Source organism: Cavia porcellus, unplaced genomic scaffold, assembly GCF_034190915.1.
Source record: "Cavia porcellus strain 051 isolate PalLab524CR breed Dunkin Hartley unplaced genomic scaffold, mCavPor4.1 scaffold_17, whole genome shotgun sequence".
NCBI lineage: Eukaryota > Metazoa > Chordata > Mammalia > Rodentia > Caviidae > Cavia > Cavia porcellus.
This window is the reverse complement of record NW_026947500.1, coordinates 36,648,894-36,720,982: the sequence shown is the minus strand read 5'-3', so window position 1 is coordinate 36,720,982 and position 72,089 is coordinate 36,648,894.

Below are 72,089 nucleotides of genomic sequence, written 5' to 3'. Positions count from 1 at the left end.
TGTCTGATTCTGTTGGCTGAGAGGAATACTGATCTTGCTCATGTCTTATTATAACTTAGAAAATGCAACTTGTGTTTTGTTTTGCTTTCATTTATTGAAGATCTTTAAGTGTGGCTTGCCCTAAACCTTGGAGAAGAGATTTGAGATGGATATTAGAGAAATTTTAAAGTAGTTAAGACTGGGGCAATAGATTGAATGCATCATAAGATTCATCAAAAACAGCAGCGCGTGATGGCTTATGGCTCACGCTTGTAATCCCAGCACTCAGAGGGCTGAGACGGAAGGATCGTTGTGAGTTCGAGACCAACCTGGGCTACAAAGTGAGTTCAAGGCCAGCCTAAACTGCATAGAGACCCTGTCTCAAAAAGACAAAAAACAATGATCAAAAATATTTGGGTTCATAAAGAGTATCAAAGGGCTTGGATATTATGTCTCCTTCAAAGAGTCAAGTTTTCAAGGTTACTCCCCACGAGTTCCTTTAAGCAGATGGGGAACATTTGGAGGTCCTCAGGTCATGGGTGACATATTCTTGACAAAAACAGTGAAACACTAGTGTTCTCATCAATCTCTTCAGTTGCTGGTGTAAGTGAATGGTTTTGTTCTGCCACAAGCTCCTGCAATAATATGCTGCCTCCACATATCACCAAAGTAATGGAGCCAGCTGTTCACAGCTGCAAAATCCAAAGCTATCAGCTGTGATAACACATTTTTCCTGTTGATTATCTCTATCACTTGTGAGCATCATTGAACGATTTATAAATTATCATTACGATTTTGACTATTATTCTCAGAACCAAGACAATGATGAATTTTGTGATATAACAGATATAATTGTTATTTGGGCTCATTGTATCTTTTCTATTGAGAATTGACTATTATAATAACTTATATGAGTTAGGATGGTGGCTTCAAGCCTTCGATTACAGCTACAGTAATGGCAGTGGTAAGATTGTGTTTAAAATTGGATGCATTCTAGAGAATAATTGACAGAATCGACTAATAGAGTAGACATACCTGAGGAGAAGAACAAAACTGACTTTACATTATCTAAGCAACTACTAAGCAAAGGGACCATTACCAGAAGTGAGCTTTTGATGATGATAAATAGTTTGTGTAAGTTTATTACAGTGGAAAACCAGGTAAGCAAGTGTTTGTATAAGTCTTGAAGTATGTGGGAAGATTTAAGCTAAAAATATAAGTGTTAGTTATTCTGAAGTGTGGTGGGACCTACGATAATATCACACATGGCTATCAACTACAGTTTAACTGGTATATTTGTCTATTAAATTTAAACACATATAGCTATTCACCTATTCTTTTCAAAGTTATGCTAGAACCAGATTTCCTATTCAACATCCTATAGTGCAGTTCAGTTTCTAGTATCTTGTAAAATACTCATAAATTTATGTAAGATTCAATGAAATGACCCAAGAAAGAATTTCAGTTGCAACAGCGGAAACAGGGTTTAAGTGAGACAGCTACAGAAGCCAAACTGAATGAGCTGAGAAAAGATAATGATGGGTGGAGGAAAAGGTCTTACTGAACAAAGAAATGCCTACAGCTCAACTGAAACTGGAGATTCTGGGTGTACATTTCTTTATCCAAAGACTACAGCCCAGATTGTGTTAGAAATACTAAAATCTGAGCATAGAGACTGTTTCAATACAGCAGTACTTAAGATGGGGAGGATTGAGTACTAAAATTTGATGTGGTTTTGGCATCAGATTCCAGGAATCCCAACAGAGTTATATGAAGGATATGTTAAAATCATTCTCACTAAAATATACTATTTCAAGCTTTAAGTAAATTTCAGTCTCTGAAACACTACAGATTCTTCTTCACGTGGTCTTTCTATGATTTCAGTGTTCTATGATCTTTCACTTCTATTTAAAAAGCTGTTGATAGTTTCTCATTCCCACATCAATACTCAAGTCAGGGTGGTGGAACAATTAGCTTAGAATGTGTTTTACAAATAAGTAAAGATTTTTAAATAATCTGTACATGAGGACTTTTGGGGAAGCCTTGAATATTACATTGAACTCTATTCATTTGCAATTAGTGTGTTTTGTTTACTTTCTTATATCATTAGCACACTTATTAAAAAAGAGATACAAATAGACTTTGTGCTAATTATATAAGAAAATAATTGAATTTATTAATGCAGGAACTCAGGCAATCAATTAAGGCAAGAGTACTCTCATCCCAGTTATCTCATTATTCTTCATATTAATTAATCACAAATACTAATGATGGCTTAGAAATGGATGCTTTATTTCCTTAGACAACATATAAAAGCTCTCAAAGCGGTAATGTTTGTGTCTTTGGAATAAAAATATTTATTTTCACTGATTGAAGCATTGCTTTAAAGTAGAAATATTACCCTGAGTTTTGTTGTTGGCTCCTTTATAAATTGTGGCTAAATGTATGAATTTAACAGATAAATGAACATCCCTGTTACATTTAAACTTTACAGAACTGTCAAATGATCAGGAATTAAGAGAAATAAGTTATATCATACACGTGTTTAAACTCCATTAATGAAAGTTATTGTCTCCTTGGGGGTAAGTAATATATTGACATTGTACCCCAAGTTCCCTTAATGTAAATTGGAAATGTTCATGTTAGAATTGGCCAAGGGAAATTATATGGTAATATATGCAAATTTCCATTTGTATATTAAATCTTCTATAAAAGATTTTTCTTCTTCCCTCATCTTCAGCTCACGTGTTTCAGGTACCACTTCAAATCATGGTTTATAATATATTCTGTCTTGACTTCCTTTTCTCAAACTAATAGTGTTGAGGGTCTTCAACGTGATCTATTATCAATCAAGCATAAAATTATGATACCAGTATGTGGATTATCTAAGAGCCTATAGTTAGCTTGTTTCCTATCAAATATTTCTGCAATATCTACTCTGTAACATAGTTGCACTGGAATCTTAATCCTGAGAATTGATATACTCTCATATTTCTGCCTTACTTGAGCTTGTAACTGAGCGGGAAAGATAGATGATTTAAAACTACACTGTGTTTAGAGATTTGATGTGAGAAGTATTCAGATTCCTTTTGGAATCATGCTTCCTACGCTGTGACCTGGAAATTTGCTTTACAATGTAAACTGGAGCAATTGTGAGGCTGATTTGAAATGCTTCCCACATTCCAGAACAAAGAAATTCACTGCCTGTCATCTAAAGTCTAAAATCAATTGCTTCATTTATTTTTTACAGTGAGAGGGGCATCCCTAGGTAGACACTGCTTCGTGGGCGGTAGTGAAGGTGTTTATTCAATTTTAAAGGGGTTATTAAAACATCCACCTTTCTGATTCCTTGCCTCACATTTAACCACTAGTAATTTATTGGAAGTATGTTTTCTATTGAAGTTGAGCACAGAACAGAAGACAAGAGAATACAGTTTAATGTATTTTGACAAATCATGTGACACCTGTGTAAAGACACACGCTGAACCAAAGGTTTCAGAAATACACTTCTGTCCTTTTCTATCAGGTGATACTCTGCTGAAATTAATAACTCAGGCTAACAAAAATACATAAATATTGACTGTTCTATATCTTTGTGTTGTAGTTCTATATTTGTACCATTCTATATTGGGCTTCATCATCAAAAATATATTTATGTGATTCACCTATAAGTTGTATAACAATTTACACATTCCTTTAGTGGTTGCAATCATTTATTTCCTCTATCATTATTCTACTTTCTATATAATAAAATGTCTTATCATTGTTCATTGGTGGAAAAAGAGGTTATTTCAAAAAAAATATTTGTTCAAAAGAAGAATTGTGCTACATTTATGACCATTTTGCTACTGTGGTTTTGGCAAACATATATGGATATATTTTTGCTTCCTAATATTTACAAGTTGACCTAATTTGTTAATTACAATAGTCTCTGAATAAACACGACTCAGCAAATAAGACTGTAGTCTTTCTTTCTTTATGTTTCCTTCATAGGATGACTGTCTTAGTTTGTTCTGGTTGTGTGGTGGATTAATGGTCAACATGAGTGGGAACCCCCAGCTGAACTGAGGCAGAATGATTCTGGGAATGGCAGATCCTTCTGAGGCTCGCTGCCAGCATGGCATAAAAAGAGAACAGGAGGCCAGGATTACAGGCTACTGATTTTCTGGGAAAAGCTGCTTTTCAGTGAATTTTCTTCAAGGGAGCTTTGTCTACTGTCCTCCTTTGGAAGTGCTTACATCCTCATCTTCATCTTTAACATCACCTCCTGGCTTCCCATGCAGATTGCTCAGTCTTGTGGCACAGATCCTTCACCTTGCCAGGGCACAGGGCTTTCTAGCTTCCACCACTGGCCGTTGGGCCTTTCCAGTGTGGATCCTAGATGTGGACTTGCAGGTGATATTGCCTTGGGCTCCAAGCCCTTGACCTGATCCTTTGGATTTACAGTTCACAGACAGATCTTTTACGCTCTTTTACATCTGAATCTAGGAAGCACTGACTAACCCAGGGTGCTATTACGAAACACCAGGAATTTAAGTAGCTTAAATAATCAAAATTCATTTTTCACAGTTCCAGAGGTTGAGAATCTCAAGCTGGACTGGTGGATTTGGTGAGCACTTCTTTATCAATCGTAGGACACCAAATTTTTTTTGTTTTCTCACATAACAAAGAGACAGAAGCTGCCTTAACTTCTTCCATAAAAAAAACTAATCCCATTCGTGAGGGGGCTGCTTTTTTTTTCCCAAAAACATATTATGGTGTTGACAATTGAAACAAAATACATATTAAAATTGTAAATGTTATATTTTACATATATGTATGATTTGTGAAATTGTTACATTAACTGAATTAATTATTACATCTAAAACAACTTATATAGCTACCTCTGTGTGTGTGTGTGTGTGTGTGTGTGTGTGTGTGTGTGTGTGTGTACATCATGGGAATACTTGCAATCTATTTTTTTATCAAATTGCAATAATACAGTGTAGTATTATGTAAGTCACTCAACAGCGTCATACTATAATTTAAATGCTTATGAATTATTCATCACAACAATGAAAGTGTGAAATGTTTGATCAACCCTTTCCCATTTCTCCAGGAACCCGGTAATGGATATCCTACTTTTTATTCTGAGATACAGTCTTTAGGATTCCATTTATGTTATAGTTTAGATCTGTAATACCTCACTCCAAGTCTCATGTGTGCAGGCAATGCCTGAAACCACTATTCTGCCATCCTACTGATGTAAATTTTTACTCAGGTTTTTATATATTTACACATAACAAACATAGTTTAGCATGACTAATACCTTGCAGAAGGATATTAGGATTTTTATCAGTATAATATTTTTGCAAATTATTAAATGTAAGTTTTGCAGTAAATGTTCTGCTCATTGTATAACTTCCCTTTCCTTGTTATTTCATGGAAGAGACCAAGTAATTTCAGAAATGTAATACACTTGTGAATGTTTATTTATGATTTCTTTTAGGCTTAATTACTTTATTTGTAAGAAGAGAGATCTAAAATTTGAAATGAGTAAAGATAATAAGAAATATTTAAAGTTGCATTGTTAATTATTTATATGAAAATTGTATAGATTATTCAACATTGTTTCATATGTCACTATCTTATATACTTTAACATACAAATATTTATGTTTAAACTTATTGATAAAATTTAATGAAGGATTAGCTTATGAATCTTGTTTTACATAATTTCATTTCCAAATGTAAATTTATCCTTTATTACATCTCTTGTAAATTAAACATCCATATGGTTAGTGCAGCATTGATTAAAGTATTGTCAGATTTTTACAGAGTATAACATTCCCAAGAGTTAATGGAAGATAAATTTGATACTTTCATGTTTTGGAAAAAGTAGCCACCCACACATCACCACCAGGAAAAGAATGCTGTGCATAAATGGCAGAATTACAGAACAATGCATTAGATAGGCTTCTCAGACATAAATAGGGAGTTTATATATGCTAGTACTGCATATGTAAATATATAATTAGAAATCAAAATATCTTTTCATATGTTTATTAGATGTTTGCGTATATATATATATATATATATATATATGCAATATATGTGTATGTATGTACCTATGTGGGCACATATATACACATACACAACTGTAGAATTTAACGGAAAATGATAGGATTATTCACTTTTAGAGAGGAAGACTAAGAGTTCAACAAGTACAAACAGTTCAAGGTGTATTTTTCGCTGTTTATACTGATTACCTTTTGAATTTTAATTATGTAATTACATGAATGTATTACTTATCCAAAATTAAGAAAAGACAACTTGTTTCACCCATTTAGTTTATTTTTCTAATATGTGGTGAAAACTTAAATTTCTACCATTAATTACTAAGAAAATCTGTTTCTCTGAATGCCTACTAGCATTCAGTGATGTCAATCTTTAGAATTATCTTTAGTTTGCAGGATGAAAAAAGGTTATATTGCTGTGATTTTCATTATCTTCTCTACTGGAAGTATTAAACATCTTTTCATATGTTTATTAGATGTTTGCATCTTCTCCTTCCTAGACTGCCTTTTTACATGTTTGAATTATTTTTATTTTGGAAATTTGTAGAGTTCTGTGTATTCAAGTTATCAAGTTATTTCTTGCAATAAAAGTATTTTTATAATAAATGTAATCTGAATTTTATATTACTTCGCCAATTCAAAAGTTTATAGTGTCTAATGGTGATAAAATAAACAAGAAAATCTTACATTTGCAGTGTCTGTATTATTTTGCAGTTTTATGACACTTTTTGTATAAAAATGTTAACTTAATTTTTGGTATTGATTCATGCATGATTTAAAATTTAAAACGTGAATTGTTTATGTGAATTTTTCTGAATTCTTGTTAGCAATTTCTCCTATTCCTTCAAAGTACCTATGAATATAAATCTAACGTATACTTTTCCTCATTGGATAAATATTAGGGATACTGTGCTTCCTCCTGAATTTCATTTAATCATTATTTTAGAAAACAGAGCCGACTAGCCCAGACACATAATTTCTGGAAGAGCAGTAAACTTTTTATGACTGCTCAGTTTATTTACTAATAGTCTTAATAATGAATGTTTGTGATGCAGCTTTTTCTGAGTTTACATCCTCTCAAAATACATTTGCTGAAAGAAAAATCCCCAGTGCATTACTGTTAAGATGTAGGATCTTTAGGAGTTCATAGGTCATGAAACAGTACAGAACATATCCTATATGACATAACCTGAAATTCTATCCCTGAATGATGAAATCCTGAAAGATTAAAAATTTTAGGCTAAGATAAAAATCTTCAAACTCAATATCCTATAAGGCTAAAAATATGAATAAAGAAATTCTGAGGAAAAATAAATTGTAGTAGAAAAATAAAGATTGGTAAAAAGTTGAATTCTGCGGGGCATTTTACTTTTGTAGACAAGGTAGCTGTCATTTCACTCAGGTATGCACTACTTTTGCACATTTTCACTGCATTATCCTTGCCTACAAAAATTATACTTCATAGAGACCAACAACAACAATAAAAATTCAATATGGAGCACCCAAAAAACTTCTTAATCAAAGAAATTTGCTGCTATAGAGGTTCCTATATGGTTAAGCATGCCCAAGTAAGCACTGAATTGTAGATAATTGACTTCTTATATACCTCTACATCTAGCATAGAAAAACTTGTGCGTGTTTCCCTTTGATTAATGGGGAGCTTTTTCAAAATTGTCTTCATTATTATTTTATCAAATAAGTGCAAGTCATATTCATATAATGTTTCCAGTCATTTTTGTATTAATAATTGGGAAAGATGAAGAATTTATATACTCACATTGGAAAACTTAGTGGACATTTTAGAAGTAAATACATTGCAAATGGACCCACAAATCACCAGAGCAGATCATTTTGATTAAAGCTTTAAAAATGAATTTCAAGATATAATCAATAGAAGTACGTTTCTATTTTTCAGTTTGGCTGAATACATTTGGCAGAAAAAATGATGAGTGGATTGGACATATATGATATCACAATAGCAGAATCTCATTTAGCAATGTGTCGTTTGTCTGCATTGCCATTTTTTTTCCAAATGATGCACGTCAACAAGGCTTTAACTAATACTGCTATATTTCCATGAGGAAGCTAACGAAGTTGCTGGCTGGTTAAAAACTAAATGTTTGCAGAGTATGATGAAGCACTTACATAAGAATATTTTCTTTAATCACTGTTATTGCTTCGGCCAATTTTGAGGTCCATATGTGGCTGTATACAGAATAAGTATACATCTACCCAAAGAATCATTACATGGAGGGTATGAAAATTTACTTATTTATTTAGTGTGTGCGTATCAGTAATAAAACTAAGGACCTTACACTTTCCAGGCTTTCCAAGCAGACACTGAACCACTGAGTCAAATGCCTGGCAGCAGGATGGGGAAATTTAATAGTGACAATTCACGTCAGTTTAGACTCAATCACAAGAAGAATTTTAGAGAGGAGTGTCAGTAGAAAATGAATGTGAATGTATTATCTGAGGACAGTCTTGTGTAAAAGAAATGCATGCATCTATTCATCACAAGACAAACCTACAAAAGATACTTAGTGATTGTCACAGTTGGTGGATTCTTCCAGAATATCTCCTTGTAATTTACAACAATCCTTCCATATAACACACTTTTTATATGTCAACTTTTTAAATTTTTTTTCTGAGAGAAGACAGTACTGGTGGGGTTAGAATACTAAAAGCATAGCCTCTGCTACTGAGCTAGACCACCCATCCTTGTTTTTATTATTTGTAATATATTACTTTTTCCTCATTAGTTTTAATTTGATAGTATATTTCATATTACACAATTTCCAATACCAGAAGAAGTACACATAAACTGGGAGAAATATTTGAGAATGCTCTCATTTTTAATATTCATTTCTTGGGAATTTAACTTTCTGAAAATACATTATCAGAATGTTGATTTTCTGTGTAAATATTGTGCATGCACCTAAAGAATGCTGAACTTCCTGAGTAGAAAGGTATTACCTATTCTGTACATTTATCATTGCAAAAGATAAAATTTCTCAAACTTCTGCTTTAGGAGCAACTACATTATGATGCGCTGACTCATAGTTGTTTCTGGGTACTGGTCAAAAGGACTTTAAATGACCTCAGACATAAACTTAAGTACACAAATTTAAAACTTATAGCATAACATGCTTATAAACTGTGCTTTTGACTTATTTATTTATGAATGTTTTGTCTGATCATAACCTTTATACTCTTCAATGATCATAAGCATATGTGGGAAGTATGCATGTTACTAGCACCTGTTGTGTTACATAAAGGGGGGGAATTTCTGTTGAGTTGGTTTCTCAGATAAATACACTTAATATAATAAAATATGTTCAATATTTTAATTACTTTTTTATTTGGAGATTTTTATTTTCAGAACTTGAAAATTTAGGATTATGGTGTTCAAATTTGTTTTTCTAGTTAAGATATTATGTGTGAGAATCTTGTCTTTCCAAAGGAGACCCTAGGGAACTAGCCAGTGTTTGTCATGATATAAGGACACAGTTATATGGAGCAGCTTTTAGGATTAATTTTATCTGATGCTGAGTCTGCACTCTCTTAATCTTGTTCTTCCTTTTTTGCAGACCATGAGAGGTGAATTGTTCTTATTTACATGCTACCTGGTCTACTGTATTTTATTATAGCAGCCTGAATGGGCTGTGAAATATCATCAGTATTTTGATGTTACCAGCAGTAGGTAAAATTATATTCATAATTTCACATTTTTAAATATGTAAGATATAGGAAGCGAAATCATTGTGTGAAAACATATACATATATATATATATATAACATAATATATATATATATAATAACATAATATATATATATAATAACATAATATATATATATATATATATATGTAAATATCATCAGGTTTTGCCTTTAATAATTTTTGCTTTTAGGGGCTGGGGATTTAGCTCAGCGGCATAAGCACCTGCCTTGCAAGCAGGCAGTCGTGAGTTCAATCCCTGGTACCGATAAAAAAGGAAAAAGACAAAAAAAAAAAAAAAACCAAAAAAAAAAAATTTTTGCTTTTACCTGATGACAATTTCAATGCCATCACAAAATTACCAATATCTTAAAATCTGATATATGAAAAACTAATATTCTTGGGCTTTTGTTATTTTGCATATATATATATATATATATATATATATATATATATATTAGTTTAGACAAATAAATCATGTCTACATGGTTCTGCAAAGTAGTTGCTATCGAGTACTTTGTTCTCTTCCTTAAATCTGAGATTTCAAATACTGTTTATTTCATTGAATTTGGTACACTTATTCACCTTCTGTACTTTACTACTGAACATCGGTTCTCAAGTAAACCTAAAGAGAAATACTTATTAATTCTCTATTTTTCTAAAATTTTAGATTATTGCCATGACCTTGAATGCTTCTCTAATCATTTCAATCCTCAGATATATGTATTTGAATATTTTTGTAATTATCCTCAAACTAATATTCAATTTGTATGTAAAATACCTATTATTTCTTGAATTTTTATTTCAAACATTATACTGTCTCTTGATTGAACTATTGCACTATTATGGAATAAATTATGTTTTATAGTATGATGCTTCTTTAGATCTTAAAGGAAAGGCTGTTTAGCAATATCTTAGTTATTTGAGCCTTATATACTTTAGAATAAACATTGAAATCCTAAATATTTATTTTTTTGACAATGGAAAACAGTGAGCTCTGCTATAGAATCTTCTCTTCTGGGAAAAAAATAGAATATATATATATATATATATATATATATATATATATACATATATTGTATTCTGCTGTGATATTTTATAGCAACTATGGTTTACATCTATATGTAAAAGCCAAACATACTAGTATTGCAAACCATATATATATATATATATATATATATATATATATATATATATATATATAGTTGTTGTTGATTTTTTGTTTTTTTTAGAAGACTACAGAGGAAATTTGCTCTAATTATGAAAGATTTCCTAGAAGATGATGATGTAAGACTATTTTTTTGTGGTAAAAGAGAAACCAGTGTTTTTGTGCATAAAAACAAAATAAAACCTAATTGGTGTTTTTATTACTTTTCTTTATAGGATTACAGATTTATAGACTGCTTAACATTTGATATGTAATTCTTTTCCATACTAAATAAGATTTTCATTTCATTGTGGTTTTCTTTAAAACCTATGATTGTAAAGAAATCATTCCATACTTTATATATCTTTTCATTTATATTATGTGAGAAATAGTGTTTTACATTTTAATAGAGATGGGATTATAAATCCCCTCCCCTACAATTATAAATCCTTGAACCTAAATTTGGCAAGCAGCATGATGACCAAACTGAATCTATTTGTGGCAGTCATCCTGAGCTACGATCTGTTCTGTCTGAGGCATTCATCACAGACACAATCACAGACAGCTTACACCTTTGGGCACTAAGAAATTAAAAGATAATGTGAATGATACTGTACCAGAAAAAAACATTATGGTAGTAAACAGAAAAAGGCAATTTAGTCTACATCTTTGAGATATCTAAAATAATGGACAACACAATGAAAGGTTTACCTTGCCTGTGGGAAAGTCACTAACATCGTCTCTATGTAAAATCTTTCTGGGAAGAAGAGAAGCAAGGTAGTAAAGCTGGCCGAGCGTGACTGTGATTTTCCTGTCCAATTACTAGGAGGCAGGGAGACCGAACTTTCTCAAAGCTTCGCATCTGCCTGCACTAGATCAAAGCTGCCTTTCACTGATGTCTGAAATTTAAAATATCTTATTGTATTGTAGTGTATACTCTTCTCTTAAATGTGTGTTAAATCTTCTAACATTTTTTTTCTCAAAAGCAGAATTCTGACAGCATACGTTTTAAGAAATACTTTGAATTTGCTGAGGGAATATGCAGAAAATAACTTTTGTTAAGTAAATGTAATTCAGGTTTATAAGGTGCTCCGTGATCTCAAAAACCTATGTTTACCACTTTCATTTCATTTTTGACAATTTTGCATGTTAAGGACAAATAATTAAGTTTTGGGTACTTTTCATACTGAATTCAAATAGAACGTGACATACCTAATCATAATAAAATTCATTATTGTTATCCAGGTTCTTATACATTTCCTGAAATGAAATGCATAAATATATGACAGAAATGAAATATGAACAACTGGTGATACTACTGTGAATAAAGAAAAATAACTAATTAATTTATACATTGAACATTATTTTTATTCAGACTCTTGAGAATATATGTATATGAAATTTTTGAAGTTCTCTCTGAAACATTTTTAAAAATTAAATTTACTTAAAATCAGTTTTGATAAACATACACTAGGTGAGTTGGATGAGCTTTGATTAATTTTCATATAAGGAAATATTACTTCAACTCTAAATTGGAAGGAACAGTCAGATGCTAAGGGATTCTCTCAGTCAGTTTAGGTAGAGAAGGGAAAAAACCTTCAATAATATCTTATTAATATCTTTATTAATATATTTTTATGAAGAGTACCTCAAGGAAGTACAATTCCTTGAGTATGCTCTATCTTTTACTCCAATCATTATGATGCTTAATTTGTTTGCTTATGTTCAATGCCATCTTTCCATTTTATATTCAACATTGGTTAAAAATTATTGTCCTACAGACAGAAATATATTCATCTGAGTCAAATCATTCCTTATGACTCCCCCAAAACTTACCAATTCTTAATGATCAATTTTGGGTCAATTTTAAGGAGTTATAGCAGAATAAAGTTTTAAAAATGACAAAAATACTTTAAAAAATATATATATATATCACTATTCTCCATTAACATCTTGTTTATAATATCTTGATAAGATGTGTAAACATTTTTAACTTCCTCAAAATATAGGTAGATCATTTACAACTGAATTAATGTAAATTTTTGAATCATGGTGGTAATATTTTCTTTACCTATTTCCCTACAGTATCATGGCTAGCCAAATGCACTTAACAAATATTTGTTCAACTAATTGAACATATAATTATTATGTTTTTGGATAAATTGTCACTGTAATGATCTTCTAATATCATTAAAACACAAATGAATATTACTACCTATTTCCTTGGTGTCTCTAACAGTTGTTTTAATACAATCAAGAACATGAACTCTATCAGTAAAACAATAAAAAACACATTGATGAAATATAGCTAGCATGATTCTGTAATCATGTGAATTTCTGACAGTGTTCTTGGTCTTTATAACCATGCAGAGATACTTTTAACATGTATACTGCTTGATAACTTACCTGAATTCCTTACTTCACAGTATTTAAACTGCAAAAGGTGAGTCAATTTGTAAATCTCTGTAGCTAGACTTGGCAACAGCACTTAGGAGCCAAAATATTTACCAGACAAAATAAAGGAGTAGAAATATGATAGTAGTAAATATGAGATATCAATAAGTCATTTAAAGATGGTGAAAGAAGAAATACATTATTCACTACAGTGCATCATTCCTGCATCTGGTCTCTTAGCCCTGGGTCCCTGACACTTGCTACCAGTTTAACAAGATGACTTCTACACGTGCGTATGTATACAAACATTGCTCAGATTATGCCCATGGCGGACTTTATGGCGATCCGCCCAAATATTCACAAGGACACCCACATTCATTGGGGCATAGTATACGTTTTAGTGCACTATTCTCAACTTTGGATTTTTTAAAAAAACATATGCTATGTATACAGACCAACTTCCCACAAAGTATTTAATCATTACATACACACTGCAATTATGTAAAAATAAAATTAAAATGGAACACCTTTGAGTTTGTGTTTAAGTGAATCCTAGCTGTGGAATGCAGTGTGGTTGGTTTAAAGTACAGAGTAACTTGAGTCTTCAGTTGACATATAGTTGTGGCTCCCACAGACAAAGCTCTGTTCTCTGACACTGGCCTTGAGTTCACTATGTTATCCATGCTGGCATCAAACTCATGGTGACGTGTTGGGTACGATGTATTTGAGTGTAGGGGACACCCAAGCTTGTTCTTGTCCTATTCTTTGAGTTAGATTTGAACACTGAAACTCCCTGCTCTTTACTGGGCAGAGCTGGAAGCCCTAGGGCTGGTGATGCTGTGAAACTCACAGGGTGAGATAAGAACTGCTGAGGATGATAAGGTACCTGGGGAACTATGATTTCCTTATTGTCCATCTGTCTCATCCTTGTCTTCGTCCTTGTAAGAACACTTTGTCCTGACTAGCTCATCTTTGTCACCTTTACTGTTCCAGGAAATGCCCTCTGCCCTCAAACCATTGTCCTTGACTCAGATGTAAGGAGTAAATACCAAGTTTCTAGGTATCTCGTGGTCTTTTGTTCCATGAGAACAATTGGTCATCTCAGAGGCCGAGCTGCACCTCTACTTTCTCTGTCGTTCCTCTTTCTGCCCATAACCCTGGCCATGAGATTGGAACCACTACTGGGGTCCACAGCGATCCTCCTGACTCTCCCTCCATAATGCTGAGAAGGCAAGCATGAGCCATCACATCCAGATGCTTTAGAGACAATGATCTCTGATGTATTTTTTTGTGATTATCAACTACCACTTACTTTGCTTTGCTTTTAGAATCTATGTAGACTTAAATACTGAAGTAATTTTACTTGAGGCAACTGGATAAAGATTCTTATATTCTTCTTCCTGACACAGTTTACTGGAAGCTTCAGAGGGTACTGAGTGTGGCATTAAAGAGATGAGAGAAATTAAAAAGAAAGCCCTAATTTCTTTTACTAGTACTTTTAGTGTTCATGCTAACATGCATATGTGACTAGATTGGAGGTCTTGGAAATTCATAATTCAAGCTGTTTTTTATTACTTTTAACACAGTGAAACAATATCACTATGACTTATTTTGTGACTCAATTTACTAAGCTGTAGAAAACATCTTGCATCGCCTGTCCAATAAAAATTAATTTTGCTTATAATACCTCATTTTAATCATAGCTTTGTGATGCATTATCCACAGGGCAGAACCAATGAACTTTGTATAAAGTTGAGATGATTAAAATATAAGTTTTAGGATAAAAATGCTCATGAAAATGGAAGGTACTTATTAATTAATAAAGGAAGTTCTTTGTTTTTTTCCTTGACATGGATAACTAGATAAAAATTCATGCATATTTGAATAATTCATTAGAAAGGACTTGGAAAATAATTCATTAGAAAGAGTTTGGGAAATTACTATATATGTGTAAAGAGATTTGAGGATGTATTACTCATGCTTAATTGCAACAGTAAAATAAGTAGAGCCCTCTTGTTTTTATTCTCTAATTCTCTTTTCCTCTAAGAAAAATAAATTCAATAAAAGAAAACATGTTTTACTTATTTTTTTGTTCTTTCCTGTGTCAGTGATTCAGAAACTGTACATGTAGATTTAAATTGGTTATGGCTTTCAATAATAATTTTTCCTACTTTTATTCCTATGTGACTGCTTCATCAGTAATTGTTGACTCAGTCTTTTTAGAGTACTTTAATAACTTTTAGCTCAGTTTCTTAATGCTTTTCTTACACTTTGATTTCTCTCTGCCTCACAGCTACTTGCCATGTGCGGGAACCTCATATACCATCTCACTAACTTTAATTCATTTGTATTTTGTACTCTACTATTATGCCAGGATCAAGTCAGTAGCAGAAAGAATTCAAATCAATAGATATGTAGAGGAAAATATAAACCTCATTTCCAGAATTAGAAAGCAAATGAAATTTAGGATTGGATGAAAACTAATGAAATTATAAAAGCAAATTTTATTTTTAATACTTATCAATTGAAAAACATAGAAATATTTTTAAAGTAGAATAAGCATAAAGTACCCACAAAAATATAGCTTAAACATATACACTAGCTTCAAACAAATACACTAGTGTAGCACTGGCTCAGCAAAATATGCTGAAACTAAATTAGTTTGAAACAAATCAATTTCTACTTTGAAGTAAACAAAGGTTATGGTGATATAATACAAAAGACAGTTCTCTAACAAGAACTATTAGTTTCTAATACATACTTCACTAAACAAAGCATCTAACTACATAGGACAACAACATGAAATCAAAGGGATAAATTATAGATCCATAAATTTTATCGAAAAGTCAGAACACCTCCATCAGTAATTGATAGTTAAAAAAGCTAAAGAAAAATTCTAATCAAACAATTAAAATCAAAATTATGCCACAAGTGGAGCATTTTACTATGTCAAATTTGCAGACTACACAGTCCTCTAAAAATCATGGGAAATATTCATCCAAAAGACCATGTCCATAGCAGTAAAAAAGACCTTAATATATCCAAATAAATAAAATCCTGCAAAGTAAACTCTCACACTGTATTGAAGAGAAATCCAAAACTAAGATAAAAAATATACTTAGAACACAATACTTTCTCTCTTTTTTTAATTATCTCTCTTTAGTGTTTAAGCTTCTGTGTCTAGTTTATTTAACACTATAGTACATCCAGTTTCTCATAAATGTCTCAAGTTTAATTCTCACATAATTTACCAAAGAACATGACTGTATATATGCATCCACATGTGCTTATTTACACTCACTCCTGCTAAAATAGCCTACAAGTTTTTCACCTGGAAGAACCTAGATCATTAAACAATTGGATTTACAGAGCATAGTCAATTGTGCATCCTAAATCTTGGACAGTTGCACAAAGACAGAACCAGTTATGATCACAGTTACTCTCACAAGTTAGTAGGTTAACGACAATGATTAATTCATGTCAGTTCAAGGAGCAATATTTCAGCTTTTGCTCTAGACCAAGTAAAAACATCTGTCAAAAGGATACCTGAAGGATATATCATCTACATATAGAAATTTTAATGATGAACATTTTCCATCTCTCAAATCCTTTTCCTAGGAGATCATTCCTTGAAGTGGTTCTTCTTTTCTAAATTGTTTTGCTCTCCTCTTTTGCACTACAATCAAAATTACAGTCTCTCTGCAGAATATTTTCTAACGTATTAATATGGCATGCCTCTATTTCTACTCCCATTTCATTCACTATACTTATAGTTTCTCCTTAGAATAGTTTGTGTAACAATATTGTATACTTTCAGTTATTTTAGATGAAATACTGTATCTTCCAAAGACTATTCTTGATTGACAGCTTTCATCCCTTTCGGATGGGTTCTGGAGTTCATGCACTGTGTGCATTACTTCTAGGCACTTAACTACGAGAGTGAATATTTCAATAACTCACTTACCTTGTGTTTAAGTACTATATTTATTGCTTACTAGTTGCTAGTCCTTATTTTATTTCTCATCTGTTGGTATTCTTTCAATGTGTGAAATAAGTATGTATATTAACATATATTATAATTTCTAATTCTTAATGTACTTATGAAAGTAAAACAAACAGAACAGAAACAAAAAATTTGGGATAATATATGTTTGTTTCAAATATATATATACATATATATAATATATATATATATATATTTTGCATATTTAATATATAGAATTATATATTTAAAATTTTATAATTAAAATGCAAAACAATTTTTTTAAACTTTAAAAAATGAACACAACTGAAAATAATTTATTGTTATCCTTGAAATTCATACTAAATATTCTCAGTATAACATCTCTCACATTTTGCAGTCAATATTGTGATTCATTTGGCAATTAAATGTCAGGAAGTTCATCAAGATTCCGACAGCCCTTTGAAACTTCATCTAAAAATTCCACGATGCAGATTTTACGTTAAGGAAAAACAGTTCACTTAGTCTGGGAAATCAGAAGGGAATATTTTATTTTGGGGGAATATTGTTTTAAACTCTTCCAAAAATAAATTATAACAACCAATAAAGAAAAAAATCTCACTGCATTCCAAACATTCTGTCTACACTTATGAGAAAACCATGAGTTATATGACACATAATGTGAAAATTTCTTCTCTTTAAAAATGCAAAATAAAGTCTGACAAAGTTTTCAAATAAAAACATGGTCAATAAAATCTCAGAGAAGTTCTGGGAAGATGGCAGAACAGTGAGCAGTGGAGAAAACAGCCTCTCTGAAAGAGTCCAGATGCTGAAATATAGCATGGGGAAGACATGAAATATGGGAAGACAAGAAGGAAGGAGTGGGTTCCTTGGACCCAAGAGGAACCTAAAGTGAGAATTGAAGCCCAAAGATAGAATTTAAAAAAGAAAAACTTAAACAGAAAAAGGCAGTAGAGGGCAGCACTTTCACCCAGAGCCAGACCCAAGGTGCAAAAATAGTTGCTGAAACCTGTGGATGGCACAGTCACAGTGAAGCTGATGGCTGGCAAATCTGAAGGCCTCTGCAAAGAGACTGGATGAGTGGAGGGGAATAGCAGACTGAAGAACTTCACTGGCTGGCAATGAGTGTAGAGGACTCAGTTGTCCCACAGGAGTAGGCAATTGGTTGGGAACCATTTTGGAGTTGGGCAGCATAAGCCCAGAACCAGAAGTGCAGACAGCTTCCTTAAGCCATTCCTAGCTCAGAGCACACTGGTGGAAATTGCTTTGACTGAGCACATTCCAACAGCCATAGCAGAGATTTGCCTAAAGCTATCCCCAACAAGTTCCACTCCCTATGCATACTCTGTGGTGGGGGATCCCTGCTGTTAACCAACTGGGAGGGAGGCTGCAGCTTGCCCCACCCCTGTGTGTGCTCCAAAAGCCAGGGGTGAGCCCAAGCAGGCTGGGAAATACAGCAAACAGCCTTACACCAGTGCACCCAATGATGACTAGCACAGGCTAGAAAGAACAAACCATCCCACGTTGGAGAAGTTGTAGCCAACACAAGAAGTGCTAGTGATTCTAATACCCAGTTGTCTGAAAGAAACCAGTAACATGACAAGAGAAGAAGTAAAAGGCAGTCTCTGACCTCCAACCCAAGCAATTCTGGTCCAGGAGATGTAAACGCAGAAGAAATTGGGAGTCACTCACCTGAAGTTTCTGAAACAACAGCAATGAAGTTAAGAAACAACTTCATGAGGCTATAAAAGAGACTAGGACAGAAATACTATCTCAGGTTAAAACAAGAAATGAGAAACATAATAAAAAAATTGCTAAGCACCTCTAAAAAAAGACACAGATGGAAGAATAGAGGGGCATAGAAAACTGAGGGAAATCTTTAATGGAAAAAAAAAAAAAACTTAGAATGCATGAAACAGATTCAAAGAGATTACCAGGAAAGTAAAAACTCCATTGAAAGCTGGAAATACTACTTAAAAGAAACTAAAAATGATCTTTCAAACCTTGAAGACAGGTTTGCAGCTGTGATCATGAAAGGAAAGATCTCATTATAATAACAAGGAACCAGGAGGTAAAAATGCAAAGGCTACAAGATGACATGAAGAAATATAATTTAAGAATAATAAATATGAATGAAAAAGTGGGGGTAAATACAAATTAAATTTAAAAAAAAAACTATTTACATAAATAATTAAAGAAAACTTCCCAAGCCTAGGAAAAAGAAATGATATTCAGATAAGTGAGGCATACTGAACTCCAGCCAGCTATAACCAAAATAGATGTATTTGGCATATAATAATCAAGATCCCAGAAATTCAATACAAGAACACAGTATTAAAAGTTGTCAGAGAAAAGAAACAGATCACCTTTAAAAGAAAACTCATCAAAATCATGGCAGACTTCCCTACACAAACCATCAAATCAAGAAGAGCTTGGAGTGAAGTATTCAGGTCCTGAAAGAAAATAACTTCCCACCCAGATGGATGTACTATGAAAAACTATTTTTCAGAATTAATGGAGTAAGAAGATGCTTCCATGAATGAAGGAATTCATGACCACCAAACCAATCCTACAAAAAATACTGAAGGACATTCTAGAGAGAGACAAAAAAGACCACAGTTTCAGGAAGAGTGGCAGGCTGCCTCACTAAACAGGGCAGACACTGTAATGAAATTGAAAAGTAGACAACCAGTGGCAGATAAACAGCATGGCAGAGACAAGGCAGAGAAGATTGGCCATAATCACTGCTATACATGGCCTCAATTCACCAATAAAAAGAAACAGAGGCAAGTGGATAAAAGACAAGGTCCATCATATGCTTTATACAAGAAATACTTTTCAACCAAAAGAGGGTTTATACACTGAAAATCAAATACAAGAAAACAATGCTGTACATGACAGGAAACCAGGAAAAGTGGGAGTAGCTTGACCATCAGCTTCAGATTGGTTAGAAAGCCATGACACTTTTATACAATGGAAAACTACTCAGCTATAAAGAAAGATAACCTTGAGGCTCTTGTAGGTAAATGTTTGGACACAACTTGAGATCATGTTCAGGGGTATAAAGTTTTAGAAACACATTGGTGAATGGTGTTGCCTCCCTAGTACAAAACCTAAAGGCGTTAGTGGCATCCAAAATGCACAACACATCCTGTGAAAGTTGTGGGAAGCCGCCTATGATGGCGCCCATTTCCTGCTTCCGGGTTCTTCCCGGCCTGAACAAGCCCGCCAAATTGTCATGTCTGCCCAGTTACCCGTGACGCTAGTCTATCAGCTTGTTAGACATGCTTCTCTGTGATTGGATACTGCTTCCCCTTATAAGAGGTTGTTCCTGCCCCCAACGGGCGGAAGAGGAACCAATGTTGAGGGTGGCGGACCTTGTTAGGTCCGGTTCGCTGTACGCAATAAACTTTGAGAGCTGATCCTGCTCGAGTTTGGTCTCCTGTCTCCCGCGGCTCCGGTCATCTGGTGGCCCGTACGGGGAAAAAGGTAAAAGACTCAGCGACCTGCCTCTTCGGCCGGGAGGTGCGATTGCTGTCGCCTGCGGTACGACGGAGGACCTGGCCCAATAACAACGGAAGGCCCCGAGCGCCTCTTCTCTTCACCCTGATCAGCTATGTGAGATACAGCGGTTCCCAGGACAGGTGAGTACTGGATCGCCTGGGTTGGGTGGACGCACCTAACAGATTTTGAGCGCCACACGGGTGGACGCCGGTCTTTTTTTTTTTTCTTTGCATTTGTTTCGCTTTCGCTTCGCCATTGTGGGCAACGCTGCTCGCAAACCCCTCGCTGACTCCCTAAGAGTCCTGCTGCGGACCCGAGGCATCTACATAAACCGGGTCACCCTTTCGAGATTTCTGGATAGTGTTAATGAAATTGCCCCCTGGTTTTGGCCCACGGGCTCTCTAACCCTCCTGTCATGAGAGAAGTTAGGAGGGGATCTTAGATGCGCCCGAGAAGAGGGACGCTTGGATCCCATGGTTTTACCCCTGTGGGAACTGATTAGGGCTTGTCTGACAGACGAACAAACCCCCGGGCTTTGTTCAGCCCGACAGGCTCTTGACAAAGCTCGATCCGAGTGCTCGGAGGAGCCCGAAGTCACACCTGACTTTGGGCCTCCAGAGAAACACAAGGGCTCCGATTCTGATTCGGATTCGGAAGGCTCAGAAGAGGAGGTCGTCTTTGCTAAGCATGACCCTCCTACACTGTTAAAAGAGGAACTTAGGGCTCGGGAAGATAAAAAGGGGAACCAAACACCACCCTGCTCGAGCTACTCCGCCTTAGGGAGGAGCTTAAGCCCTTCCGCCCTTTGGCAAGTTCGCGACCCACGATCACCCCCTTCAGGGCGCCAGGCCCCACTGCACCGCTGTAGCCAGAAGAGGAGTTGCTCCCTGGGCTGCCACCTCCACCCGTGGCTGCCAGAGGGCGCCCACAACCTATGGCACCACCCTGGTTAGAGGGAGAGCTACTTCCTGGGTTGCCTTCTGCGCCCCCATCTGGGGAGGGAGGAGGACGTTCCTTCCACCAGAGGGTATGGTCGCGGCTTCCCTTTGAGTGTTCCGGTCTCCATGCATTCCTGGTACAAGTAGGAGGCAGGGGAGGAGGAGGATATTATGAGCCCTTAGAAATTACACCCTGTGATTTTTCCCAAGGTTACATCCGCATACCCCATAACTGGAGCTCCAATAATCTTCACGGATGGCTCCAAATCAGGCATAGGCGCATATGTGGTTATGGGTCAAGAGCCAAAAACTATCCAATTCACTCCAGACCAACCCCAGGTGGTCGAGCTCCAGATAATACAGGAAGTCTTACGTCGCTTTCCAGGCGATGTTAACCTCCTGTCGGACTCCAAGTATGTGGTAAATGCTCTCCAAGTTCTGGAGACGGCTGGTCCCATTAAACCCTCTTCAACGGTAGCCTCCATATTCCTAGGTATTCAACATCAGTTATGGAATAGAACCTCAAAAGTGTTCATCTCACATATCAGAGCCCATACTAATTTACCTGGGCCCTTGGCGGAGGGCAATGCCTTGGCAGACTCAGCCACGCGCCCGATATGGGTCTTCACCTTTCCCAACCCTCTGGAAGCAGCCAAAAAATTCCATTCTCAGTTCCATGTTAATGCCCGCACCCTCATGGCGCGCTTCAACATCACGAGAGCACAAGCACGAGAGATTGTACGGTATTGCCCAGCTTGTGTGATCTCTTCACCCCAACAATCTATTGGCATTAACCCAAGAGGACTTCGCCCAAATCATATTTGGCAAATGGATGTTACACACATCCCAGAATTCGGAAAACTTAAATATGTTCATGTTTCGGTAGATACCGCCTCCCAGGTTATGTTTGCCTCGGCAGAACCCGGAGAAAGGGCCACCCACGCTATTAATCATTGTCTTGCAGCCTGGGCTGCTTGGGGAAAGCCCAATATACTAAAAACAGACAATGGTCCTGCCTATACCAGCAAAATTTTTATGACATTTTGTCAACAAATGGAGGTTACTCTTAAACATGGCATTCCTTACAACCCCCAAGGACAAGGCATCATTGAGCGATCCCATCGGACACTCAAGGGTGTCTTACAAAAACAAAAGGAGGGAATAGGCCACGGCCTAACGCCCAAAGGAAGAATATCATTGGCACTCTTTATCATAAATTTTCTCAATTTAAACCACAATAATCATTCCCCTGCCATGGAACATAGCAATCCGTCCCCAACCGACAAAGGGCTGGTTAGATGGAAAGATGTCCTTACAGGACAATGGATGGGCCCGGATCCAGTGGTTAGTTGGACCCGAGGTGCGGTTTGTGTCTTCCCACAGGAACCAGGCTGCGAACCGCTGTGGGTCCCGGAAAGATTGACGCGAGCAGTAAACTCCCCACCAGTTCCTGATAAAGCACAGGAGGATAAGCCCGCGGACACAAGTCAACTCGACCCTTCTGGGACCGACGCTTAGCGCCCAAGACCATCTACAAACTAAAATGTCTGGTTTGGAGTTTTTTCTATTCTGTGGGTTCCTATTAATCACCCCTGTGATATGCTCAGATTCCACAGAACCACCACAATATCTTTGGGGTCCTTGGCACCACCCGCCCACATTGGCACCTTTTTCGGCGGCCTCATCCGCCTCACCCAGGGTTTACACCATCAATCAAACAGTCCTTGATTATGACCCACCCGCTTAACTCTGGTCGACCCTCCATTTCTCTTCCTTCTGTCCCACGATTACCTCTTTTTGGATCCTAATTGCCATGGCTATCCTAGTAGGGCTTGTGGTTATCAAATGCTTGTTAGATCGCCTCATACAAACTCAGCAGCAGGTTAAGATCACAGCTATGGCAGCCATGCAAATGGCAGCAGGTGGCCCATCAGGCCAGCAGGCCGCAGCATATCTCCTTCACATTGCAGAACATCAGCTATAAGAGCTGAGTGGGCAAGCCAATGACGGGTAAGACGGGAAAAGACCTCCCGGTCAACCTAAGACAGGCTCCACTCAGATATACATGGCCTATAAGGCCAGGGGTCCCTCCCGGAGTCAAATTATTGGCGTTGAGATGCGAGACCAAGGGTACTGCAGTGCCATCCGCCCCAAAGGTTGGGGGGAAGGCAGGAATGAATGTCTATATGCATCCAGGTTCAGTTCACAAAAGCCTGGCCCTGCGAAAAAATGAACCACTCACCTTGAGCATGGTCCTGGCGCAAGGATATGCACAAAACAGGGTGATGCACAGCAGGGTATAGACCTCTACATTCTCTCATGCCTCGGCCTACAAGGTAGGCCCACTCCTAGGTGTCTAACAGCAACAAGGTCATAGACACCTTGGAGGGACCCACAGACCATCCTATTTTAATAAATAAAAAAGGGGGAGATGTGGGAAGCCGCCTATGATGGCGCCCATTTCCTGCTTCCGGGTTCTTCCCGGCCTGAACAAGCCCGCCAAATTGTCATGTCTGCCCAGTTACCCGTGACGCTAGCCTATCAGCTTGTTAGACGCGCTTCTCTGTGATTGGATACTGCTTCCCCTTATAAGAGGTTGTTCCTGCCCCCAACGGGCGGAAGAGGAACCAACGTTGAGGGTGGCGGACCTTGTTAGGTCCGGTTCGCTGTACGCAATAAACTTTGAGAGCTGATCCTGCTCGAGTTTGGTCTCCTGTCTCCCGCGGCTCCGGTCAAAAGTGAAAGGGGAGGAATTGCCTAAAAAGGGAAGGCAATGGCCATTGTTAATCTGTTATCATGATTTGAAACCCATATTGTTTTCATTGTTCTGTTTAGTTTGCTTTTATTCTGTTTCAGTTTGTGTAATTGTATTAGATTTGATGGCAAGGACAGTTATTCCAAAAATAGCAAGATATATTATAATAGCCATTTTTGAATTTCTATTAGCTTGATTTGTAGCCCTCTGTTGTTTTCATTGTTTGGTTTTGTCTGATTTTATTCTATTCTGTTTTGTTTGATAGTATCAAGTTTGATGGTATAGGCAACTACTTTAAGACAATAAGATGCATTATGATACCCATTGTGGTTTTCCTATTATTCTCTTTTGAAATCCTATAATGTCTCCATTGTTTGGTTTTAATTGGTTTTGCATTGTACTGTTTTGGTTTATTTTATTATGCTTGATGATATGGCCAATTCTCTTGAAGATAACAAGAGACATTATGGTAGCTAAAAAAAAAAAAAGAAGAAGAAGAAAAGAAGAGAAAAGAAAAGGAAAAATCTCATTAGTTCTATACCTTGAAGTTTCACAAGAACATTTACCGTATTAAAAAATGAACTTCATCTTCAATGTTGAAGGCAATGGAATGGGATATGTAGGAAATAATGAAGAAATATTTGGCAAACCAAATGAAGTCTTCCATGGAAGGAGGTGATTTTGATTAATACACCATGATTTATAGTCAAGTCCAAAAATCAGAATTGCTGAAAAATCAAGATTTTGTACAAATATTTAGTTTTCCATTTCTTATCGGAACAGGCAGGAAACATATAAAAATAAGAAGTGCAAACTTTATGTTATCTGTATATTTTAAAAAGAAACTATTTTTTGAGAGAGGGAGGAAGCTATCTTTTCATCTTTTAAAAAAGCATTTGTAATCAGTCCAGCATTTTATTACAAACCTTAAATCAATTTGTGAAATACATCACTCCATCCTTGTCATATATAGCAAGCCTACCTACAGGAAATCATAATTCACTCAGTTCAAAGTGGATAGGTGTTTTAAGAATTTTAAAATTCTTAGACATACTTATAAGCAGCGTCTTTCTTGTATTGTTGATGTTATTTTTGTGCTTCTCTTTACATTTTTGTTAAACTCATGATCTTATACTTGCCAGGCAGGTATACCACTGAGCTATACCTCTAGCCCCTTAATGTTATGCCTCATATGGAGCATACTGCCTATACACAAGGATTCTATTTATTTAAAGTCTGGATATTTTTAAACATGAATGTTTTGTGTTAAACTTTAATTCTTTATACTATACTTCTATCATGTCAGATATTGTAAGCAAAGCCTATTTGAATGTCTTCATGTATATACTTTCCCAATACATGTCTACCTTTCCTATTAATTATAATTACAACCATTTTTACAGAACTTGAAATTTCTGTTCAACTTCAAACGATACATTAGAGACAAAATAATAAAAGTTAAAATTAAATCTAAATTTCTGTAGACTTTGTGACATAAAATGACATAAAATTCAAAGACTTTGTGTCCTTTGTGTTTGATAAAAGAGTTGCGTTGTATAATTGAGGCTGGTCTTGAACTCCCTATGTATCCCAGTCTGGCCATGAATTTACACTGATCCTCCTGTCTCAGCCTTCAGAGTGCTTGGATTATAGGCTTGTTCCAACATGTCTAATGAAAACTCTCCTTTATTTATTTATTTATTTATTTATTTATTTATTTATTTCTGGTGCTGGCTCTTAACACAGGACCTTGCCCTTGCCAGGAAAGCACTACACTGCTGAGTCATATTCCGGGCCCCACAATTCCCTTTCTTGAATCATTATTATATCAACTCAATTCCCAAAACCTCAGTTATGTACTATTTTCTTTTGATTCATGTTACAACATAACTTTACTTAGAAATATCTGTTTTCTTCCAGATATACAAATAAACATAAAAGAAAGGTAGTGAGCATCTGTTATGGTTTATATTCTGATGCTCCCCCTAGCTTCATGCAATCATGGAGGAAACTGAGTCTGGCACTTTTGACTGGTCATTGTCTATCACTGGAATTGGTGGTGTGAGTGCTACACTTACCCAGACATGGAGCTGATATACACTGTAAGGGTGGAAAGAAGACATGTCTCTCTTTCTTGGCCAGTTTGTGCTTTGCTGTTTTGATGAGGCCACGAACAGCAACCCTGTCATGTCATCCTGCCACTTGGAACCAACTAAGTGTGAACTACAACTTCCCAAACTTCCCTTCCTTAACTTTGGGCTTCAGGTGTTTTGTTTCAATGATTAGAGAGAAAAGTAACTAAGAAAACAGTCCACTGTGTTTTTGAGTTATATTGGAAAACCAAAGGAAAGAAATGAGAAAATTTCTTTTTTAAAGAAAAACTAAAGAACACTGTTTTAATATTCTTATGATAGCAATAAACTGTACTTTTATGCAATGACTTTGCTAATATATATAATATGTTTTTCTATCATTTTAATGTTCTACAATATTTAAAGATATATAGGATAATTATTTCTGAAATTTCTGTTTGAGTTCAACTACTAAGAGTTTTTAAACACCATTCAGAGAGAGAGAATATATACTGATTGGGAGATAATAGTAATACACAATTATAAGAACTGCTCGAACGTGTCAGGAATAAATTCAGTCACATTTTTTAAAAACAGACATTCCTGCTCCTGCAAAAATTCTTATTTCAAGTGGTTTTGAACTTAGGAAAAATTTTGGTGATCATGGATTCTACTGTTTCTGAGTATTTTAAAAAGTACTATATTTAAGATTTATTTTCCAATACCTTCTCATTATATATATATATATATATATATATATATATATATATATTACACTTTTTGACATTATAAAGTTTAAAATGTTTGAAAATTAACTTTTTTTTTTTTTTTTATCGGTACCGGGGATCGAACTCACGACTGCCTGCTTGCAAGGCAGGCGCTTATGCCGCTGAGCTAAATCCCCAGCCCCCTTGAAAATTAACTTTATGTAGTAATAATAAAAATAAACAACATAGATTGCTATTAGTAATAAAGTAAATATTCACATATATTTCAATAGCTACTATATGCAATTGCTTTAAATAAAATAATACCTGCACATGCAGTATCAAGAAAATGTTTTACATTACTTTTTATGGGAAGACTGTTATACCACACTGCAATTAAAATGCCATAGAATAGCTTGTGTGGTACCCATTGATAATAGTTATGTATGTGTTTGCAACTGCATAAACTATTAATGTGCACAGAAGTATTAAATTTCAATACATATGAAGTGACATGTGAGCTTAGGCATACAAATAAAGCTATGAATAATTTCTGTAACTAGAATTTTAATTTAAACCTGATAATTCATTTGTACCATTTGGATTGGTGAGCATTGCTGAATAAATGCAAATCAATCAGTGTTTTAAGGTTTAGTGTTGACATTCTGTAGCCTTGGCTTCACAGTACATTATTTGATATTGGGTATAAGATCTTGACAATTGCATTCTGTAATATACTGAGAGTTCTGTAGAATTTCCACATGGTAGTACACATGTCAGTCTCTGAACTCTCTAGTGATGAATGAAAATACATTATATATTTAGGGTTAGTGTTTATCTAATATTCATAATCTATATTTTTAGATTGCTAATTGTATTCATATTCTCTAATATCTAGTAAAAATTTTTGTACCTGTTGAAATTTGTTTCTTGTCAAGTGGGACACTAGGCCAGGAAAGTGAGCTGGGGGGGGGGGGCGTGGCGTGGATTTACTTACATTTTATGTATGTAAATTGACTACATAATTAAGCTTTAAGGTTTTGCTGATAAGCAAGTTAAGATCAAAAATATTTCACTGAAGCTTTTAAAGCAATAGTAAGGAATGTCAGGTTAGCATTTAGAAATTTTTTTTTCTTAATCTGTAGTATGACAATCGGCAATACGCAGCAGGTTTAATATTTTCATCATGTCATTGCTTCAATTTCTTTTACCTCTCCATTTCCCATTTCATTTTCTTTCTCTGGTTTACCATGCCTTTTGCCCTGTGATACTAAAAGGTGTGGTTCTCTCTATAATAAAAGAAAGAGTTGGAAAAATGAAGAACTAAGAGAAGTAGTTTGAAGAATTCAGATAATGCCTTTGGTTATTTTGGCTTGACTTCCTCTCCAAGTGAGTTCATCACAGTGCTTGGGCAGGAAATTAGAATATTAGAAAATCTTTTGATTGTGGCCTTTATCAAGCTTTTGTGTGTAGATGACAGATTGTTGTCCAAACTTATTCTTCCAGTTAACAAAACAGAACAGCTTTCCAAACCCCTAATACAGCCATATTTATTGCAAAATCTTCAAGTAGATTACACCTTTCTTGCAAGCAGGAAGAAATTATATAATATTTCCAATATGAACTTTAGCACAAAAAGCTAATGATTTTATGGAATAAGATAGGAACACACTGAATAAGAAATGGCTTTCAAGATTTGAAATCCTAGCTGGGAACATAACTCAGCAGCACAGAGCTTCCCTAGCAAGTGGGAGTTTAAGAGTCTGATTCTAGGTACAAAAAAAAAAAAAAAAAAAAAAAAAAAAAATCAAATCCTCCTCACTCAGCCATTTATTATTCTCTAGAATAGAGTCAAACTGAATATATATCAAAATTATGCAATAATATGTTGCCTATTACAAAAGTAACATGACAATGGAAAATACACATAAAATAGTGAGCTACATGCTAGACCAAAATTATGTCATCAATGTAGTTAATGGTTAGTAAATTTTAGAATTCATAGCAAACAAAATAAAAGTACCAAACTAACTGCATTCACCTGAAACACATTTTCTTAGTTTGGCTGCTAATTTCCACTGAATGTATAAATAGCTGCTGTAATATTGAAAAAGTTGTACAGCCGAAATTTTGCAGCAATTGTATTTTGTCTTCTAGTACACAACTATTTTGTCACGTGCTTATTATTGGTTCTAATACCAAAAATTGTTCACAACTCAGACAATAAATTGAAAATTATTTGCCATGTACTAAATTACATGAAACAAAATTGCAGTTTTTCTTTTTTTAAGAAAAATTCTAAATTAAATTTTAAGCAGCCTACCACATAAATTTAATTATTTGTTTTTCTTAAAACTAAATTATAGTGAATGATTAAAGTTACTTATATTACATACTGATTTGCTGTTGCTTATTTCATTTTATTGTAATATTTTCCAAATATCTCCTTTGTTTTATAAAAATCTCTATTAAAAAAACAGGATTATGACAACATGTTTTGTGGCCTTAGTTTGAAATTCCATACTGTCACTATTTAATAATATTTTCTTGACTTTCTAGATAACCGATATAAAATATTAAATACAAACAGGACTCAGGCAGTGCACATATAATTCAGTAAGCACAAATGTGTCATTCAAAAAATTAGATTTGCACCTGGAAGCTGCCTACACTTTTCTAAACGTATCAGATAAGTAAAATAAAATTTAAAAGTTAAACTAAATTGAGCATTTAAACATTAACAAGTAAGACATGTAAACTTTATACCATGGTTGGCATATCTTCAATATATTTTTATTGATAAAAGCCAGTTTCATAAGTATGGCATTTCATTCATTTTAAATTGAATTCCCTTGGTTGTTATTGTTGCTGAATAAGTTTTTCATTTGAACACATTATTTGGAGGACTTATTGAAGTCTTTTTCTCATATAGAAATGCATTCATTTTTCATTGCATTTCTGTGGTACAGTGTTTTATTCAATGTTCTACACTATCTATCTATCTACCTATCTATCTACCTATCTATCAGATGCATAATCAATTTGGATCACCACACTGGATTGAGTCAGTATGATTCTGTGCTTAGGACTGCTGTCAAAATGACATAAAGAAGAATGGTAGGGGAAGATTTTGTGCTACTGATTTTCCTGAAGAAGAAATTTTTCAATATGTTTTCTGCATAGGAGTCTGGGCAACTGGCTTCCTTTGGGAGAGCTGTAATTATTGACTTCTTATTGTCTTCTCCGGGATTCCAGTGCAGATCTCTCAGCCTCATGGCAAAGATCCATCACCCTGCCAGCCCAGACATTCTAGATTCTACCACTAGCAGTTAAGCTAATCCTTGGCAGATCTTTGATATGAACTTGCAGGGGGCATTGCCATGAATTCTAGAACCTTGACTGGATTGTCCAGGTCTCCAGTGGCCAACAATTTTATACTTTTCTACATCTGACCCTAATAACCATGAACTAACACAGTTCCCAAGGTCATACATCAATGATCTACTCAAAGCTACCTGGTAGTTTGTTTTACTAATCCACAGGTGGCTCTAAAGCCAAGGGTTGTAGTCAGGATTTGTGAGAAGAGCAATTAGAATAAGGACACAGAATTTATAATATTACTTTATGATGGTAAACCAGAGGTAAACACAGAAAGTACAGGAAATCTTTCTACAACACTAAAGACTCAGAATATTCAGCCAAGGGCCTGAATCCCACTGCAGTGTCCTGCATGAGTCCAGATGAAAACCTAGAGCCCATGACATTGCCTTCCATGAGTCCATCTGGAGATCTAGATCCCAGAAAAATTCACACCAACCTGTTTTATGTATCTGTGCTGGGAAGGCCCAAAGGTCAGTGGTGGAAGCTAGAAAGTCTATGCCAGCGGATTTAAGTAGGCTGAGGGTTTTACACTGGAGCCTAGAAGTCATGCTCAGAATAAAACCAAGGCTGTACTGAAAAGCATGACAGCATCCACAGTGAAATAGAGGTCCCATGATCCTTTGGTAAGAACAGTTCAGTTAGTACATGCCAAAAATCCAGCATGATAAAGCTTCTCCTAGAGATTAAATGGTACACATTTTCCTCTCCGGAGCCAGGAAGTAATGCTTAATGTAAGGACCAGAGCTCCTCCAAAATGAACCACAGTCACTCTCATCAACAAGTTCCAGGTTCCTCCAGTGTCACTGAGGATGGCTGTGGCGCTTTTCAGGACAGCCCTGGTCTTTGTTGTGAGTGTGGCTTCTAGGCTCCAACTTGGAACCCTCAACCTATCAGCACAGCTCCCTGTTGGCATAGACTTTTGAGCTTCTGCGGCTGATCTTTGGGCTTTCCCAGCACAGATCTGTAAAAGAGACTGGCATGAGTCCTTCTTGTGGGCTCTAGATCTCCAATTGGACCATTGTCATCCCAGCATCTTTGCACCCAGCTATAGCTCCAGACACCACTCTCTTTATTTTGAAACAGAGCCTCTAAATTGGTAAATTTTACCTGGGCTGAGCTTGAACTTGAAATATTCTTGCCAGAATGCTTGGATTATAGTTTTGCATCACACTGCCTGGTTTACTAATTGATTTTAAAGCAAATTAAATTTTAAACTGGCCTCCAATTTGTATCCTTTTAATTGAATGATTCATATAACACACATTGCATAAATATAATCACAACAACGAAGACTACCTCATTTGACTTTGTGATTAAGCATCTGGATGATCCCTCATTGTGACTAAGGAGATTTGAAAAATCACTTGTCTTGCAACATATTTTTAATGGCCTTACTATAGTCAGGTTTAGCAGATCTCTTGGTTTTTAAAAGCTCTTGAGTTTTAGAATTTGTTTTTGTTTGCTTTGTAAGTTTAGAATGTTTCCAAAAAAAAAAAAAAATCCATTTGTTGTATGTATTTCAGTGAATGAAGCATATGCAGTATTATCTAAAGAAGAGGTTGTAAAGACAATAACTATTTTACAAATCACCAAAAATATGAACATTTTATGTACAAAGGCAAAAATGTTTGAATTTCTTTGTAAATTATCTTACAAATGTCCTTTGGAGATTCCATAAAAGAATTCTTTATTTACTTGAGATTGACTCTGTCTTAATGAGAAAACAGAGATTAAAATCTCAAGCATTTAGAAACATTTATCATAGAGTTATTAAATTATAATACAAGGAGTTTGACAATGCTTAGCCTGGAAGCAAAAAAATCATTTATTAATATTTAATACATATTTTAAAAAAACATCTAGCAATCTTAAATTTACTCTTTTCATTAAGTAAATGAAATTTTAATTAATAAACTATTTTAGTTGACTTTACAAGAAAATTTATTAATGTAAATGAAATAATGGTGAAATAATGCTATGGTATAAATGATTATCAAAATTAGCAATGAATTCACATGACTTTATACAGCTAAATTGTAAAAATATGTTGCTTTGCAGTCATGTGAAATTTTATTTTACAGCACTAAATAAAAACTTACTTTCTCTTAATTTTCATTTGATTGGTTTCAACCTGAAAAGTCAATAGTATGAAATAAATTTATTATTAAAAATATAGTTAGAGAAGTGTATTATGAATATTATAGCTATATAAAACATATCTATTTTTTAAGTCAGATAAAACATTCACTTTGCTGAAATTATTAAAGCTTCATTTTATGTGATTGGAAAACAGTGAGTGAAAATATATTGAAAAATAAATGTTTCTAAGGCTAGCAAAAGAAAAAAAAAATATCGTCCAAAATCTTCCATATCTAACCTACACAATGGTAGCCATTTTCTTTCCATGACTTCTAAGTTTTCCAGCTCAATTCATGTTTCTAATTTTTACCACAGAGAAAAATAGAAGATGTGCTTAGTACTCTTTGATTATTATTTTTATCTCTTGCTATTTGCCTTCAGTCTTAGTTGGGAAACAAACTTCTATGTGTTAAGCAGTCAAAGACATATGTGGAGACCAGGGCAAAGTTTAAAGGATCTCAGTGACATATTGTAATTTCTTAACATTCTTAGGTTGTAAATTAAAAGATTTATCATGGGAACTCATTTTGGGTGTTTGTTTTGGAACAGTAAGACAGACACTTTAGAAAGCAAATATGACAACTATATAATTATCTCCAGTTTGTATTTTCAGTATGATAGAAATGTCCATTTATAATTTAATAGATGAAGCATAGAAAATTATCTTAGCAATGTTAGATTTTCAATAAGATAATGGAAATATCTCCTGGGGTTACTTTAAGTTCAGGCACACAAACTTACATATCACATGATTTCTCTGATATGAGAAAATCAATGTAGAAATAAAGGTAAAAATAAAAGTATTAATATTAAAATGACAAAATCATAAAAAGAGATAATAAATATTGTAAATTAGAGAAGCAAGAGATAAAAGTGTAGAGACAAAGGAGTAAAGGATTCATAAACAGAAGTAAAATGTTTAATGTATATGTACCAATTCACCATGGTGATTGTAATCATATTTACCCAAAACATGTATTAGTAAAAATAAAAGTTCAAACCTATTATGCAAAGTTGCTATATGTCACCGTGTATACTCCATGTATACACATTATTCACAATTACCATGTATAATGAAATAATAGTTTACATTACAGAATTACGTTTTCTTTAGATTTTGTTCTAAGCAGTTGACATATACTCATTAGATCATTAGATATTTAGATGCACCAAGAAACAAATTTTTGGTGCTATGGAGGTATTACATACATACAAATATTGAGCTTGTCATTTATGATGAGACTACTTTAAAAATGCATTTTAATGCATGCTTGATCTCAGGAGTGTAAGTTTAAGCTCTTGTGATATTTACCATATGGAGATAAATTATATTCTAAATATATCTCTGAATTAAGTTATAATCAAATTGGGTAATGTTACAAACAAAATGATAGTTCTCCACCTAATGTAAAATTCAAGCATAAATTAGTATCTATTTGCTAATGTTTTAAGTAAGGGATTCTGAGTTAATCTGAATAACTAGAAATACGCATACATTGGTGTACAAATATGGAATTATATGCTGAGATAACACACAAAAATAAGTACATGATCAATTAGATAGAATAAACATTAATAAAGAAGGGAATGAGATTATTAATTCAGTTCATCTCTGAGAAATATCAACATAAAATATTTAGCTGAGTATTGTTTTTAATTTGAAGAGAGGAATATACAACTAAATTAGCAAAATTGGCATCTCTGTCTGGGGCAGAATGAGAATGATGTCTAATCACTGTTTGGCTAAATACTCATTTAAGATCATTCAAAAGTCAAAAGTAAATATTTATGAAAATATAATACCCAGTTTCAAAAAAGTTCAGGTGGATTTTCCTTTTAATTAATAATTTCTCCTTTTAAAGCTTTGATAGGCATTCATATTACTTGCAAACATATATAGTGCACAATAATTCATGATTTTTAGTAAGACATGCCACTCCAGGGATGCACTGTTCGATTAAACTGCTTCATCACTAACCTCCTTTCCGTTCAATTTACCACTTATTCTGCCCTAGTTTCTATAAAGATGCCAGAAAGTTTTACTTTCATATCAAGATTAATATTTATACACATCAATGCCAGATAGGTGTATTTTTGCCTTTTCAGATCATGTACAGTCAATGCATAAAGTGTTCCTATTTTACAGAGTAATTTAAATCAGAATGGATAATTTAACAGAAAAATTGAGAAAAGTCCCAGTATATCTGTTAGAAAACAAAGAGGGTTAAAACTTTAAATAATAAAATTAAGATTTTGTGCACAAGGCAACTGATTCCTATTTCCATTCTTTTTAGAGTTGTGGAATGAACAGAGCAAAATTGTTTAAATTCTTTGCAACTTAATTTGCTTATATGTATAATGAAGCTAAAAATAGCACCCATGCATAGTTATTATCAACTTTAAATGGTATAAAACATAGTGCTAAACACAATTTCTTGCATATAATAAATATTCAAGAATTCTATTCATTATTTTTGTTTGTGCATTCTTATTAAATAAATAAAAATAAAATCAATATTTTTGCTAATTTACATACAAATTTCAAAGGAAATAATTTACAGTGTATGTATTATATATTTTAGAAGTTATAAGAAATTATAACTTCATACAAAGATCTGTAACCTCCTATTTAGTTAAATGGACAAACTACATTATAAACATTGTTTAAGTCCTGTGTTTCCTTCTCCAGTGTTTCTCTGTCCTCCTCCAAATAACACTTTTCCAAATGATGATTTAGGTTCTATTTTGATGAATTTTTCTCACTTGTAAAGTGGTTATATATCTTGTGTTCATCTATTCAGTAGCAGGATCTCAGCCACATGGCCAAATCCACATACAAAAGGAAACTGAGCACTCTTCTTATCAATACAGTAACTTGATAATGAAAACAAAGGAATCAGTGTGAGTATGGTTGGAAAATTCCACTTGTCTAAATTCTCAGTGGAAAATTAGAGATAACTACCGGTCCTTTATCTCAAGTTTCTGATGACTTTGTTCTGGTATTGGCTACACTGTATGTTTAAACTGTTACAGTTTGTGTCTGAATGGTCCTCCCCCAAAGCCTCATGTGTACAGGCTGGGTACAGGCTTCTAGAATATGCAAATGAGTCATGGTCTATTGCCCGGACTATGGGTTGAGTGCTACACTCAATTAGGTGTAGCCTACATACAATAAAAGGGAAAGAAAGAAACTTGTATCCTGCTTCTTCCTTTTTGTTCTTGTTGCTTTTGCCGTCTTCTGTCACCACGAATGGTTGCCCTGTGCCATGCCTTGGAATGAGCTTGTTTCAGACTGAAAAATGCACAAATTTGTGAGCTAAATAAATCTTTCTTTCCCTATTTTTTTGGCATCAAGTATCAACTATGAGAGAAAAGTAAACAAGACAGAATTTAATACCAGCCAACTGTGATCATTGCTGTGATTATACTTAACCATGTGATTCAAGACCCTGTGAGAATGACTTGTTGGAAGTGTTTGGAGAGGTTTAGAGATGTAACTTGAAAGAATAAAGCTAGAACACCTTTGGATGCTCTGAATGAGAGGTTCTGGCCAGAATTTAAAAGTCCAGAAGAATGCCAGTGAAAACCACATTTTGAAGGTTTGTGCTGGGAAGAAGGACTGCATTGGTTGTTGGACTTCAAATGACGTGTGTAATAGCTGGGCAGAAAGTTTGCCAGCATTTTGCTTGTGTCCAGAGATTTTGCCTGAGGCTAAGATTAAGAGTGGTGGACTATTGTAATCCAAATTTGTATAATCTCTTTTAATCTGCCAAAATTGTAATCTCTTTTTGAGTCCTTCTCACATTTCAGAAAGTTATATTAGTAATTCCACTGAAATGTAATTGGAATTTTGGCAAGCTAATTCCAGTCTACCACCCCCAATGCAACCATCAGTGAAAGTAAACACACTAAAATATATTCAAAGCTATGGGCAACCAAAAAGTCTTAAATCCAAAACACATGATAATACACAGACAATGACTCAAGGCCCCTTCCAGAATTTACTATCTCATAAAAAGGCAGTGATCAAGAATGAGTGACAGTGAGGATGGTGGGAACTACATGAGTAACTTCAGCTGCCTATCCAGGTGTAAAGAAAAGCGTCCTGGCAAAATGCATGGAGAGTGATCCACAGAAGGACCAGTCTGCATAATTCAATTAGAATATCATCTAAATGGTTTTAGGAGGCTGTTGCTTCAGTTTCTGATTGTAAACTTTTGTGCCCTGCAGAATCATAACCTCCTTTTATGGTACTCAGTTGACATTCCTGAAGGTAGCTGACTCCACCATCCTTCTGTGCTCAATCTTTTAGACAAAGCATATTATGAGCAAATAGGAAACTGTCACTCTGACCTCAAGGATTACATATAAGTACCTGGAATAGCCTTATTTGCATTGCTTATAGCGATTTGAAGGGCCAGGAAATATATAGGCAGTTCTGTACATATAAGTGCAAGGAAACAAGACTCAGTTTAACAAATGCTAAAACAATTATTCTGCATTCAAGAAGAGATGCTCAAATTACCTCCTACAGACTTTTATCTACTTTTGAAGACCTACAATGTCCCCAATGTTTTGGTTTTGTCGGTTTTGTTCTTTACTGTTTTGTTCAATTGTATTATAACTAATGATATAGGCAATTCTATTAGAGATAGCGGGAGGCATTATGGTAACCATTGTTGACCACCTTGTATTATGTTTTTACATTATCTATTATGTCCACCCTTTTGACTTGACCGATTCTGTTCTGTTATGTCACATTTGGTTTTACTCTCTTCCAAAAAAGCAATAAGAACTGTGGGAGCAATGAAACCCAAAATGTGTAATAGTCATTGTACAAAAGAGAGGAAAAGAAAGTGCTCTAAACTATATAACTGCATGTATATTTAAGTGTATAAGATAGAAAATGATATCACAGAGTTTTATTGGATCATTGAACAGAACTGTTTGCAGTATCATTGTTGGAATGTCCACTCTACAAGCTTTAATTTTGTGACTTGAACAATTATTTCTAAGATGGCAATATGTAATCCATTAACTAGTGATTTCTTACTGTTCATTTTTTTCTGTAAATCTGTATAACTTGTACCCTTTCACTGTTTTTTTTTTTCTTTTCTCCTTAAATAAAATTAAAAAAAATTAAAAAAAATTACCTCCTACAGCAGGCTAATTAATCTGGCAGAAGAAATTTTAAGGTAGTCAACTGTTGAGAATGTGCCATAGCTATTGTTGGGGGATTGTAGTCAGATTTATGTTGTGAATCAAGAGCAAATAGCCAAGCACGTTGTTTTAAACCACTGTGGGTTTGGCCAGAGAAAAAGTCTCAGGAAAGCAGTGGATGGTAAACAGAGCTGAGGAGATCTCCATTGCTTAGCATAAAAGGAACAGAGGACAAAAAACAGAAAGTCTATACTCTTTGCAGCCTCACAACTGAAAAAGTGAGAGACTATTCTTTGAAGAGAGAGCTTCAGAGAATCATGTTCCAGAATGGTGGTCACCACATCATGTTCCAAGATGGAGGTGGCAGTCATGCCAGGTTCCAAAATGGTGGTAGCTGCACCAGAATCCAGAATGGCAGCAGCCTAAAGAATCTGTTTTTTGGAATTGAATGCAGAACACCCAGTGATTCAGCCACACAAATCCTATAGCCAAGAGAGAAAGCTGACGACTGTGCCAGCTGTCAACAGACGTTGGCATCATTCACATGGCACTGTCTATAGGTAAATGCAGAGTGTAAGAATCTTGGGGTGAAAAAAGCTTAAACTCAGATTTCAGAAGAAAGTCTGGGAGCCTAGGGAGTGTGCCCTTGAGAGGGCAACATGTGAAGATGAGAGGGAGAAGCCAAAAAAGTACAGTGGAGACCTAGAAGTTTAGAAAACCTAGGAACTTGGATAATCTGAGGAAACCTGTAAGGGGTGAACAAATTGGGTCTAAGCAAGAAGCTCAAGGATTTAAAGCCACCAGAAGTGCCATAAGGTTAGAGACACGCAAGTCCTTGAGAGCTCACAATTTGCCACAGATTGCATCAGATGTTACACATGGAACTACAGGACTCACTGTTTTCCCTGATGGATGTTGGAATTCCTTTGCTACCATTCCTTTGCATCCTCCTGTTTATACCAGTTGGAGGTAGTGTTTGACTTGTGCAATTGAATATTGGAAGTGTTTAACTTTGTTTTCATTTGTTTGGGGTTACAGCCAACCCCTTGTTTTAGATCTCAGAGAAGACTTGGGATTTGGACTTTTTGGTAATACTGAAACTGAGAATTTTGAAATCATCAGCTTCTATGTATGCAGTGTTTGAGAAGAAAAAAAATATATCTACTTCCATTAATGAACTTGGACATGAATATATGGTTTGCCACAAATTTGGATAGTCTCTGCCTTGTTAAGAGACACCTTTTGTTGGGACAGCTTCATTCCTTTGTTAGTTGAGCTGAAGTCTAGGTTTAATTGATTTTCACAGATGGAAAAATAATTTGATTCAAACATTGTTTCAACAGGAAGAACATCATAAAAGTAAAATTTATCAATATATATTCATATATTTACCAAATAAATAGAATTATCAGACACTTATACCCAAACCAACTCTTCTGTAGCTAAACACAAAGTTTCTTTCATGTGGAATATGAGTTATCTTTTTAATTAAAGATTTAATTTAGTTACTTTTTAATTATACAATTTAATGGGTTTTGTTGTGATAATTCCATACATACCTATATTGTCCTCTCAATATATCCACCTTCCTTTTTAAGTGTAATACATCTACTTTATCCTTTAAAATATATGAAGCATAGCTGTAAAATTAAATTAATAAAATTCTACAAAAAATGTCCTGTGAATTTCTACTGCTGACAAAAAAGCAATATATTTTTAAGTATATGAGACAGTGATGGACACAATTAATTAAGTGCCTGATGTTCAGGAAATTCTGTTAAGTTTTATGTTATTGCTCTGCTTAAAAGAGAATGATGTGTGACAACTAAATTATACTGAGCCATCAATGAAAATGATATTTGTTTTAGGGAAGAATAACCTTGAGTGATACTTTTGTTATTGGGAGATTGAAGGAAATATTTTATTAAGTAGCTACATTCAGAAAAGAAATAATTCTATTGTGTAAATGGTATACATTCAAGTTTTCTAGACTTTCTATTTCTTCAAATGACTATCAAGGTCTCAATGTGCTCTAGGAAATAAGAATATTATTCTATATTAAAAGATCTTAGCATCCATCATGCTCTATGCCAAAAATACCTCCTCAAAATCATATACTTATAGATGAGGCTCTTCAAAGATGACTGAGTAGGGAAAGACCATATTCATCAGTGAATCAGTGTGCTCTTGTGCTCTTTAGATCCCATTGGAGGAGGTGTCTGCTTGTCCACAGCTCCATTCTTTGTTTTCAACTTTCTGTCTATCATATGATGGAGTAGTTTTCTTCCACGATGCATTTCTGTCTTCCTTAGAGACAACTAATCATGGACTGAGTCCTCTGAACTGTGAGACAGTTAGCTTCTCCCTTAAATTAGGAATGCCAGGTATTTTGTTTCAATGATGACAAATTGTCTAAAAAGCATCCATGGTCAAAGAATGAACTTTAAGAAATACATGTATGGAGATGGGATGTGAGATTAAGGAATAGAAGAAACTGGAATGGCAGTGAAGAGAAGGAGAAGTAAAAACTATTAAGGTTTAATGTGTATATGCATCAATTTCCTGAGATGAATATGATTATTAGATGTCACAAACATATACTGATCAAAAGGAAAATAAAAAATAAGGAAATCCATGAACAGCATATGATTTTATGATTTTTGTGAACTTTTTATATAAAAAGTATTCACATGTTGCAAAATATTACTAAAAGAGAGTGAAAAAGAATGAAATGACCAGATGAATATATGGTTTTGTAAATATATGACTGCATATGAGTGATTACACTTAACCCACATTTAGTGATTATAATTCTCAAGGTGCACTATTCATCTGTTTGATACTTACGGAAAAAGATATAAAGGAAAGGCCACAGCAATGGAACACATTTATATTTGTTGCTATAATGATCTTTTTTGTGAGTGACTGATTCTCTTTCTAAATGGCATAATAGAACACCTCTGCATGTGACTCTGCCCATGGGCACTTAATGCACGTTGGCTGGTTTGCACTAAAGGTAGTAAACAAGTTATTTGAGTTCTGAGAAAGATAATAAAGGACATGGTAAAGATTCATTTCTGTTCCAGTCAGTGTTCTAAATTTTTAGGTATAATTTTTCTGCATGTGCTAACTGGAAAATATGAAGGAATTCAGAGAGAGTTAAAGGAGTTGACCTCAGTGTATAATTATACAGATAGAGAAACTAAAACTGGAAAGCTGAGCCCTAAAGTCTTTGAAGTACTGGGAATGCTATAACACACATAATCATTACCGCCTTACAAACTAAAATCATACAAAAACGAAACAAATAATGTAATTATTCTAACACTATTTGTCGTGGTTTGTATTTAGCTGTCTCCCCAAAGCCTCATGTGGTCATCATTTGTGCTTTTTCAGTGATGGTTGGATCTAGAGTGTGAGATGTTGGGATTAAGGATGCGATACTGGTGTGGATCAATGGTGTTATGCTAGGATTAAGGTTGTCCCACCCTTAGTGTGCATGATATGTACCCTAAGGTGTAGCAGTTTAAATCAAGTATAAGAGACAGAAATAGCACTGCTATTGTCACTATTTTCTGCTTGCTGTTTGCTGCTTGCTGCTTCAGTGCTGGCTGCCTCGCCTTGCCTTGCCATGGGCTATTTCTTCTCTGGCATTCCCCTCTGTTGTGGCCCTCGGCCTTAGAACCAGATAACTATGGATTTACCTCTACAACCTATAAAATTGAATAAAGTCTTCCTCCTTAAACTTTGGATGTTGGCTATTTTGTTTCAGAAATGAGGCAAGTAGCTAAATCATTGTTAATGTTACCTGATTTGAGCCAATAAGACAAAGGGAGTCTAGATTTCCGGATGTTGCAATGTGTTTCCTATCCTTTTAACCAGTTTTTCAACTTATATTTGATCCTTTGTTAATCTGCTAAACATGTTGACAAACTCATAAAGAAATAATTTATCTTCTTTTTTCTTTTAATTTGTTGATGAATGTTTTCTAACTTCAAGCTTTTCTGAAGACAGAATGATCTTGAAGCAACTGTGCTCAAAGAAATAGATAAGCTCAGAAGTATACTGCTCTGTTGTTAAAAAGAAAACAGTTCATAGTAATTTAAAATTCATGCTCAGAGATTAATTTCAGAAAAGACTTGCAAGCTGAGGGCAAGCATTTGATAACAAAAATTTAAAAGGCAAGAACACCGTCACCTTTGTACATATCTGAGACTATTTCTTGATAGACAACAGGGAGTAAAAATGAGTGAAATGTAGTTCCTACATTTACAGGGTTTAATCTAACTATGAGAAAGAAAAGTAAAATATACAAGCAGACTTCACCTGTACCTTACCCATTCTTGCCCATAACAGATAATAAACAGGGAACTGAAATCAGTCTTTTTTCTGTACCATATTCAAATTTTCATTTTCTCATGTGCTGTTTTCATCATTAGCACAAGTGCATTGAATTAACACTATAGGCTTTGTTTTATTTTCTTTTATATTGCTGTTGTTTTTTTGTTTTTCTTGAGATAGGGTTTTGCTATGCAGCTCAGGCTGACATTAAGCTCCCTTTGTATCCCAGGCTGGCTTTGAGTTCATGAAGATCCTCTTACCCCGCCACATGATTTCTGGGATGATAGTGGTGGGCCACTATGCCCTGCCTCATTTTCGACAGATAAACTCTCCTTGAGTTTCATTAGTACTTCAAATGCTCCTTTCTTGTGTTAATTAAGTTACTTTAGATGTCATATCCTTTGTTCTTTTCTTTATACATTTTCAACATTACTGTAAACTTTCACTAAATATTTGCTAACTGATTTAATTCAATGATGAATGTAGGAATTACTGATCATTGTTTAACAGACTTTTCCTCTTGTAGCCTTTAGCTGCAATATAAGTAGCACAACACAAAAGATGTTTGATATTTGGATATTTCAACTATGGGTGAGCTGTAGAGAGAGGGTACTGCTAGGTTCCCTGAAGGAAAATAGAGTATGCCATGAGAAATAATTTATTAATGTGACTTAGGTCATGGATTTATCTATACTTGTGAACATCTACTAAGGACCCTTGCAGTTATACCCAGAGCTAGCCCTGCATTCCTAGTTTAAGTGACGGATCCCTCAAGCTCCAGAGGTCTATCTATTCTCACTGTCCATAAGACATACTTGTTTGAGGAAATAAATTATTTATTAGTAGGAGATATCACTCAAATCCTTGGATAATTTGAATTCAAAAGTAATTGTTTTATTGTCAATAACGTTACATATTCATCAAGTCTTTCAAATTTACAGCAGGACTGGCTTTTGCAATTATTATATGTCATAAGTCGTTCTAACAAATAACTGTGCTTTTAAAGTTATGGATATCAAAAGAAATATCAGACTTCATTCTGGCTTACAATATTCAAAGTATTTATGACACAGTTTCATAGATTTATGTTCTGTCTCCTGGTAACAGAAAAAAAAAAAATAACCAAAGAAATTGCCTGCCAAGAATTCACTGCAACAAAATTAACCAAAACATACTATTTTTATACTTTACAGCCAATTTGACAATTACCCTCTCCTTGCTGCTTTATCTTCCATCCTTACCTTTCATGTGCAAAAAAAGGCCGAAACGTACTTTTTACACAATGTTTAACTAAAAAGAAGCAGATGTAACCCCAAATCAACTTAGAACAAATGTGTACTTGTATCATCACTGAGAGACAATAGTGCGATTGTTGCCATGTCCTGGAGCTTCCCTTTGCATTCTGAAAACATGTGCTCAGTCAATGGTATGTCATAAGCATTTCACAATTGAACTTTCCAGCCAAGTGTTATTCCAGGACACTGGTAAATGGGCAAGCTAGTGTCATATACAAACACTGCTCCCATGCACCTAAGCTAAATCAGCTCTTTTTTGGAATGCTGGTTATAAAACAGAATAAAGCAAGATAATTATGCTACTATTTGTGTCGGCCTCTCCATAAAATTCTTCCTGCCATAACAGGTGCAGATCAAATCACTATGAAGTGCTATATGCTCCAGCTGGCAATTAGTGAACATTCCAATTCCCCTCTGGTAACACAGTTATCAGTGTTAGACCCCTCCTCCCTCAGATTGATATTGTCAGTGAATAATTTCCCCTCATATATTTTGCCAAGCAAAATGAGTGACTATCTGCCATGGAAGTATGTGATGTGACGTGGTGGAATAGTATTTAGACCTAGTTAGTAGCCCCCTTCAGAGTAGGGCAGTTGGGCTTGTGTGCTTCTGGAGGACACTTCCCTGTTAGGAAACATCTATGAATCCTTACCCACTAGGAAGCTTCTTTCACAAGACATTTCCTTTATTTCACAGAAAAAATGTTTTCCTGCCCTAGAAAAATGATAGTGTGGATCTGACATGTTGAATGGGTATACATTTTGAAGTAAGATATAAACCATGGAATGACATGTCACATTAAACAGAGTCCTTTGGATTTAATTTTAGTTCCCAAGTGTTATTATCATAAATATCATTGATATTTTAGAATTTGCATGTATAAATGCAATATTCTAAAGCAGAAATAGAAATGTATTTTTAAATGAATAAAATAAATTATATCTTTCAATCATTACTAGTTTACAATGAACTTGTCTACATCTTAAAATGCTATTCATTTTATAAATTACTTCTTTGTGAGTCATCACTTATCCACAACTAAGTCTAACTCGACTCAAAATATGTAAATGCTAGAAGAGTGAAATTGTTTGGAAAGGCAATGTAATACTGAAACAAATCATGCCTATTTTAACTATCTTTTGTTTTTCTTATTATATTGTTAAAATACCGTGTCATATTTTAAGAAGTTATTAAAGGTCTGGATAAGGTATTTTGGTATTTTTCTCTGATATCTTGTCTTCTACACATATACGTATTCAAAACTTTTAATTATCACTCTAAAATAGCCAATAGATGCCTTTTATAGAGGTACAGAAGTCACAATACAAGACAAATTAGAAGATGAAGCTGAGGATGGAGGTACATTCCTGCTGGGAGGCTGATGCAGGAGGACCAAGCGTTTCTTGATGACACAAAGAAATCCTTTCTCAGGAGATAAATGTTGCATAATTGATCTCACATAAGAAACTCAATGATAAATAAATTAAACCATAAAATAAAGACAGACTTTCTAGGCTAGGAGAAGGGGAACCAGGGAAAGAAGGAGTGAAGAGTAAAAGAAGAATAATAGAAAATGATCGCGCACACACACACACACACACACACACACACACACACACAGGAATGCAAATGACATGTACTACAAATAAATTTAGTGAGATTACTGAAAATGAATAAATAAAAGTTATAGAACTACATAAACGAATGAATAGGTTAATGGTTGAATAGATTAATTGTTTCATTTTCTCCAGATGTGTAGTAATGATAATTCTTTATCTTAGAATATAGATAAATGAAGAATTAAGAAAAAAAATATGTCCTGTTACCTTCATATAGAAACGTAAAACGATATCTTTGGGAAGTACACTCAAAGATACTAAATTTTTGGTGCCTAAAATGAGAACATGACAGGGAGAAAGGCCAGCAAGAGACAAGCACCTATATGGAAGCCTGAAAGTGTGGGAGGACTTGAACTTGCCTGAGAAAAAATCACTGGAAACAATCTTCTTCACAACTATACACAAATTGAGTTTATCAACAAAGCTTTAGTATAATATATTAACTGATGGGCATTTCATATCTGAGTCAACAATGTTTTTCCAATTTAAGGAACCTTCAGAGTAGAGATTCTGAGGGGCTAATATCAGAAAATGGAAATAAGTGAAATATCTATGAAAAGAAACTTGAGTATACATGAACTCAGGAACACAAGAAGTGATGACAGAAACTTTTTCTCAAAAGGGAATATGGATCAATATGGATACCTTTTAAACAGTGGGAAAAAAATCTTGAAATTATAACAGAAAATGATTTGTCAGAAACAGAATGGAGTAAATCGGTGCTCTAATAAGTTGAAATTTAAGTGTATTTTTTAATGATTACAAATTTAAGCCTGACATACTCAGTGACTAGTTTTAAATTGTAATTTAATCTAAATTGTATAACATTTCATTATCATGGTATTGAAGGAAGTTTGTTTTGATTTCATATCAATTCCTGTAACTTACATAAGGAAAGGTTTTTAACTTCAAGTACTCAGATTGACCTTTTAATAAAGTATCATTTACATTATTTAAACTCTCTTTTTGGCAAGTATGTTTTCACTATGACTATGTCCATCATCTGACAGCTATGTTCTAACCCAAAGAAAGAATCATTTTGAAAAAAGATAACTGCAGTTCAATGCACTGTCTACATTTGGTTCAATTTTCAACAATGATTATACTGCAAAGTTAAATATTACAATACAATATGTGTAGCATATAAGAGAAGCTCTTTCCTGAGAACCAAGAAAATTTTCATTAAAGTTTTGTGAAATGTAAGTCATTAAAATTAGAATACACAGCAATTCATTTTATGTAAAATTTTAATTCACTTAAATTTGCTCTGAAAAAAATCAATTACATTAAAATAGTTAATTATAGAAGGTACAATATTAGGATGCTCATTTTTCTAGACTTCCAAAAGCATGGATTTGGCAAGGAAATTAACGAGGAGATTTGAAAATTTTTACATTCTAGTTCCTCAGCTGGATTTTGATGCTGTTCCAGTCTAGATTCGAAACTAATTTGCTTGTGTTAGCTTCCTGGAAGGACTTTAGATAAATTGTGTTACTGCTGTTTTCTTCCTCCATATGTGTAAACACAGCTTAAACAACTCCAGAGTGTAAAGGTTTTGGTAAGGATTGATCCTAAAGAGAATAGTGAAGGTACAGTATCAAAATAATGTTACTATTTCAGATTTTCATCACAATATCCATTGATACAAGGATTAAAACTATGAAGTTTTCACTCATTAATTAGAAAGGCTTTATTCTGGGCTTCTTGATATGGAAACATTTGAAGCTATAGTATATGAAGTTTTATCCAAATATTTCAAGGAAAATGACAGACACTATGGTAACTACTATTAAGTCTGGTTATTTGGTGGTGAAGTACTAGGTTGCTGAAACAGTCATGCTTTGACCTCTATTGTTATATTATTATGTCCTGTTTTATCTTAATCTCCCCCTTATTCTTAAAAAAATTATTTAGCTATTTCTTATGTTTGTTTTAATTAAAAGAAAAATTTTTAAAAAATAGGATATATAATAGTAACTTTTTTTGATTTCCTATTAACTTGTTTTGAAGTCCTGTAAAACTCCCACGATCTTGTTTTGACTGATTAGACTTTGTTCCATTCTGTATGATAGTATCAAGTTTGAGGGTATAGGCAACTACTTTGAAGGCAATAAGATTCACTAAGATGCCCATTCTGGCTTGACTATTGTCTCCTTTGGAAGTCCTGTAATGTTTACAAAGCCTAACTTTTATTGGTCTTGTTCTCTACTGTTTTGTCCAACTTTATAATATCTAATGAGGTAGACAATTCTTTTTAAGGAAACAAGAGACAATGTTGATAACCATTGTTGATAACCTTGTACTCTGTTCTACACCATGTGCTATGTCTATCCTTGGTTTTGACTGACAGCTTTGTTTTGCCATATTTGACTGTATTCTCTCCCCCACAAAAAAGTAATAAGCACTAAGGAGTAATAAAATCCAAAATGTGTAAATTTTGTTGTAAAAAAGAGAGGGGAAAAAAAAGAGATCTAACGGATATAACAGCAAGTGTGTTTAGGGGTGTTAAATAGCTGACTATATTAATGTTTTTGGATCATTGAACACAGCTGTTTGCAGTCTCTCTGTTTGAATGTCCACTTTGTATTCTTTGATACTGTGATTTGAGCAACTATTTTCAAGATGATAATATGTAATCTATTAACAGGTGATTTCTTACTGTCATGTTTTTTTTTTTTTTTTTGTAGTTCTGTATTACATGTACCCTTACACTGCTTTGTTTTGTTTTGTGTTTTTCTCTTTTTCCTCTTAAATAAAATTAAAAAAAAAAGATTCAAACTATGTTTTCAAGGTTTCATTCTAGTCTATTGTGCTGTAATACAATTTCAAACTGGTCTTCTGTGCTATGGGTAGAACAGTTTCTAATAAAACATATCCGCTAAGAATTTGGTACCATGTCTTTTACTTTATGTATCTTCTTCACATTTTTGGTACTTTTTAATGAAATTATCTTGATAATGGAGTAACCTTCCTTCAACTCTCTGTTACCTAAAACCTAGCTGTATAGCCTAAAAATTTTTTAAAAATCCAAAATTTACAATATATTTCTAAGCCTTAAATACTTGACAACATATGATATCTCTTAACACGATAACTCCTATTTTTATATCATGAATTATACATTATGTATTAAAATCTATACATCTACTTAAATAAATATAACCATACAGACAATTTCATACAATTTGCCATTAGGTGTAAACCATGTAAAAATCTTCATATAAGTTCTGGAAAATAAGATCTCAATACATTTTAATGATTCTTGCCATCCTCCTGTTACCAATATTCTCCTTCATCTACATTTAATATCTTCTTTCATAGGTCTCAAAAGCAACCTTTAAAAATAAATTCTGTGTGGAGTGTATGTTTAACCACTATGTCAGTACAAGTTCGCTTTTTATGCTTATTGTGATATTAACAGAAATCTCAGCTTGATATTCACAAGATAGCTGTGGTTTTATAAAAGTTTTGAAGCCCACACTCTATAAGGTAATGAAAAAATGCTATTGTTTTTTAACACTTAAAGATGTTCTGCCCTAGTATTAACAACTATGCCTCTTTGGAGAAATTTCTGAATTGTAAGGATTTCTAGTGTGAATGAATTCTCATAAAGTGCTTCTAATATTTTTCCACTGTTTCTCATTGGTTAAAACATTGGAAAACAGCAACAAACTTATTGGATACTTTGGTTATATAAATATCAATGTATTCACAATGATATTTTCTAAAGAGAGAGAAAGCTACAAATGTCACATATGTATGTTTTGAATACTTGTGTCATACAGAAGAACCAAAAGAAAATTAAAATAGCAAATTTCAACATGAATGTCCTTTAGCTGGGTTCTATTTCCAGTTTAATTTATGTTTGCTAAAAAGAAATCTTGCTTCTAGTTAATGGGTTCTTTGATGGCTTTCTCTTTGGTTTTTAATTTTTTAAAAGATTAATAGACCGAATCTTCTTTTAAACAGTGATTTCTATTTTAGTTTTGACTCTTTTTTTTTTTCAGAATTGCTATAGCTGCTACTCAAAAGCAAGGTGTGTCTTTTCTTGCAAGTTGCAAGTACATATTGTATGATCATACTGGTAAAACTGCACCGGGAACAGGCTATTCTCCTTTTTGTTAGCCTTTGAGATTATGTTCTCTGACATCCAAACTGTGCCACCATGTTGCATCCTAGTTAGGAAAAATATCCACTTCACTGCTTTTAGAGTTGCTTGACAATTTGCTATAAAACAATCCTTACACTAACAAATTTCTTGTCATGAATTTATTTAACTGTCTTGACAGCCTTCTATTTATTTCTGCATTAAATTACCTTTGACATCTTTGTTGTTGTTTGGACCGAAAAACAAGATATGTGCTCTGTCAATAATACACAAGTTAAGTAAAGCATATTATATTAAGGGAAATATGTTAAAATTATTTTAATTCATAATTATTATAAATATTATTTAATATAAATATAAAATGTATTTTGCAATGACAATCAAGAAAATAAACATTTCAGTAATATTTATGAAAAATCTCAATGGGCCTCTATGGCAAATGCTTTGCCTGTAATATTGTATGTTGGTTACACTAACAGAAATATTAAGTCAATGTAAAGTATTTTTATAGACTATTTTTTAAATAAAGAATGACTGGTAGTTAGAAACATTACAAGGCTGAATATCGCACAACTCTTAACTGACAAGGCTGGAATTCTATTCAGGTAGTTTTTGTTTTGTTTTTCTGTGGTGATACTTGGGACAGAACTCAGGGCCTCATGCATGTTAGGCAAGCACTCTACTACTGAGCTCTATCCCCAACCACTGGCATTCTAAATTAACCTAAAATCCTTCTAATTTTTGGAAATTGCTAGTTATTTTTAAAATGTACAGAAAGAAGCAATACATGTATGCATCTCAGATAGAAAGAAACATGAAGATCTTGATTGACAGAAAGCCAAACATATTTCTTTATGGATTTCAAAAGTAAGAACTAGCTGCTTATCTTCTCTTTCATGCACTGAAACAAATCCTATAAACATTAAATTATCTTTCTAAATTATTATGCATAGAAATGTTGATTTGATTACTTTTATAAACTCTGATTCATTGCCAGGAAAAAGTTAGCTGATTTTGGAATGTTTATGTTAGCAAATGTATTATCACAAACAGAATAAAAGAGTTGCTATAAAAGCAAATCTTTAAAAAAGTACAGCTATTGTTTGCTTCAGTAAATACACAATGAGAGATTAAGGGATGCATGTTTCAACTTAGGTTTTTCAAAGTAGGGATTATATTTTTAGGCTCAAGCCCGATTTACTCATAATTACTAAACTTACAACATATGAATATAGATTATGAGCAAGTCCCATTGTAATCGCAATGGATATGCTAGAAAGACACACACTACTCGTGTAAAGTAAAATTCACATTCAGCTATATTATGTTGTTATAGAAATACAACAAATGGCAAATGTGTAACAGGCACTTTACTAAAAGAAATTCTGGTTTCAGGCAATGTGTACTCATAATCCATTAACCCCGTCTGTGTCTCTTCAATTCACATTTAGATTTAAAAATTAAAAACAGCACTTACATAGAATACCCTCGGGCCAGAAACAAAGCTAACCTGAGTTTAACGGTATCTCAGGGGCCAAAATATATGGTATTGAATTAAAAAGCAAAACAAAAATAACATAAGAATGCTTGGATGAAAGTATCTCCTTCTTACCATTTATCACACAAATAGTGATAAAAATAAAAGATCCACAGTATTCCTTTAGAAGTTTTGAATATAGTATCACCTAGGAACATGTTTTGATAACCAATAAAAACAGGCCATTTAATTGCTTTGACTTATGCTTCCTAGAGAGAATGAACAATAACATTTAAAAATAACATTTAGTAATAACATTTAAAAATCTATAATTTACTTGTTGTTCTTTGAATGTTTCCCTCTCAGTCTATTTCCTGCTGATGCAGGCCAAGAGACCTCCCTTCTTATTATCATTAATGAGGCGATGACACTCAATGATGGAAAAATGACCTTGTTTAAACAGTAGTTAGTTTAGTTAGTTACTCATTTTATTGGCTCTAATGGAAATGTGTAGCACCATTAATGGAATAAATAATAGCACAACAGACACCAATGGTGGAACAATGTTTGTAATGATGGATGATAAAATCTTGGCATCCTTTCTCTTTAAAATGTCAAATCTAGAGTGAATAAATTGTCTTTCAGTTTACGCTAAAATGAAGCAGTTACATGGCATTTCATCCAAGGAGTTATGTCGGGAACTGTTAATGATTGTCCATAATTTTAAAGTGTTCAGTAGATTTTCCACATGACAAGCGTTAAGCTCATGCATGAGTTGACAATATTATCTGTAATAGGACTTGCTGTGGACTGTAGCACCTGGTGTTCATACATAAACCCAAGTTTATGATGCATGAAGGTAGTCAATGTGAATTATACTGTTGCAAACAATTCTTTTGCTTTTTCAGTGTCTTGTCTGGATAATACTTTTTCCATAAATTATTTCTGTAAGTGACTCAATGTGTTGGGAACAGGAAAACTTCACTTTGTGTTATGAGACATTTCATTGGAATATACTTACTTTATAGAGTGATTTATAATCACATCTGATTTATTTTACATTAATAAATATAAATAAGATAGAAAAAATCTGTCTTAGTGAACATTTTTTTCAAATCATACAATTCTGAAAAAAAATCATCTGTCAATTTCCAATCTTCTATCCCATAGTAGTAATATTTTCTCAAGAATTTCTTTAGATCTAGAAAACATCATCTGACAGTACATCACTGTATTTTGAAATTTAAGATGGAATCACTAAATTTCTTAAACAGTATTTGTAAATTTTCAGCTGGACATGTTGGTGTGTCTATAATCCTAGCACTCAGTAGGCCAGGTTAGGAGAAACACCAGAATTTCAATGCTGGGCTGAATTACATAACGAGTTATAGGCCAGTGTGAAACTCATAGCAAGACCCTGTCTCAAAAAGCAAAGTGAAACAAAATAAAAACTTATATTTGTAAATCTTTCAATGTTTTTGAAAATTTATGTTAATTTCAATACAGTAGTTCAGTGATCTTTTTCCTGATGACTAAATATTGTTTGTAGTTGTCTTTGTCTTGAAAACGTACTTTTTAAAATATAAAACAAAATTATACCTTTTGGTTATACAATTTTTTTCTTTTTTTTCTATTATGCATATCTTATCAATTTACCTTTTTTTAAAAAAAATCATTTCCACTAACATTGGTAATATGTATGGCCACTTGCATAAATTTTCAGGCAAAATTCAAAAGCCTTTTAATGTACATTTTGTCTTAAAAATTTTTGGTGTTACTATAACACACATGATTTTTTTCCTTCACATTCTTCCTTTATTTCATCAGTTCCTCAATAAATACAGTTATATGCAATGATTTTTGGAGTTAAGTACTACAGGTTATGTCTCTCTTCTGCTTGAATGCTAACAGTTCATTAAATTAAAAATATAACTCCATGTACATGATATTTATCTTACTGTCTATATACTTTTCCTGGAAAAAATGTATTCTTGAGCTGTATTTTTTATTTTTTTCCTACGAGAGTAATCATTATTTTCTGAATATTTTTCTGTTCTTTTAAAAAAAAGTTTCAATTTAGAATATTTATGGTATTTTGCTTTTCTTCAATATCTTTGTCTTTGTTTTCTTGGTTTTGATTCTTATCATTTGCCTTTATAAACAATTTGATTTCTATGTGCATTATGTTATTTGAATTCATAATTATTTTATTATAGTTAATTATTGTTTCATTAAGATTTTTATCTGTTTTGTTATATTTTAACTTGTTTCCCATCTAACTCTGGTGATTTATAATTCTATCTTGAATATATTTTACCTGAATTCTTGTTCTTCTTTTGTGATTGTTTTAAATAAGCTGCTGTAGAAGGTTAAAATGAACGCTAGCTAACCCCTTGAAGTGTTACTAAACCTAATGACCCAAATGTCCATCAACTGATAGTTGGATAAATAAAATATGGTGTGCTCATATTTGTGGATTAACTAACAGTCAACTTGAATCACCCATCAGAACCCAATCAGCATGGCTCTGGGTGTGGATGGCCCACCCGGGGATTGCTGTCAACAGTATAAAAGTGGAACAGGAGGGTAAGATGATATGCTGTTGATCCTCCTGCAGAAATTTGTCAGTCTGGTTTTCCAGTCAACTAGTCTCATTAGCCTGCTGGCCCAAATCCTTCATCTCACTGGTGCAGACTTTCTGGCTTCCATAACTGACCTTCGGGTCTTCTCACCCTCATAAGGTCTTTACCAGATGTAAACACATACAGGTACATTGCTTTGCACTTTTAGAATATTGAGCTAAATTAATATATTTTTATAATATATACAGCCTTAGATATTTTGTTATAGTAATGTAATATTGCCCAACACAATGCAAAATTGAATGTTGAATATTATTTGATTAATTTTGTCTGGGATTCTATATTTTCTTGTAGTCCTCATTTCTTGTCAAATAATTGTCTCTGAGGTCTGCAAATTAAAATTTGTGTAACATTTAGTATTTTATGAATCCTAAGGCTGCTTGGTAAAGGAAAGTGATAAATCCTAGGAAAATATATGTTGCATATATCATTTTTTTTCTTTTTTTATTTAAGGATAAAAAGAAAAAAAAAACAGAAAAAGGGTACAAGTAATATAAAATTTAAACAACAGTAAGGAATCACTAGTTAATAGATTACATATTCTCATCTTAGAAATAGTTGTTCAAGTTACAAAATTGAAGCACATAAGTGGACTTTCAAACAGTGAGAGTGCAAACAGTTTTGTTTAATGATCCAAAAAACACTCAGTAATATGGTTATCTATCTTATACACTTAAACATATATGCAGTTATAACCTTTAGAACACTTTCTTTTTTTTTTTTTTTTGTTTTTTTTTTTTTTTGTAGAATGACAATTAGACATTTTGGGTTTAATACTCCCACAGTTCTTATCACTTTTTTTGAAGAGAGTAAAACCAAATGCGACATATCAGAACAGAGTCAAATCAAAAGGATGGACATAATAGCTAATGTAAAAACAAAATATAAGGTGATCAACAATGGTTACCATACTGCCTCTTGCTATTTTAAGAAGAGTTGGAAATTATAATAAAACTGAACTAATCAGGAAAGAATAAAACCAAAGCATTGGAGACCTTAAAGGATTTTAAAAGAAAATAATAGTCAATCGGAATGGGCTTCATTATGATTCTTATTGTCTTTACAGTTATGTCTATACTTTTGATCTTGGTACTATCAAGCAAAGCAGAATAGAGGAAAATCAGTCAAAACAAGATGGTGAGGGCAATACAGGGTTTCAAATCCAGTTAATTGGAAATCAAAGTAGGTTAGTATAATGTATCCTGCTATTTTTATTTATTTTCCATTAATTAAAAAAAGAAAAAAAAAGTAAATAATTTTAAAAAGGGGGGGGGTTGAGATAAAAGAGGGCATAACAACAGAACAGCGCCGGTCAAATCATAACCATTTAAGCATAACAGCATTTAAAGTTTATTGACTTGAAGTAAAATAATGAATCGAGTCTTTCCATGTAAGGCTTTGTTTTCTAAGTCATAACTGAGAACTCAAAACTCTTCATGAGAACTGACTCCTGGTATAAATGGGAAACATAGGCTCAGAACTTTTTTTTTTTTTTTTTTTGTACTGGGAATTGAACTTACAACCTTGCACTTGCCAAACAGCACTGTGCTGTTGAGAGTTATCCCCAGCACTAAAACTTGATTAATTTTTTAAAATATATCTCAGACTTATTTTAATCATTTTAAAATATACATCATATGGGAAAATGCCTGTTACAATTTATTTGTCTGTGGATTATAGAAAATACTGCATAAGGATTATGTTATTAAAGAACTCAAATACATAGACTTATGTTTCTATTATTACTACAAACAAATCACCAAAGGTAATTTTGTACCTAACAGCAGTTATTATATTATTTCTGATTCTTTTTCAATATTAATAACCAAGGTTTCATTATTTTTCTCTCTTTAGATATATAGATACATAGATATATAGTTATATTTATAACTTTAAAGACAATGTTATTCTTAAGTTCAAGTATTTTGTTGAAATATAATTATGTGTATCTTTTTATTTATTGTCATTAGAAAAATAACTTACAATAATTCATGCTATTATATTCTCCCAGTGCACTCTGAAGCTTTATAAAATTGAGTTTGACTGACAAAATAACAATAGTATCTTTCGTTTATATCTGAAGTTTCACTTTTTCTGCAGCTTTTTTGAAAGATATTTTCACAGAACTTCAGAACTTTTGAGGTATATCTCTCTAAAAATAAGCTGAAATTTATACAACTGCCCATTGACTCCTGCACAGAAAGGGATTAGATCTCAGTCTCAGGAAGATCAAGTAACTGAATTTCAATTTTCTCCAGTGACTTCTCCTTTGATTTTTGCATGGAGCCTAGATGCCTTCACTCAATCAGTAAGGAAGGTGAGACCAGGTCAGTGAGTGACTCTAATGTGGCAAGGAAACGTCCAGGAGTTATGAGAATTGTTCAGGATACATTATTAGTTAATATTTTGCTATTCTGAGTTTCAGAGGCAAAGATAGTACCAAAGGCATAATTGATTTTTTTGGTAATTTGAAATGATCAGGAATTTAACAGGTTGAATCTGTATTGTAAATTTACCCACGATCCTAAAATTCACTTTCTGGTTATACAAGTAACTTTTTAGTTTGGCTTTTATATAAATTTCTAAACCACTCTCATCTCAAAGGGATACAGTAACCATTCTTAAACAAAATCTCTTTTGCTTTTTCTGAGTTTGGGGTTTTTTAAACTATAAATTAAATATTCACCATGTCTATTGATAGAGGTAAAAACTGAAAAATAATTACATAAAGTATGAAATGCACCTCAACTTTATTAACTGTGATGTGTTGTTTTATAGAATTTTAAAACACAAGTCTTATCCACTAAGCATTCATTTATTTATAATCTATATTTTATAAAGTACTATTTAGTATTAAACATTTTCAAGTGGTTCACTTAGACTAATAATTACATACAAGTGTCATAGCGAATCAATTCAAACACTTTTATTGAAATGCACTCAGAGATTCACAATTGTCAATAGACATGGTAAAACAAAACAAAACAACACAAAAAAACCTGTCAAGTAAAGCTTGAGCAACATTGTACTTTAATTTGAATCAGATTTTGTTAATCTCAGTTTAACAGTTATTTTGTTCATGTTGTTTCTCCATTTGTAGCTAACAAGCAAAAAAGCCCTACCAGTCACTATGATATAATAGCTATTTAGTCTGCTTCAACAAATATATAGTGATAAAATAAATTTGACTCAAAATGATGAGTTTAAAATAAATAACAAAAATTTTATAGTCCACTATTTCCCACTCGAAAAATAAACACATCATGAGTGGTACATAGTCACAAAATAAAAGATAGCTTTTAGTTAATTTCATGTTATTAAAAATCTTATAGGCTTTGTGTTTTACAGATTACATTGAAAATGAATCTAGGCTATCCTAACATTTTTATCTAGTATATGTAAATCTGGTGAACTATTACTACTGTAGCATATAAATGACATTATTTTTTCTGCTAGTGTGTTAGATACTTGTATACATTATTTACTTTGTTAATTGTAATGATTACTTTTGCAGTGATATCTTTGCTGAAATTGTATTTTTAATTTAAATTTATTTGTATCTATTTATACAAACTCTACATAGGGTAAATAAAAAGACTTAATTTGATCAGTTACATGTGCCATTTTTTGTTAGCTTTGAAACCAAATTAAAAGCAAACCACAGACCTTATTGTTAAAAATCACAAAAAGGAGATAATGCCCCAGAACTGAACACCAGAGAAAAGATCAACTCTACTATGACACTGAAGACTACAGAGTATTAATTTTTTAGAAGGACATATAATAAGAAGTATATTAAATTCCTTTACAATATAGAACAATGAATATTTTATACTCTTAGTTGCATGTGGCAAATAAAATATTGATCTCAATGATACATGAAAGCAGAAAATAAAACCGAACTTGGGAAAGATAGGCGAGAGCTAGATAGAGAGGGGTAATTAATCATGGCAGGGTATGATTGGATAAGAGGAACAATTTCTACCCGACAACACTTCAGTGAGTATTTGAAAACATCAAGTTGAGAGAATTGTTTGAAATTTCAAAAACATGAAGAAATGATGTAGGTTTGTGGTGAGACAGATGCCAGTCACCCTTACCTGATCTTTATCATATAGATACGGACTGAAGTCTATTCCTGTTTCACATAAATATGTATAAATTGCTACGTGTAAATTAAAGGTGAAAAAATATTAAAAGAAAAGAAAAGAAAAGAAAGCCTTAAAATGTTCCTAAACCAAAGAAACTAAATAAATTTCAACTGATGAGTGTATAACCAAAACGTGGTGTATACGCACAACGCATACACAAAATGAAGCAAAGAAAAGAAATGTGGGGAATTGCAGGAATATTAAGATGCATACCAACCCAGATCTGGGCACATGCGTGCACACATGCCTTTGGAGAGCAGAGTAATCAGCGAGACCAGCAACATGGAAGCTTATGAAACAGCAGCGAGGAGCCTGTATCTGGGGTCCGGAGAGCTCCACCAACTGAAGACCATCTTTAGCCCCCACATCCAGAGGCCAAGATCAGCTCCGTATCCCACACAGTTCCCACGGCTAACTTGGCTAGAGTACACAACACATTTCTGGGATCTGACATGAAAACTATCACAGAACGATAGACACCCGAGGTGTTTTCCTTTTATTCACCCTTGTTTGTTTGATTGGCTATCTTTTCTGGACTAGTTAGACCTTGCCTTGTTTTATTTTGTATTTTGTGAATTTTTTTCTTCTATCTTTTCTTGGTTTCCTTTTTTTTTTTCTTCTTCTTTGTTTTCATTCTCTTCCTCTTTTTTCCTTCTTTTTCACTGTTTAAGTTTCTTATCCTTCTTTTTTGTTTTTTGTACTGACCCTCTTTCTTTCCTTGACTACTCCTGGAATTTAACTTTAAAGCAAGTGACACTGTCTCTTCCTTTTCTGATCACTCCTTTGCATTCTATTTTATTCTTTCCTGCTTGTGTTCTCCGGTTTCCAAAACCTCAGTTTATGATTCCTTTATTGCCAGCCTTGAATGTATGATATTTGAGCACATTCATCACTTTATCCTGTCCCCTATGCATTTTAACTACCCCCTACTCCACACAGAAGGGTAAAATCCCTGCATACATTTTTTTAAATTTTGTTTTATAATATTAGGGTTTAATTCTGTGGTCAGAGGTAGCACAAGGCTATCTCCACCATGGAATTAGTGGTTACCATAGTTTGTTAGTAGTTAGACTGTACTTGAAACTATCATTGTTACTAACTACTAATTTAACCCAGATGCTTTAAGGATTATAATGTTTTTCTCCCCTATATGATAAAAATGTGATTGCATGGGGTCATTATAATTACCCCAACCTAGTACCAAAGGATTAAGTGCTGAGCTACATGGCAACTTTCCATTCTTTACAAATTGTGAAATTAGATTCCTGGGATAACTACATAGAATCACTTACATCTAGAGTAAATTCCTGAAGCACAGACATCTCCTGGGGAAACCTCAATACTAGTGATAAAGATATGTGTCATAAGAAGTCCACAAGCATTAACATACAAAATGAAATAAAATTAAAATGAAGAATTGGATTAGTATCAATGAGAAAGCTGGAATCGATGGAAATGACATAAAAAAAAAAAACTCTTTACAGAAATAACATCAGAAAAATCTCTCAAAGGTGGATAAAGAAGTTGGTAAACAATTAAATGAAACACATAGAAATTCAAACAGCCATGACTAAAATAAAACTAAAACAAGACATAAAATAATCAAGATTCCAGAAATTCAGCACACAATTAGGATATTAAAGGTTGCTAGAAAATAGAAATAGGTCACCTATAAATGACAGCCCTTCAGAATCACAATAGACGTCTTAACACAAAACTTCAGGTCAAGAAGAGCTTGCAGTAAAGTATTTCAAATCTACCCCAGATAACAGCTTCCAACCCAGACTGATGTTTACTATAAAATATGTTTTGAAATTAATGGATAAGTCAGATTCCTCCATGACAAAGAACAGCCAAAGAAATTCACGACCAAATCAAGAACAACAACAGAAGCAAAACACCAGGCAAGTAATTAAACAGATGATCAAAACAGGAAACCAACAGTGGGAAAATAACATAGCATAGTTAAGCCAATACATATCAGTTATAACTATCAATATAAATATCCTTGATTCACCAATCAAAAAAAAAAAAAAACACTGACAGAAGAGATCATGAAACAAGATCCAAAATATGTTGTACTCATGAAACATGTAACTCAAAAGAAATTCATAGACTGAAGCTCAAAGAATGGAAAAAAAAATCCTCCATGCAAGAGGAACCCAAGAAAAAGCAGGGATAGATTCTGTGTGAAGACAATCTGAACTTCAAGAACGAGAAAAAGAGAGAAAAAAAATTACTACAGGCTTGTTAGGAGAAAATTTCAAAAAGAATAGATAACAATCATGAGTACATGTGCACCAAATAAAGGACCACTCAACTATATAAAAATTATTAATAGGCTTGAAAAGTCAAATAGGCAATTACACAATTGTAGTGGGTGATTTTGATATCTATTATGACAAAAAGATATATCAGATAGACAAAATATCATCAAAGAAATATCAGAACGGAACCAAACCTGTGAACACATGGACTTAGTAGATTTTTGCTGTGTTTTCCACCAAAATCATCAGAATATACATTCTTCTCAGCTGCATATGAGACTTTCTCTAAAGTAGACCATATACTAATCCACAGAACATGCTTAAGAAAATGTAAAGGAATTGAAATTACCGTATGTAAATTATCTGATAATAGTGAAATGAAATTGGAAATTAATAGCAAAGGAAACTGCAAAAACTCAACACATGGAAATTAGACAAGACACTTATAAACAAGCAATGGGTCACAGATGAAATTAAAGAAAAATTAATCTCTACAACTAAATGAGAACGCAGAGACAATATACTTGAACTTATGTGACACAATGAAAGCAGTCCTGAGAGAGAAACTTACAGTAGGGAACTCTTACATCAGGAAAACAGCACAAGCACAAATAAACAAACTAATATTGCACCTCAAACTTCTAGAAAAAAGGAGAGGAAGACAAGCCCACAGTCCTTCCAAAGAAAGAAATTTTAAAGATCACAGCAGAAATTAATATAGTGGAGAATATAAAAAAAAGCAATTAATGAGTTAAAAAGTTGATTCTTTAGAAGAATAAATATAATTGGGAAACTATCAGCCAACCTTATTAAAAAAAGAAAAATTTCTCAAATTCATGTATTGAGGAATGAAAAAGGTGAAGTCAATACAGATCTTATGGAAATTCAGAAAAATCATCAATATCGACTTTGAAAATCTTTACTCATATAGGATACAAAACACAGAAGAAATGGACAGAGTCATACACTCAGATGAATTACCAAAGCTGAATCAAGAAGATATAAAAATTCTGAAAAATCCACTATCAATTAATGAGTTTGAAAATGTAATTAATAACCTACCAACAAAGAAAAGTCCAGGTCCTCATACTTTCACTGCTTAATTCTAGAAGATATTTACACATTTAGATTTGCACAAGTAAACATCATAGAATCTTCCTAGTGTAAGAAGCTTAAAGCATAAATTAGACAAAATATATAATAGATATTGTGAAATGGGAGAAAATTGTTCAAAAGGAAAGAACAAGTGGGATGGAGGAAAAGAGAAAAGAAGAATAGGAAAAGGATATATATATATATATATATATATATATATATATATTAGTTAAAAGAGTTATACTATTAAGCTGTATTAGTTCACTGAAATAAATATATATATATATATATATATATGCCCTTGTTAGTCTGCTATGCTGTTTTGAAATTTTGTATCATTGTTTCTATTGCTTATTCTCTTTAAAATAAAGAATAAAATGTAAAAGAAATCACTCACAATACCCTATATATTCTATTATTCCATTTATGCACACTGTCTAGAATAGAAAACTTTATATACACACAATGAATCCCTGAATATTCTTAGGTTTCAAGATTGTAGGTGGTGGAAAGTAATCGCTAAAGTGTATGAATTTTTTATAAAATTAAAATATTCTCAAATTAACTATACTGATGCTTACACATAAGTTGAATAACTAAAACCAATCAATTCTACAGTTTTCTTGGGCCAATGTTATGATATGTAAAGGAATGGCCTCCTACAACATGCAATAACATGAGTAAATCTCATAAACATGATATTGAAGGATGATGTCATGTGGGATAATAAATATTACTTTAGTCATCTAGACTTTCAAAATGAGGTAAACTTACGGCATGCTCTTAGTAGTCAAAATAATAGTGACTTTGGTGGATGACTAGCCATAGGGATTTGGAAAGATATAAAGTTTTAAGTACTGATAAAGGTTTATGTTTTCATATCTGTGGTAGTTAGATTACTATACTCACTTTGCAAATTTTATATGCACATATTCTATTTATGAGTAATTGTGCTTATAGCATTCTAGCATATGACACTTTAATGAAAATGGTTTTGATAAAAATAAATCATCAATCAATAAAATAGAACTATCTTAACTTTTCAGAAAAAATATATAACAAAGTCAAGTATTGGTGAGGTTGTTAATACACAAATACAAGCATAAATTCATGCTGGAAACAAGACTTTTAAAAGGGGACACTGAAAATTATCACATTGTAAATAAAATAGCCACTAAGTATAATATATTTTTTCTATGGAAAGGAATAGACTCTTGGTTCCGTTTTTAAAAGTATTGCAGACAAATTAATACAAGCCAATAGAAAAAGTATAATTTTACCTTTTGGAAGAAATTTTAAAAGTAACCTTTTGAAAATCTTTTTGTTTTTTTGTACTGGGAATCAAACTCGTGACCTAACCCTTGCCAGGCAGGTAATGTGTTACTGAGTTATATTCCCAGTCTTTAAAATATTTTTAACAAATTCATTTGCTTAATAAGACACAGTAAAAGCTAGTTCACAAATGAAAAGATTTGTAACTTTATTTATCTTAATACTTTATCTTATATAAAAACTATCTTATATATCTTAATCTTACATTCAACATGCAGAAAATGAAAATACATTTAAATGATTTTTAATAAGAAATTGACATAATCAAATTACTGATGGTTTTATATTTTATATATGTGTTAAATTTAGTTATATCATTTTGCATATAACATATTTAAGAGGATATACTGGTTTTTCCTATGCTTCTTTGCTTATTTTTCTTCTTTGAAATGTTGCCTAAACAAAATCTGACATATAGCAAACACAACCACCTATTCTGAAAGATTTCTTAAAAATTCTTCAAATGTAGCACCATAAAGTCTTCAAATGATAAGATTCTTGCTAGACTCAGAGTTCATTTTCTAAACAGTAAAATGAAATGACAAAATCTGAATACCTTTCTTTTGTGTCATTCTAGATACTATAGGGTAGTATCAGTTAAATTGTTATGGTTTGTGTTTAGATGCCAAACCCAACAAAACCCCAACACTCACACAATCATGAATGTGGCCAAATCAAGTGTTTATGATCGGTTCATTGTCTAGCACCGGGATTGCTGGTATGAGTGCTATACTTTCCCAGGGGCAGAGCCAATATGCAGTGTAAGGGCAGGAAAAAGGGGTGTCTTTTCTCTTTTTGCTCTGTTCCCTATTATTATTTGCTTTGGCCATAAGCAGCATGCCACCTTGCCACCTTGCCACCTTGCATTACAGCAAGCTGAGTATGAACTGAAACCTTTAAAATGGAAAGAAAAAACTTTCCCTTCCCTAATTTTGGATATTAGACAATGAGAGAAAAGTAACTAAGACACAAAAGTAGAGTTTAGTGTTATCAAAAACTATCAAGAGACTATAGCTGCAGGCATTTCACTCCTGTAATGAAAGTAAAACTGCAGAGTTTCTCCTAAAATAGTTCTCCTAAATTAACATAGTCTGTTACTGGAAATGTCCTTGAAACAATCCCTAAGTCCTGCTGAGTTTCTTGCATTTTCCACTCTAACCCCTTCCTTGTTTGAAAACTAAGCAAATGTGGGCCATTCAGAGACACAATTCTTGTCTCAGCCCTGCAGAGTCTCCAACTCTGTTAGAGGGTTTTGATCCTCTGGGAGTCTAAATGCCTACCACTTGTCTCATTTGTTTAAGCCTTCACCATAAACTCGTTAGGGAGATTGGAATCTTGGCTGGGTCACTGATAATATGCTCCTTCAGAAACAGCACGTTGAAAGGCCATTCACATCACATACCGATCTTCTAATGCAGGAGTTAAGGAATCTAGGTGTCAGAAAAAAAAAACAACCCCCCCCAAAAAAAAATAGTTTTAGAGTAATAAGAGGAAAAGACACATTTAAGAGGGCATTTAATGAGCATGAATAGTCATCTCACAGGATTGGGAAAGGGCAAACGCACTAAGTCCAAACCTCTGTCCTCCTGAATCCTAGACATGAACAGAGACACAAGGTTCCTTTCCTCAAAAAAACAACCACCAACCAAAGGCAGAGGCTCTGAGGTGCAGACAGAATACTGACATCTACCATAAAACCTTCAATTGTAGGCATTATAGAGGCAGCCAGGACTTATTAAGGCATCCAAATTAGCATAGGATTTTTCACTCTTAGTTCTGCCATGGGGAGATGTGGAATCAAGTAGAAACCTAATGCTCCTTGATGGAGGTCAGAGCTCAGAAACAAAGACTCTGGACCTGCACCTGATTACAAAAGAAAATAAAAGAACTTTGAAAAGGCTCAAAATATAGCTCAGTGACGGAGATAGAAGCGCAAAGAGAAAGAGAAAGCTCAGCGGATGAAAACAGACTGAAGATGTGTTACTCACATATACTAACTCCACACAAGAAATATAATCCTGTGGTGCAAACATGTTCTAACAGAAATGTAGTAAAGAATTAATGTTAACTGTGAAACAGAAACTACTCAAGGAAACAGGGCAAACACTTGAAGATATAGGAATGAGAAAGTAATTTCTTTTATCTCAAAGCACAGGAAAGGAAAGCAACTCCAGACAAAAGGATTTGCCTCAAACAAAAATGTTTCTGAACAGAAAAACAAAAACAAAAAGCAAAAACAAACAAACAAAAAACTTGTAGCCACGACCCACAGCATTTACAGACTATATTTCTGATAATGGTGATCAATATCCAGAATGTACCAGGAACTTTGAAAACTGAATAGAAAAAAAAAAAAAAAAAAAAAAAAGAACCTGAATGAAAAATAGGAAATAAACTTGAACAAGATTTTCTCAAAAAAAAAAAGACACAGAAATTGATATCATGTGTATGAAAATAAGTATTCCACATCACTGCACACCAGAGAGATGCAAATCAAAACCATATCATGATATCACAGCACAACATATTGTAACTACATTAAAACAAGACATTTATCAATAAAGCAAAGACAATAATCAACAGCAAAGATGTGGAGAAAAGGGAATCCCTGATCAATCTGGTGGAAGTATAAATTATTTCAGCCATTATGGAAAACATTGTGAAGGTTTCACAAAAATGAAAAATAGATGATCAGAAATGATTTAGTGTTTTCTGCAACCTAAGTAGCAATAGAAACAATATGTACATAATTCTGCAATGAAATTTATTGGAGGTACTCACAGGATCCGAGTCTAGGGAATCCCATTGGATTAGAGGTAGAAGAATTGACAATGGCCATGTGTGGGTGGAGAACTGGAGAATCCAGTAGCTGTTCGGCGCAAGAAATATAGAAGCCACAGAACAAAAAGGATCAGGGATGAAGCAGTAGTCAAAGGCTGAAGGACAGGAGGCTCATTGAAGGGTTGTCCATGTGAGTCTGTACTGGAAAGCTGAAGAAATTGGTGACCAGCATTTTTACCTTAACTGTGCAGGGTCACAAGTCTATTGATTGGTGCCACTCATAAAAGTGATGGGTCTCCTCTCTGCTGGCCTCCATGTCAGTTGCCCACAGAACTAAACTAGTGAGATTATTTAATTCATTCATGTTAACATTCTGTAATTAATGATTACATGAGTACATCGTAAAGGAAATGAAATGAGACTTCAATGTAGAGAGTCAAATGTAAAGTGCATGTACTATTCACTATATGGAAAACATAGAAAAGAGTCAATCATTTAATAAATGGAAGCAAGTGAGGTACATATACATCATAGACTGGTGTATATTAATTAAATTATAAATAATGTAATTCTGTTATCCTTTACTACTAGGGTGGAAACTGAAGATCATTTTGTTAAATGAAACAAGCTACTTAGACTGAGAAAGGCAAGGACTGTATAACCCCACTTATGTAGAATATAAAATTGGTGATATAGAAGTTGTAAATAGAATGATGTTGCGGAGCAGATGGGGAGAATTGAGAAAGGGATTGAGCAAGAGTCCTAATTTACAATTAGGGGTAACTTGTTCTGTTGTCTTGTTGGTGTATTAGTGCATTAATAGCTAACGATTATGCATTATATATTTCCAAAAGTGAAAAGAAAGCATTTGGAATATTTCCCCCATGAGGAGATGATGGATGCTTACACAAAAAGGTGAAATGTATGACCTTTTCAATATTATATAATGTATATATGCTCTGAGGCACCACAGGGCACCAAATTAATATGTACCAACTGTAAGATGTATATTTTTCTGTATTACATAAAATAAGTATAATGTAAACCATAATACTTCTGAATAAGCACATTTAAACGTACTATGTAAATTAAATTTTATGAACTCTGGATTTTGGCAGTAACTAAATGAACTCACACACATAGCTGCAGAAGGATGATTTTCAAATCCCAAGGAATTTTTGTATGTAAGAAAGCCACATACTGAAATAGTTATTTTTTTAAAAATTCTATTTAGGATTATATGCAAACTAAAAAAAAAAATCTAATAAAAATTTTCTTAGATTTTTCTTTCAAATTTCCATGGTGGTTTGTATAAGCAACTGATTTTATTTTTTTGGTTTTATAAATAAACAAGATGCTTTCTGAAATATTTCTAAAATTAAAATTTAAAAATCAAATATATGGTTTAAACATTCTTTAGATAGCTAAATTTTTAAAAGCAGTGGTGTCTTTATTGGTAGTATAAATCTTCAATTTTCTTTGAAATGACATTTGCTCTGCCTCAATATTAATTTTAGCACATTTTTCAATAACATAAAAAGTCAATTTTCTTCATTAATAATCATGTTTCTAGTTATTACTGGTCAGTGTAAAATGGAGTCACAGTAATATTTTATTATTACAGATCAAATAAGCTTTCATTATTACAAAGCAAAGTTTAAAGTATTCATTAAGCCATTGTTTTTTTCTGAAATACTATTTTGTATTGTAACATACCTTTAATATTTTTCTAAACATCTTTCAATTTAGAAACTATAATGAATTATATGCTCAGAAATTTGTATAATACATAACATTATACCTGTTTTAATCATTCCTTTTTATATGTAACCAAGTCAATTCTGTACAAACTGAGTTTTATATCCTACTTTCCAAAGCATTATGAGAAATTTTAAGAAGACAATACTGCATAATTTAAAAGTATTCTAATCATTTTCTTATACTTAAGCACGATTTCCCTAGAAGTCTCTTAAAATGTAAAATCAAAGCCTTCTGTGGCATGTTTTCCTTCCTTAGGCAAGGTTTTATGCAGTTCATCTCTCACTGTCTGTCTTGTTGAAATATAAGCCAGACACCTGTAATCAATTACAGATCAAATCAGAGAGTTTTCATGTAATTTCAACAGAATATGACATTTTTGGTTTCCCAGTCGGTCTGAATCTTATGATTTATGCTAAGTTGAAAATTGTTTATCACCTGTTAAAATGGTGATAAAAAGTGAAATTCTGAATGAAACATGTTTGTGAGGGAGTTCATGATGAGAGAGCACATTTTAAATTCTGGCTTGATGATTTAAATTGGATATCAGTCATTTCCATGAGATACGCAAATTTTCTGATCTTTTCATTTTGGAGTAATGTTTAGTAACTTTACCAAAATTTTATTATCAATAGGAACAATTTTCTTATGTATCTTAAATTTGTATTTGAGTTCTAACTTTATTTTATTCTGAAATACTACCACATATCATAAATTTTTCAAGCCTGACCACTGGAAATGTATCAAAATATATTAAAAACCTACAGTATATATCTCTGTGAATATATCAGTAAAACTCACCATAACGGGAATAGTCAAAACATTGTGAGAAGAGTGACTCAGAAAAATTTACAACTCTGTCACAATTTTATTCTATTTAACTGCTAATCTGCAAATACTTCTGATAATTAGATATATCATATCTTCACCATAATTTAGAGTTTTGAAATTAGAGATTTCAACTGTTCAAATAACTCTTATAGCCTATTAAAAATTCTGAACTCATATGTATTCTATTAATTTTGGCTTAAGATTTATTGAGTATTACTGGCAGCGTTATTTTGATTTTAATACCTGTGAAGTTCATATCCATTACACAGAATTTGACCACGTTGTGGAATGGTGGAGCTATTCACAGTATAATCCTAGATAAAATTGATCCACTATCTGTTCAGTGTAAATACTCCTTAGATGGATTCTATAAATATTAGCTTATTAATATACCTAAAGCTCTGGCATGCAGCTGTATTATTCTATTTTATTGTACATTTATTTTGTACTGGAAATCGAATTCAGGGCCTTGTGCTTGCTAGGCAGGCGTGCAGCTGAGCTGTATGCTACGGAGCTATAATTCCAACCTGTTTCATTCTACATATACAAATTTAATCAAAAAACACAATAAACAGTTAAATTTTTAAAATTATCACAGTAAAATGTATTGGCATTTATTCTTCTCAGAATATCCCCTCTCACTTGAAATATATTTTTCCCATCATTCTTACCACTGGCTGAGGCAGTCCAGGAACTTCCACTTCATGAATGTTGTAGGTTGTGCTGTCAGGGCTGCCTGCATGTCCTGAATGAATCCGGTATATTTACCTTTTCATTTTGACTTTGAAAGAGCCTGAAGTCAGTTGGTATCACAGTCAGTGCCTAAGACAAATGTGGACACACTTTAACTATTTTAGAATCCTGCACTGAGCAATACTATTGGCCGTACTCTATTTTATAATATATCCTAAAGACATTCATGGAGGAGGATTTCCAGAACTGCTTCAGAAATATTTAGGGTAAATGCTGATAAGTATTTAGACATTCAGAACTTTATAATATAACTTGTATTCTGACCATTAAATTCTGTCAAACTCTGTTCATCAAGCAAAAGAAATGCAATTTCATTGATTTTTTTTTTTTTTTGTAAGAGCATGTCTCCCTGTTTGAATTATAAGCCCTCTCCAGTTTGACTTTCTTATCTTGGTTATTCATGATTTTACCCTTTGAGGATATATAGCTTTAAATTCAATTCTACAGCAAAACTTATGAAAATAAATTCTTTTCATTTCTAACACATCTAGACCAACTTTCTCAATACTGGGAACTTTCTTGAGTCATTTTATAGAATATATATTTTAGATTTATTTGGGTTTCTCTTACAACAGCATGTTCATTTATTGTTCTGAATCACAAATTTTATAAATGGATGACTAATCAGAAGAATGAACATAAGAACTGCTTACGTTGTTTCCGTGCCAGGCTTTTTACTAAATGATCTGCATTATAAGAATCAACAAAATACTTCTGTAAGGTGATTAAGAATGACCTTATTTCATGATGTCTTTTCTAAACTTAACTCAGGAATTACTAATGAGAGTGGCACATATTTACTAAAAGAAATAAAAAGTCATCCTACAGGCATTTTGTCAATGTTAGAGGCAACAAACTTTATTGCCTGGAGTAAAATCTCAATGGCAATATGATTTCTTAATTTTTGAAGTCATTGTCATAAAAATAAAGCAACTGGCTGAGAGAATAATTTTAGAAAACTTAAAATATATGTACAATTATCTGCAAAGCATGTGCTAAATCACATATCCTCAGTCTCCCCAATTGTGTAACGAATATATAAATATTAATCATTTTCAGAAAAGCTATCTAGTGAATAGATTAGAAAATAAAGTAAAATTAGAACCTAAAATGATTAAAATGCTATCATGACTTTTGTTATGCTTTCACTTCGTGGTTTGCATTGCTTATTGATTTTGTTTTAACTGTTTATTAATTCTATATAAATGTAAATTATCTAAAAGAAAGTTATGAAACAAATACGTGTCTTTCTCCTAAACAGCATATCACAAACACTTTGGAAGAAAAAGCAATGTCACCAAATCCTTGTTGGATACCTTCCAACCTGACTATCTCAGCTGGCTTGGAAATTTGCATTTGTTTAAAAAAGGAAGAGATTATAGTGAACCCATGAAATTCCAAGGAATTATCTTCGTAGAGCATCTCTCTATTGTGACAAACAAGGAATATCAGATACGGCCACATAGTGCTAACAGCGCCTATATTTATAGTTTAAACACAATATATGCTATGTCTCTCACAGTTATGTATTTGATTTAATAAAATACTGCATCAGTGAAGCCTTAGAAAGTGCAGGGCATTTTGGCAACATCCTAAGGATTTTAGGGCTTTAAGAACAAAAACCAAACCAAACCAAACCAAACCAAAACAACCAGTATGTTGGACATAACTACACACGGTACAGTAATCTGTTACAACGTGGCACTCCTTGTACATCTGCCTAGATGGATTACTGGGCAATAGCCACTCAGCAACAAGGATATTAGAATAACGCTCTGGGATTGGCTACTTGCAACTCCCCCCCCCCTCCAAAAATGAACTGAACAGGTTATTTGTGGTTTCTGCAAAATTGTAGGGGTTTCTATGAACAATTATTTATTAAGTTCCTCAAAAAACCTCAAAATACTGAGACTATGAACCATGAACGACGACTTCACGGGTGTACACCATTAAAAAATGTGCATTAAATAGAGATTTCTTTAGTATGATTTTAAAAAGTCAGCATAAAAAAATGACAGGAAATATATTCCTTATTTTTCTGACTTATATTATTTAAGATTAAATCTACATATCTCTTTATTTTCTAGCATACCAAACACTTTTGTGTACCATATTTTCTGACCTATTTTGAGTTTCAATGTAACATATTTTGTAAAAATCTGTTAAAACATATAGTATGTATTGGTCTATATTTTTTTTACGCTGAGTATCATTGCTTACTATCTAAATAAATTAATCTTGGGAGACTATCTCTAGAATGGTTTATTATCATTAAAACAAATACTCTCATTGTTTCATTGACCAGTGAAAGTATTCCTCTTTCAAGCATCTGATAAAATAAAGAGTAGGAATTATTTGGAAGATTATATTTTTATAAAAATGTATATATTGTCAAAAAAGTACAGTGCATATTAATGATACAGTTTCATAAATGCATTAGAAATGATACACATCCTTTTTAAGCATGAGTCTACTATGCACCAAATTGTTTTCAATTATGGCATTTTTTAAATTCTCCAACTTCTACTCATTTTATCACATTTATATTTCTTTGATGAGACTTTTTTCATTTCTTTTAATGTGCATCTTGTAAATAATATTTTTTTTCCATTTTGGGTAATTTTTAATCACAATAACTTTTTAAAGATTTCCGTCCAAAAATTCTAACAGTTTGTGTCAACTTGCTCCTTATATTTATGAGTTGTCTTTCTTTTACTCATTTTAAGGTCTTCCTGGCTCTCAGTAATGATTCATGGTCAAAAATAGAAATTTCTGTACACATTGCTATTGTAGGAGAGCAGTAAATTCAACAAAGTTTCAAGGTCAAGGAAAAGTTCTAGGTCATTCACAACTGTTGCTAGAAAACAGAGTGGAGAGTAGTCTGAAGAAAGAAATTATGATCTGAAGGGAATTGCTATGAAGGATTGTAGGGTTTTTAAAAGCCATAGTTGGGGAGACAACAGACCAGTTGTGTTTGGCAAGTTAATTTATCCAAATACAAAGTTAAGGAGTTTTCACAAGGGAGGTTATTTTACAACATGGAGTAAATTCCTACAGAGTTAGCTAATTGGAATACAGTAGAGTTTTATTCCTTGGTGGTTACATTTCAAAGGGAATGTTTTCAGAACCTTGAGAAAGATAAATGTGCATCATACAACTAGCAAGTAACAAAAGAAAAATTACATTTCAAAAGGTTGAAGTCCCAGATTTTCTCCAGTAAATACTCTAAAACAAAAGAGGTCAATGGTCTAGAGGCAGGAAGGAGGTTATGACAAATTTGCTCAAGCTGAAGGAAAGGTTTAGTCCATCTTAAAATGTCACTGGCTGTTTCTGGTGGTGTCAAAGAAGAAAAGTGGAGAATACAGTGCCATTGAATGATGTACAGGAACAAAAGTCCAGGTTTCCCACGTGGAGTTCTATGACACTCAGGGAGGTGAAGGAGGTTCTTATTTCATACTGAAGTGGACAAGAGTTTTATTCACACCTGTGGTCTCCAGTGCCACAATTTTGTGCTTGGTGGTGCCTCACTGCTGCTGCATGATACTAGAAGTTCTGACACCCTACTAGACTTCTCAAAGCCTAGAAGAACTATTCATTACTGCTTGTTGGAGCTGAACCCAGTTGATGCACTTGTCCCTGCATGGATGGAAAAGGGGCTATCACTATTTGGCAGGTACCCTTTTCCCCCCTAAATAAGACCTAGCTGTA